Consider the following 72,089-nt stretch of genomic DNA (forward strand, 5'->3'; position numbering starts at 1 on the left):
GGTCTCTAATTTTTGCCCTTTAAATGTGCTGATCTTTAGCGAAGCATGAGGGCATACCTGGTAACAAGAGATACTATGATGCGAAATATAACCTATGCCCCGCAAAAATATTGTTCGTTATGAGAGACAAAATATTGAAGACCAAAACAAAATAGGGGCATTAAGTGCCAGTGAACCATAAAGAATAGCACAAAATAGATTGTTCAAACTTCAAACTACTAAGGTCGCTTAGAAACTAGAGAAACACAATTATCAACAAATGTAGGGCCCAGGCTCTAGCATGGGCCTACGTCTATATAAGAGCAAAAGAAACTACAAATAAAATTAAGACTGTGATAGGATGATGGACAATACATCAAGGAACAGGCTATTTAACATCATATTTGTGCTTGTAACCATACCTCTGCAAGTTATCCATTAAGGTGCAAGCCTTCTCACATAGGTTAAAGTTAATAAAATAACAACTAGTCTTATAAAACTTCTCAAAATCACATTCTAGGAACTTGTCGGCACAAGAAAAATTAGAGCGTTTTGCAGACTCCATCACTTTAACCAATCCTTCTAGAGCGACAGTGATAGTCAGTAAACAATCCAACTTGAGCAAATCACACATAGGCTTTAAGCAGTCCTCCACTGTCACTAGGTGCCTAAATCAAAAAGCACAAGAACACATCGAATTCAGTAAAACATATCAGCAATATCAGAGAGGTGATTAACCCGAAAAAGAGGTTACATACTTAATCTGTTCATCAGTCCCATCGGTAATAGCAATTGAAATTGCCCAGGCAGCCATATGCTTTACACGAGGTTCGGTGTCTCCAGTGCTAATCAATTCGACCAGAGGAGCTATTAATCCAGCATCAATTACAGCCTGGTGAAAATTTACAAACTATTTAGCTAGCCACTGTTCAAAAAAAGGGCAAATCAGATGCCACGAATCTACTCTTATTTTTCAATTGAAGATTATGATCTCATATTCCTCCAGATCGAATGTGTATTTTTAACCAAACACCACGTCCCGCAATCTGGATTTCAGATTAAATTGATCATATGACTCATTCAAAATTTCCTATTCTATTTCCAACTGATACACCGGCTATTTAACTCTCTCATATTCACCTACTTAACCCCCTCACGAACCATAAATCTGTTAACTTGGAAGACATGCACATAATGTACGCAAGAGCTCAATATATTTTGCTGTTCTTTTAAATCATGAAGACATACCTGTATGTGCTTGTTGTTCCCTTTATTAATAATCGCTATTATCCGGCAGGCATCGTGTTGTATCTTCTCAACAACATCAAACTCCTCACCGTTCCGAGCGATAATATGCTTTGTAGTCTTGCAGATCTCAATTTTCGGTCTTTTTTTCTCAATGTTCTTTCTTAGCAAGAACTCCGACACACGATGAAGGACGCCACGGTCAATAATTTGCTGGGTTGCGAAGATAGTTGACATTAAGTCAAAAATAAAGTAAAATGCATGGTTGACACAACATTTTAACAAAAGATTGAAAGAAAAACCCAGGAAAAAAAAGAGGAAAAAATATCCATTTTTCAATTGTCCTTTGCACAATGCACTTGCCCGACCAATTTAGTGTGTTGAAGGAAGGATGATGTTATGGGTAGCTTAACAGGTTTATAGCAAAGGAAGCCAAATAATTGACTGTCTCCAGCAAACCAATCCTAAGACACTGACAATTTTACAATAGCGAGTTGAACTCTTTCCATTTCCACACCTGAGATGTGCAAGAAAACTTGAGGCGTAGAGCATCAAACGAGGTTCAATCAATCAAGATTACATTAAAAAGTCAAGCAGCTAGTGCTTCATACTTGGGAATTTGGTGATAAATCGATAAAATAATGCACAGGTTATTCAATACTACTCAATGGCACACCCAATGGAGGAGCCAGGATTTTCATTTAGGAGGTTCAAAAATTCTAAAAGGTAAATATACAAAGAAGTCAAGGGGTTCAACATCTACTATATATACATAATAAAATAATTTTAACTTTGAAAATACACTGTAATTTTTCGCCGAGAGGGTTCGAATGAACCCCCTGGAGCTAACGTGGCTCCGCCCCTGGGCACACCAGTGGGATTAGACAGCAGGACCCTCCTCTCTCACCTTTTCTTTACATTATTGCCATGGAGGGATTAAGCAAGTTGGTGGACCTTGCAGTTCAGAGACAACGGATTAAGGGTTTCAGTGTTGGGAATAGAGCAAACAATATCATTTCTGTTACACATTTGCTCAATGTGGATGATGCATTAATATTCTGTGGGGCACATCATGAGCAGATGCTATATTTAAGAGTGATTCTCCCTATATTTGAAGCACCACAATTAGGTCAAGAAATTCCAGGCTTACAGCTTGATAATCTTTTTGTCCCCTATGTTACATCCACCGTAAACACGTGCCTTTTGTTTCTGCCTTGCTGGCAATCTTTTTGATTTAGTGTGTAATACAGAATAAAATGATAATGGCTCATATGTCTTGCTGCATAGACAATAATAATTAATAGAAGAGTATTAATCTTGCCCATTAATCTGTAAGCTAAGCATAGCTGTGTAGGAAATAGAAGTGATAGCTACCAGTGTAGCATGCTACTAGATGGCTCAGATGCATAGAGGAGATGCATAGAAGAACAAGACTAAATTTAATTCCTCAAGTGTTTGGATTCAACCACAAAAGCACCTTAAGTCCAACATACCTGTTTAAGGATGCAGCAACTGAAAACAATATTTCCAATTGCACGGAGGGCAAGAATGAATACTGAAGAAGACGGATACCTGAAACATCAACTGACATATATGAATATACAAAAAAGAAGGTTACGTGGGGAAACTAAAGCATTCCACTCACGTGAGGAGATCAAGCAGCCGCTGACAAACATCTGCATCAATGACGTCTTGAATATTGTCATTTTTACCCCGAAAAAGGAGACAAAGTACTCCGCACGCATTTATTAGCACTTCATCTTCATTTGAACAAACAAGGGTACGAAGAGCTGTGAGTGCTGGCTTCACCTGACAAATGAGTTGTATTTGGTATATGTAAGTCCTTTCTTTCATTTTACCAAATCAGGTGACCCACAGTAAGAACTTCAATAACTTAAGAAAATAAATATTATGAATTAAAGAACTGCAGGCATAAAAACTTTTCAACCAACCTGCTCAAATGCAGGTTGTAGCTTGTCCTTATAAAACATCAATAGAGTCCACGAGGTTGATCTCAGCATGGAAAGCTCCTCATTCCCCTCCAAGCCACCCAGGAAATAAAGCAAATCCTCCTGGTGAAGAACATGATCACGACAATCATTATCGCGAGCAGCAAAATGTCCAAGTGCCAAGACAGCCTGTAGTAGGAAAGAAAACACGATCGTCCTGTTAATCAACATGGCTTCATTCTATACAGCATAGACGTCTGCCAATTTTAAAACACACCTGAGCACGAATATCATCATCTGGAGAGTTCAGAAAATCAACAAATTTTTCCACCAGGTCGTATTCAATCACCACCTCAGTAACCAAACGAGGATACGACGACATACAATGAGAACCAAGAATTGTGAGAACCCTAGCAGCTTCAAGCTATGAAGGCCAAACCAAAAGAATAAAGCGAGTGTTAGCTAAAGAAGGCACAAAAGTTAATCAACACATCACACTGTACCTGGAGCTGCACAGAATGCCCCGCCTCTAGAAACTTAACAACTTGACTAACAACACCACATTTTATGAATGCTTTAAGAGGAATGCCTCCTGTGAATCAAAATACTTGTGAGTATGTGATAAAAAATTGACTAAAGTCAGCAGACATGAAGCTGGAGTAGGCTCAGTACTTTCGTCACGGAACAATTCCCCGAGAGCTTTGGTCGCCTTCAGCTGCTCCTCGACATCACGTGAACTAACCCGCACAACCATTGTTTTATGACGTTCCTGTATACCAACAATTAATTATCAAACCAAACCACATTCACAAGTAAATGTGCACAAAGTAGAGTACTGCACGACCACAAACCCAAAGAATGACGTCCCAACTATGACACAAGTGATGGATTTTGGTTGAAAAAAGGGTCATTTAGAACACGATCAAAAGAGCTTTATTTCTGATAAAAAATTAATTTAAGAAATCCAGCTTGAAATAAGAATAAGAGAGCTTCTTTTCTCCTGATATAGACATATGCACACATTCATACACCAGAAGACAATCGGCCTTAAACCTCTAACTGCTTAATAACGTATTGAAGGGATAAAGCAAGCTCCCCCTTTCGGGCGCTGATGGCACTCTTCTCCTGCGGCAAACTCTCTGCCAGTTTGAGGATTCGGCTCGAGCGCCGCAGCAATCCTCGCGTGCTGCTGGCATCCTTCCTTGGTCTCCTATGACTTGGTGCCCGAGCACTCTTCATAGAAATCCTTTTGAAAAGCGAAAACTGCAACAAACAAAAAAATATAAGAAAATTAATAATAGATATTACTGATTGAACCGAGAGAGAAAGTAACAACAACAACATGCCCAGTATATTCCCACAAGGTGAGGTCTGGAGAGGATAAAATGTACGCGCACCTTACCCCTACCTTACTGTTTCCAATAATCGAGAGAGAAAGTAGATAGAGAAAATAAATGTACTGTACTATACTAGTAAATATTTTGGAGAGAAGACCTTGAACAACCGTGACTTAAACAGTCTATGTACTTACTTTCACTTGCATAGTCATAATCTAAACACTATACTAGTAACATATTTGGGAGAATAAATTCAGCATGTACCCAGTTTTATCAACTCGATCTAAATCTGGTTTAAGCACGGAAACTATTCATAGATATTACTCAGGCATGGATGGAATTTAAAGGTATTGCTTCGATACAAGACACATAATCTAATGGTTAAACAAATAACTTGTGAAATTAACAAGCATGCATGAAACCTAAAATAATGATATCCAGAACACATTGACGGACAAATCAGGGGACATGATGATTTCTTAGCAAAACTAGGGACGAATTAATTAAAGGTAAACAACAACATCCAAAACAAATGACCTACTACTTTCATGACGCGCACAAAAATACGAGTAGCTTCTCGAAATCAAAATTAAAACAAGAATCACCGACCTCTAAAAGTGCAGTGAACAGACGTCTTTGAGGGTCCTGCAAAGGACGGATATTAGGGTTAGGGGTTGACTCGGATTTCTTTCCGAGTTATATAGAAAATTCGAATAATGTGGCGAATATTCTCGAATGTTTTGTTTTAGTTTTGGGCTCAATTCTTGGGCTGCTGAAAACGGGGATAACACATAGGAAAAATTTCGCGTACATGTGTTTATTTTTTGTAAAATTTTCATAAACAACTACCTTTTAGCTCCTTCTAACAACCTATAACTACATGTTATATATTTATAATTCGTAGCTAGATCTCTCTATATTTAGCTAGTCGACTGGTATACTAAAATATAGTGCAAATATAGCGGAAATACGTAGCTGGGCTAGCGAAATTGCTATATTTATGGAAACAAAAATCTGTTCCAATTTAAATTAAAATCGAGTTTTATTGTTCCCTCGATTCGCAAATATCCTCCCATTCCATATCTGATCACATTTCGCATTCAAACAGCTAACAAATTCAAAAAAATTTGGATTCAAAAAAGTACATTCATATTTTTAACCAAAAATAAAAGATTCAGCGATTAGTTCATCAAAAATCTTTGAAAAATAACAATATCAAACCAGTGAACAGAGCTCGATTAGAACGACGAATATATATTTGATTTCATCTGTTGAAATATTGAATTCAAGTTGATTTCATAATTGAGGTAACATGTTTTCACTGCAACCTTTTTATTTTTTCGCCTTTTCTGAACTTTTGAATATACGAAAACTCAGATTCATAGATTCAACATATAATTTTATCAGCTAAATTGAATATAACACATTGTTGTATTCGAAAACAACAGGATAATGACAAGCATAACTGCGTTGATCCGTCATTCCGGTTTTAGAACGATCGAAAGTTTTTGTGAATTACAAAATTGATCGTTGTATTCACTGATAATTGCAATTACGATGAGTTAGTTTCACGATTACAAATCAATTAGGCATGGATCTTTATCGGGAAAACTATTTCAATAAAATATCTTGTTGAAGGCGATTTTCAACCAATTGAAATACACAACGATATGGGAGTTCGTGTGTATGTTGAGCTTAGAGAGAAAACGAGTTTTGGGGATGTATCCAATGTGCGTTAGTATTCATGATTTTGATGTTGAAGATGATGTACCGGTAATCGTATTATTGGAGATGATGTGCTGCAAATTGGATATAGCGAGAATCGGGATAGTATGGAAGTTTGTGATTCTACAGGAAAGGCTGTTCTTTTGTTTGAGAATGATAACAATTTGGTAATTTTGAAACCGGAAGCGAAAGGAGTTTTTGTCGATCAAATTTACCAGGATAAGGAAACTTTAAAAATTGTGATGACGAAATATGCAATTCGTGAAAGATTCAATTTCAAAACAGAGAGATCGAATGCTATAAGGTATGTCTTTCTAAATGTATTCTGGTAACTGAAAGTGCAGATGTATTTTTGTTATATTTGTACTATATTTAGATGATTTGTTAACTTGTTTATCAAACTGTTTATTAAAAAAAGTCTGATGCAATACATTTCTGATATATTTTTTGTATATTTCTATTGTATTTAATTGATATAGTATGTACTATTTGCATTGTATGATGTAGCTATACTCTGGCATATTGGTCGCCGGAATGTAAATGGAAGTTCAGAGCGTCGAGAATTGGGGATTCTGAAATGTTCAGGGTTAGATTTTTCGATGACAAACATACATGTCCGTTGAAGGACAAGGTGTATTCGCAACGACAAGCAACAAGTTGGTTTATTGGAGAAGCGGTTGTCAAGGCGAAAATTACTAACCATAAAAGGAAGGTCACACCTGGGGATATAAAAGACGATGTCAAAAATGAATTTGGCGTAAATGTTTCTTATATGATGCCATGGAGAGCTAGAGAGAAGGCTATAAAAGATTTCAGAGGTGACCCAGCTGATTCATACAAGAAGTTGCCGACGTATATATACATCCTTGATAAAACGTATCCTGGATCGCTTGTTAAAATGCATAAATCACCAGAAAATGAGTTTATGTATTTGTTTGTAGCACTTAAAGCATTCATAAAGGGATTCGAGTGTTGTAGACCAATAGTTGTAGTGGATGGTGCACACCTTAAATCAACGTATAATGGTACATTTGTGTCGGCAAGTACTTTGGATGGAGCAGGTATGTGTAATTCTATTCTTTAACTTTTTTTTTTATAAATACAACAATATGCTATTGATTTGCAAATAAAGCTGCTAAAAACATACTCTGCATATATTGCTGGTGTTAATTTGTGAATAATATATGCTGAAATACACTGTAAATATGTGATGAATATATTATAAATATATATTGTTGTTTTAACAATAATGTTGCTAAAAACACATTGTGAGATCAAAATTCAGTTAGAATATGTGTTGAATATATTATAAATATGCACTGACTTTTGTAGGTAATATCCTACCACTAGCGTATGGTGTGATAGATTCGAGAATAATAAGTCCCGGACGTGGTTCTTTGAACCTGTTCAAGTAAGCTTATGGTGTAAGGAAAAATATGTGTCGTGTCCGACCGACATGAAAGCATAATACACATAGCTTCTAAGGTGTATCCTCTGTTCCTCATTTGGCTTGTATATGGCATTTGTGGAAAAATGTGACAAAGCAATACACAACAAACAGTGAGGTGTTGAGTCCTATATTTTATTCACTGGCGAAGGCATATAGCCAGGATGAGTTCGATAAATTGATGGAGAAGATTGGGAATGTTGATATTCGGGTAAAACGATACCTAGAAGATGCTGGAAGGGATAAATGGTTTAGGCTTTATTCACCTATTAACAGAGGATGGGCAATGACTTCGAATATAGCCGAATGTATTAATGGAAAAGCTGTTCTTTGCAAGAGAGTTACATATTTTTGATTTCCTTGAAGAAGTGAGGAAGATGTTTGGTAGATGGAATTGCACAAATAGAAAAAATGGTACCTATACATTCACAACACTGATGAGGCGGTATCAAGAGATGTTGTCGATCAACGAGTACAAATCAATACGAATGAGGGTTCTATATTTTACTATATCTAATGTATATTTATCTATATTCCCAATATGGTAAAACTGCTTAGGTTAATACTTGTTTATTGGTTAATTGGTTCTCAGGTTGAAGCGTCAACTGAATATGTTTACACAGTGAATGATGGATCGAGGCGTTTCATAATCGATTGGAAGAAGAAAACTTGCAGCTGCAGGATGTTCCAACCGGACGAGATACGTGTTCTCATGCATGGGCGAGTATTGAAGAATAAAAATTTGACCGCCGATGCATATTCTTCGGAATTATTCAAGCCGAAATGATTGAAACACATATGATGTGCCGAGTTGATCCTCTTTCCGATGAGTCCGAGTGGAATGTTCCTAAAAGTATATCGAGATGAAGTTGTTATGCCACCGATCTATAAGAGACCCCCAGGAGGCCAAAAAAGAAGAGGGACAAGCCATTACGGGGAGTTGATGATTGGTAAACGTGGGAATGCTTGCGGTAAATGTGGACGTCTTAGTCATAACAGCGTTCGTGTGATAATCCGCCCTCAATAAGAAGAATAAATAAGTCCATTTTAATTTTATTTGTTAAGACAATTCTACTTTAAATTTCTGTTATTTTAGTATGATTGTATTTCACATGGTTGAACATCCGATGATTTTAGATGTTATGCTATATTGGTGGTTTAATGGGATTTGGAAAGACTACTCTATGTAAACTGATTTGGCCTTTTGTTTTGGAATTATGCTTTAATATTTGTATTTCGTATATATTTGGGTTATATTTTAGTTGCATTTTGTCCTACGATCTCGGTAGATAAATCTTATTACGGTTTCTTGTTAAATATATTTCATATATTTTTTACATATATTTGAAGTGTATTTAGATGAAATTTTAACCACGTAACACACTTGTACATTAAAAATGGACTTATGGAATATATCTCGGATATATTTTATGTATATTCAATCGTATTTAGCGGTTAGATATACTACTTTGTTAAATGAATACATTTCACGTAAAATGAAAATGGAATTTATACATTGAAAAAATAACATACTTGAAAGAAACAACAATATAAAAACCATAAGGTGGTGTTCAACATTAATCATCCTAAAAAACATTACTGCACATGAAACGATATGTCCAAAATGAAAAAACAGCAACAAAAGTCGCAAACCAACTACGCTATTGTTCAACATGAAAATCAAAAACACAAAAGACTTGGTGGCCTAATCAAGATCCTCTTTATCAACTGCATCGTAATCAACTGCCGGTCTAATTGGTCTTGGAGGCTGCTCGTTATCACTTGATGCATTGTTATTTGACTTATCCCATGCATAGCCGCATAAAAGGGCACCGTTTCTCATACGGTGCCACTTTGCATCGAATTCGGTTGAGATGACTTCAGTTAAGCTCAAGTATTCAGCAAAGGCTGCCACATACACACCACAATCCCTGAAAAAAATGATCAAAAACTTCACTGATCAAAACCCAAGAAAAAAATAGATGTATTTATTGTGTTTTTTGTTGGAAGAGAAAAAATACGAAAAAGACAAACATATAAATTTTGTAGAAAAATGAATGATTTTTTCAAAGGATGAGAGCACACCTGTCAGTGAAAGATATCACAACCAAAATCCAGTGATTTTCCTCTTTTACGTTGACAGGAATTAGTACGTTGTCAACAGTATACCATGGTACATTAGCCAACAGCCTGTGCCCGTTAATGTACTCACACAGTTCATCTTCCTTACTGGCGACGCATGTGGATGAATCGGGATTTTCCAAGATTTGTAAATTTCTTAAAGCAACTAAAGTGTGAAAAATACGGTTGTATGTTGGTGAATCTATAATTGTTGTTATTGTGATACTTCCCCTTCTTGCGTAGGTAGTAGAAAATAACGTCAATATGCTGTAAAAACATCAATTCAGTGACTATAATCAATACTATGTTCAATAAAACTATTGCTGTATATATATTAAATATAGTGAAATATACTCTTGAATATAGCAAAAATACAATTCTGTATACATAATCAGTACTCCACACCCCTAATAAAATAATGGCTCTATATTAAATATAGTGCAAATATAATGATGAAAATATTTTTAAAATACAATACAGTCTTAATGTAAGTACAAAATTGTGATCTATATATATATGTCAAATATAGTAAAAATATACTCTAGATACATCACAATGTAATTCTATTATAAAACATAAAAAACTTAAGTAACAAGCGAGAAAGACATCAAAACCTCATCGAATTCAAATTTGCCCATCCATAGACAACAAGTAGAACTAGTTTTTGTCGGATACGGCTGTAACTCCTAAATGTAACCGAAGTTCGGCATCCGCAGGATCCAGTCCTTCCTTGTTCTTTCTATAATGATAAAAATACAGATCTGGTGAATTGAAAAAACAGGAATAAACTGAAGTTCAAAACACAAACTAATTGAAATAATAAAAAATACGACAAAAATATAATTAAAAAGTATGCAAAATATAGATCTGGTGAATTGAAAAAACGGGAATTAACTAAAGTTCATCGAAAAATACGATAAAAATATACTTAAAATACAAGTAAAACACATATCTGGTAAAGTGAAAATACATCTCCTTCCTCAACAGATCTCCAACATTTATGTGTTCGAACCCAAAAATTTTTATAATCTTCGGTCGTGAGTTCCTTTTCCACTACCTGACCTGAAAACTGGAATTTCCAAAACAAAAAAAATTGGAAAAGCCCTGCAATTAAACTCCAATGCTTCTGATTTTTACCAATTAAACTCAATTTAAACAGTAACTCATCATCAAATTCAGTTATGAACTACAAATCTTATTGTGTATTTGAGTAAATACCAATTAGACCCAAATTAAGCAGCAACCCATAATACTCTAATATGCAATCAATCGATTTTGTAAGAAGAAATTTCCAAATTAATAGCAATATAATCCTTCACATCATAGAGCTAATAGTACCCTAATATTTCAATATGAAATAGGATATGTAAGTAAATAATGAAGAAGAGAAAAAACGCCATACCAGAAGAGAATCGACAGCTCCAAAATTGGAAGGTCCGCAATGAGGGAGGCGAGTAGGGTTTATGTTGAGCAAAAGTAGATTAGGAGAGGGAGGGAAAAATTTTAGATTAAAAAGGAAAAGGGAGAAATTAATGAGCAGTTAATACAGAGTAAAAAAAGATAGTGAAAGAAATCAGAAACTGATTTGAAAAGCACGAAATTAGGGGAGATGGGAGTTAGAAACGTATATTTAGGAAAAGGGGAGAGAGAGAAAGTGTGCAGCTAAAAAATAGGGGTGTGGGGAGTGGTAAGTTAATTGGTAGAAAAGTGGGTAGCTATAAGTTGTAAAAATATAATATTATAGCTACTAAACTTAATTATTAAAAAGTATAGTTATGTTCCATAAATATGTAACATAGTAAGCTATGCCAAGTAAAAATTACTTATTTTTTCGAGAAAGGACACATATGGCCGGTTGGGTAAAACTAATTCCATTCGGTGATTAAAGTTCTCCTAAATTCAAATTATACCCACTAACTTAATTTCATTCATTAGCCAAAATTTAAATAAGATAATTTTCAAATAAAAACCCAAACACAAAAATATTTGAGGCGATTTTTATATATAATATGTGTCATTTGTGTATAAAATATGTATCGCCATTATCCGTAATGTTAAATACCGTATAAAGTATGAATCACTAAAGTATGTATCATTTTGTATATAATATGTATCATTTGTGTCAATAATGTGTAACACGAGGTGATTTATAGTATAGAAAATTGTATCATTTTTGTATAGAAAGTGTATATATATATATATATATATATATATATATATATATATATATATGTATCAGATGTGTATATAATATGTATCACTCTTGTATAGAAAGTGTACCATACGTAAAAAAATGTATTATAGAAACCGTATCATTATGGTATATAATACGTATCATTATTGTATAATATGTGTATAATAAATGTATAATTAACGTATAATTTATATATAATAAATATATGATTAATTAAAGATATGTATATCGTACAATTCTTGTATATAAAGTGTATAATAATTCCAACATATGTATATATCTTCGTAGCGCCCTTTAGTGGCGACTTAGTCGCCACAAAAAGTCTTTTTTTTTTTAAGCATTACATTTTGTCGTTGGCCAAACTAAGCCTTACATTATTTTGGGCCAACCGGCCATTTTTTGGCATTAATTTGGGCCGACCGGACACCTAATGGTATTAAGCCCAAATAGTGGTTAAATGTGGAATTTGTTTAGCTGAGTGGACAACAGTGTCCTTTTCCCTTAATTCTACACTTTCTAAGACATTTTGTTTTTGGGAAAAGGTTCAAAAATGTCCCTTAAGTCTAAAAATATCATCTATTATAATTTTGGGTCATTCATGTCCCTGACGTTATAAAAGTTATTCGTTCTGGATTAAAAAAAAAGAGTCCATTTAACCATTTACACACCACTTAAGAAAATATAACTCCTAGGCAAAAATAGGTAATTTGACTAAACTACCCCTAATTAAATAGGCATTGGGATTTGATCATATAACACTTAATAGGGGCAAATATGAAAAAATAAGGTTAATTCTTTCTTGATTTGCTAAGTGAACTCTTTTTTTTATCCAAGAAAAAAAGGCTAAGTGAACTCTTTTTTTTTATCGAGAGGAGTAAACATACCCTTCATTTGACGAAAATTCCCAATTTGATCTAAATAACCCGATTTTACACACACACACACACACACACAAAAAAAAAAAAAAAAAAAAAAAAAAAAAAAAAAAAACTCATTCCCATATTTTACCCGCCCCGACCCACCTTCTAAAATAACTCATTCTTCCTATGAAGGGTAAAACAGGGGAGTGATTATTTTTTTATGAAATCGGGCTATTTGAATTAATTTGGGGATTTTCATCAAATAAAGGGTATATTTGCTAACTTTCATAAAGACGGGGTATAAATAACTCAAAATTATAGCGGAGGACATTTTTAGTCATTAAAATAAAGTATAGGGATATTTTTAACCCTTTTTTTTTTAATATCAAGATAATACGTGCAAATACATCATTGGCACTTCTGAAGACAATTTCATTGGCATAACAACAAAATTAAAACTTCAACTACATAAAAAATTATTCCCTCCATCCCAAAAAGATTGTTTTCCTTTCCTTTTTAGTCTGTCCCGAAAAGATTGGCACTTTTCTATATTTAGAAATAATTTAACTTTATGAGATAATTTACAGCCACATAAATATCTAAGGCTTATTTTGGACCACACATTTTAAAAGTCTTTCTTTATTTTTTAAACTTTATGTCAAGTCAAATTAAGATAATCTTTTTAGGACGAAGGAAGTATAAACAATTGAACGGAGTGCAATACCCATGAAAAGATCATTAATCAGCACTCACTGCGCAAAGCATTTTACGAGAGTTTGGAGAAAATATGGGGCCACTTGAGATGTCCCATCAATTGGACCCACTCGTCATTTAGGAAAAGATGCCTGGTTATTTTGTCATTAGACATTTATGACTAACTGCCATTTTGGCCAAGCTTATTTTCCCCCCAAAAGTACTTATTTTTTTAATAAGTGTTTATTTTAAAAAAAGTGAGGTGTTTGGCCAAGCTTTTGGGAGAAAATAAGTGCTTTTGTGGAGTAGCAGAAGCAGTTTTTCAGAAGCTACAAAAAATAGGTTTTGTCTAAAAGCATTTTTTTGAAAAGAACTTTTGAAAAAAATACACATAAAAACACTTTTTAAAAGCTTTGCCAAACACTAATTGCTGCTCAAAAGTACTTTTTAAATTAATTGGTCAAACACAAATTGTTTTTAACCAAAAGTACATTTAGAAGCTTCTAAAAACAGCTGTTTATGAAACTGTAGCAATATAAGTTTCAAAGCTGCATGGGTTACTTATATTGCTACAGTTTCAAAGCTTATAGCCTGTTTGGCCAAACACAAATTGTTAAATAAGTTGTTTTTAGAAGCTTGATCAAACAGGCTATAACCTTTGAAACTGTAGCAATATAAGTAACCCATGCAGGAATATTTATGAAATGTCTATAATTTCCTTGGTTGCAACTAAATGAAACTGCCACTGATCACATGAGGCAGAGGCAGAGGCAGAGGCAGAGCACTTTTGTAATTGATTGAAATTACATTTCTGGCCTTGGACGACCTGCATTTCTGCCCTTGGACGGCCATCTTCACCTTTCTATATAATAGAAAAAAAAAAACCGTAGAATCTAAACAAGCTCGTGAGATAAGAAAAAAGATTCGTCATCATTTTCTTTCTTAACTTCCCTTCAAGTATTATAAGTTGTCCAAGTTGTCAATAGATAATTCCTTTGCACAAGTAGGAAATCGATATACTTAATTACATGAACCGTCCTCGTATGTATAAAAACTCTCAAAAAATTACGCATTGTTTTTTTTCCGATTAGCATATTGAAATTTTTTGATAGTGTAAAAAAAAATCGCCTTGACAGCTATTATCAAATCAATATAACAAGAATTAACTCCTCAGTAATTCTCGTTATCAGCTTGCCAAATTGACTCACACTATCGAAAGTTTTGCTGACAACTTGTAGCTACGTCTGGACAAAAATTTGCTGAGTCCTTGACCTAACAGGCTCACGTTCTCCATTATGTAGTATATCTCTTTTAGGAGCTCATCTTCTTGGATTCTAACCATGTAGAATAACCATGACTTTGGCCAATTTTCTTGAAATTGTTTTCTGAAAAAAAAAAAAAAAAATTGGTACTTAAGGTAGGACAAGCAGAACATAGAATATAATTGCTCAGTTGTGGCATTATATTATATTATAATAAAAGTTAAAAAAGTCTTAATAATATCCAATTATCTTTGACTACACTCAATGGATTAAGTGCGTGAAATGCATATTTGCTTGGAAATCACAAAGAACCTTCTCCTCGTTATCAATTTTATTGTCTCGGAATATTGTTAATAATTAAATGATCCTTTTTTAGAGATGATGTAATGATTTACTTTATGGACGAGGTATTTGATTCAACTACTCTGAAAATTCTACTAACATGTAAGAGCCAGTTTGGATAGGCTTATAACTTACTGCTTATAATATAAGAAAAAATAAGAGCATTTGGATGGGGCAAAAGCGGTCTCAACTACAAATGAAAACAATTTTTCGGATTGCCCTTCTTTTTGGGGTATCTTTAAATTTTCTTTTTCATATTTGTGTTCTTTAAGTTTTGCACCACACGATCCACGGGTTCTAGGTTCGAACCCCGTTCGGCATAAAATAAAAAAATAATTTCGCAAGCAAGGGTGAGGTAGTGCCGGATCCGCCACATAGATGCCACATGGGAAAAACCAAAGTTATGCGGAAGACTTTGCCTTGAGACATTTTTTTTTTTTTTTTAACTTTTCAAGGCACACTTTTAGTTAAGGCATCTTTTGGTTATGCCTTAATTAAATGTATACCCCATAAGGCATAGTTCCTTAAGGAAAAATTTTGCCCCATAAGGCAAAACTAAATTATGCCTTGAGGAAAAGTTATTCCCTCCGGCATAACTTTAGTTTTCCTTAAGGAAGTTATGCGGAAAAAGTACTATGCCTTGAGACATTTTTTTTTTTTTTTTTTTTTTAACTTTTAAAGGCACACTTTTAGTTAAGGCATACTTTTGGTTATGCCTTAATTAAAAATATGCCAATAAGGCATAGTTCCTTAAGGAAAAATTTTGCCCCATAAGGCAAAACTAAATTATACCTTGAGGAAAAGTTATGCCCCCTCGGCATAACTTTAGTTTTTGTCTTCAGGGAAGTTATCAGGACGAGACTTTGCCTTGAGACATTTTTTTTTTTTTTTTTTTAACTTTTCAAGGCACACTTTTAGTTAAGGCATACTTTTTGGTTATCTTAATTAAAAGAATAAGGCATAATTCGATAAGGAAAAGTTTTGCCCCATAAGGCAAAACTAAATTATGCCTCCTCCGCATAACTTTAGTTTTTCAAGTTATGCGGAGAGCGACTTGCCTTGAGACATTTTTTTTTTTTTTAAAACTTTTCAAGGCACACTTTTAGTTAAGGCATACTTTTGGTTATGCCTTAATTAAAGAGCCATTACATAAGGCATAGTTCCTTAAGGAAAAGTTTTGCTCCATAAGGCATAACTAAACTATGTTTTGAGGAAAAGTTATGCCTCCTTTGGCATAACTTTAGTTTTTCCTTAAGGAAGTTATGAAGATGACACTCCTTGCCTTTGCGAAATTATTTCTTTATTTTATGTGAGCGGGGTTCGAACCCAAACCTTATCTAAGGGCAAAACTTAAAGAACTGTATGAAGGGCAAAATTTAAAGACCGCAAATATGAGGGGCAAAATTTAAAGAACAAAAGAAGTTATCTTAACAAAAACAACTTTTTATAAGTCGCTTTAGATAAGCTAAGCCAAACAGGCCTAATTATTTTTTTGAGCTTATTTTAAGTACAAAATGGCTTTAAGTGTTTATGTTGTTTTCGCAACTTATAAGCCAATCCAAACGGGCAGAAGTCATAAGTTAGGAATCCTAACTTATGGCTTTTGACTTATTTTTGTGATTTTAACTTAAAAGTAAATGCTTAAAAACACTTTTTAATCTTATCCAAACACTACAAAAGTGTTTAAAAGCACCTGAAATAAGCCATTCCAAACAGGCTCTAAGGGGTCGTTTGGTAGAAGGTATAAGCTGGGATATCCCAGCATTAATTTTTGTATCATGTTTGGTAGAAGGTATAAATTTATCCTGGGATAAATTTATATCTTGTACCAAACAAAATATAAAATGCATCCCATGGTATAAGCTGGGATATGCCTTATCTTATACCACTTATCACGGGGACTATTTTATACCATCTCCAAATGATATAAAATAGTCCCAAGATATGGGATAAATTAGTCCCGGGATTATAATCCCGGTATAATTTTGGCCATGCACCAAACGACCACTAAGTGGACAAAGTTATGCTGAAGTAACTCTTTTTTGGATTCTAAAGGAGTTAATATTCCTCTATTATGTATTCCTTATGTTTCGAATTATATGATGCAATTAACTCGCAGGATATGTGAAAAGAAAGGAAAACTTTAAAAAACGGTGATGAGACTTCTAAACTTGCATTGTAATCTTGAACATGTTATAACATTTATTGTCTCGACAGTTCTTATGTATAATTAACCAATGTATGGTATTGCTACCGAATGAGAGTAATGAAACATATCTCACGGAGAGGAGTGGGATTCACAATTTTATGTAATTATACACAAAAAATGTCCCTCAAGTGACGTTGTACTAGAAGAAAAAACTGAAATTATGTCAAGAAACATATATGCAAAGCTGCAAAATTACCACTTTCTTTCTTACCATAGATGATATGGTTTAAATAGTTTCTACAAGCGCTTAAATACTATTAAAGGCCTAAGAGAGGTTTCTGTAAAGCTAAAAGAACTAAAAGAATCTAATTCAGAATGCACAATGTCAAAAGTTCCTTACAGTTCGTGCTTCAAGGCAGAGAACCATAAGTAGTTTTATTGATTCTTTTACAGGCAAACGTTCAGGTACATTAGAAAAGCACTTCTTGTTCTGTTATCTGGATACATCTGAACTCACAAAACATAACATGCTAAACATATCAAACATGTAGCCTAGAATTTTACATGCACTCCAAGCAATGCCATAAACTGAGAAACAAACTCAGGATGACCTGGCCAAGCTGCCCCTGTCACGAGATTTCCGTCAGTGAAGCAACGATCTATCGGTTCTGGTTCTAACCATGACCCCCCTCCTAGTACCACGTTAAGTTTCACAGCAGGGTATGCAGTACACTTCTTACCCTGTAGTTGTTAAATGAGATACATATTAGAGTACGTACACACCAGGGAACAATGCATGTTTCTATTTTATTAACAAGCTTTAGTTAGTGCATAAGATTATTGAGATCAAATTTCTCATAGTATCAGTATCCTTGCAGTTACTTGTGGATAGTACATAAAGTTCCTGAAATCGATTGCATTTCATCTTTTTCTCTTTGTTAACTTTGCTGTCTTTGGAATAACTGAAACATCATGCAAGCACCAAGCTTTTTAACTGCAATTCTAAATGATGTTAAGAGAGTTACCTTGAGAACACCAGCAGCAGATAAAATCTGTTGGCCATGGCAAATTGACGCAACTGGTCTCTTGGATTCCATAAATTCCTTTACCAACTTAATAACACTGTCATCCAGGGCAAGATACTCTGGAGCTCGGCCTCCAGGAATAACGAGCCCATCGTAGGTTGAAGGATCCACACTTTCAAAATCGGCATTTAGGGTAAAATCATGACCTGGCTTCTCACTATAAGTCTGGTCACCTTCAAAATCATGCACAGCCGTGGGGCATTTCTCACCGACTTTCTTCTTGGGGCAAACAGCATCAACATGGCATTCAAGAGCTTGGAGGGACTGAAAAGGAACCATCACTTCATAGTCTTCCATGAAATCCTACACCCCAAAGAAAGTAGACACGAGGGCATACAAATTAGTTGCTAAACAAGATGTCATCAAATACAAGTTTGACAGCCTTAGACCAGGAGAGAAAAACTCAAAATATGAAATCCACACATATCCGTGATACTGGCTGCTGACTCAAATGAAAAAAATAAAGCCTCTCGTATGGTAGTTTCAAGCCTTCTGGTTCGCAGAACATCTTTCAGGACATCCAATTCCCAGACCACACCACAGACCAACGGATTCAATTAGATAAAGTAACAGGAAGCATGAAAACATGGTCCATAAAGTCGGGAAGAGTGACTCAAGGGAGATAAGATGATAGAAATCAAGCAGCACACCTAATCTGATAGTGCAAACAGTTTGGTAGAGGAGTACAGATAAGATAAGGGAGTTCATGAATTGATTTTTTTTTTTTTTTTTTTTTTTTTTAACTTTCTATCCTGTTAAAAGCAAACCTCACAACTTCTGGAAGGAATAGGCTTTCAGATAAATAATCTCTACCATCCTCCCGACATCACGACCGCACAACTGACCAAACCAAGAGCATCTTCTTTTTCTTTTCCCTTTTGGGTAAGTAAACCAAACCAAGAACATCTAATTCTTAAGAATTTACATTGAGTAAATTATGGAGAAGAGAAGTAACACACAGTCCAACCAGGAATTGAAGGGAGCTGTTGGCTGTATCATCCTACCTAACTTTGACCTTCACACGTGCGCGCGCCTACACACACGCACACAAAGAGAGCAGTAGCAATCAGGTCAGATTATGCATACTTGCTACCTCCCACCAGCACACGTATCGGGTAAACGGGTAACTCTATCCACCAAGGCTTATGGGTTCTCTTTTAAAAGGATTGAAGTTGCTGCTTGCCTTCTGCACCTTGATCTGTCTGGTTCTATTTTGACTAATCAAATCTGTGTTAGTAGAATTGCAGGAATTCAATACAATTCGAGTAATTCTGTGCCAATACAGGAGTTATTCAGAGATAACTCGAGTTGATCAGCTATAGAAATGAAAGAGAGAAAATGGAATAGAAGTAGAATAGAATTTGTGTATTGTATTTTCATAGATGATTCCCATGTAGTGTATTACAATGCTTTATAGAGAATGAATTACTAATCTAAACTGAATCTAAGTCATAACCAACTAACTAACTTCTAACAACTTGCTCTAACTAACTATTGTAACAGTAACCAATAGCTAATTCAACTAACTACCAACTAACTTTTGGAATTCCACTGTAACTAACTCATTTCCAACTGCTGAATACTAATTCTAACTCATTTCCAACTGCTGATACTAATTCATGTATCAGTACTCCCCTCATCAAGAGATCCTTGACCTCAAGGATCGAATTGAGGGAACCTTGTCTTGAGACTGTTGAAAAATTCCCAAGTAGCATAGTCTGCAGATAAACCATGCCATTTAACAAGCACCTGAGCCACAGCTTTGTTCCCACGCTTGACCATCCTCCTTTGTAAGATAGCTTCAGGTTGAGGGCAATTAGGATCAGCAATATCAACAGAAGGTGGAATAGAAATTTGAGCAGGTACTGCATAACACTTCTTAAGCAGGGACACATGAACTGTAGGGTGAATCTTGACTGTTGCTGGTAACAAGAGAGTATAAGCCACCTGACCAACTCTTTTAGTAACCTGAAATGGACCATAGAACTTAGCAGCAAGTTTATGATAAGGGTGTGTAGCAATAGACACCTGCCTATATGGTTGAACCTTGAAATAAACCCAATCACCAACTTCAAAGTTTCTGTCACTTCTATGAGAATCAGCTTGTTGCTTCATTCTAAGTTGAGCCCTCATTAAATGATGCTTCAGTAACTGCAACTTGAATTCTCTATTCAACAAGGTATTATCCACTTCAGCTGAATCAGACTCACCCGGAAGGTATGGCAAGTGTAGAGGGGGAGGTCTACCATACAAAGCTTCATATGGTGTGGTCTGTATAGCACTATGAAATGATGTATTGTACCAGTATTCAGCCATAGGAAGACAGTCAAACCAATCAGTAGCACTCTCATTACATGAGCATCTGAGATAGGTCTCTAAGCACCTATTCAAGACCTCAGTTTGTCCATCAGACTGAGGATGGTAAGCTGTAGAAGTATTTAATTGTACTCCTTGTAAGGCAAACAACTCTTGCCAAAAAGAACTTAGGAAAACAGCATCTCTGTCACTAGTAATAGCATCAGGAAAACCATGTAGTTTGACAATATTATCTAGAAATGCCTTGGCTACTGTTTGAGCAGAATATGGGTGTTTGAGAGGTATGAAATGACCATACTTACTCAACCTGTCCACAACTACTAAAATAACCTCATGACTTTTGGACTTAGGCAATCCATCAATGAAATCCATGCTAATCTGAGACCAAACCACATCAGGAATAGGCAATGGTTGTAATAAACCTGGATAAGCTGCAAGATCAGCTTTGTTTCTTTGGCATATGTCACACTGCTGCACAAACACTTTGGTATCTTTTCTTATCCCCTTCCAGTAAAACAAGGTAAGCACCCTTTTCAATGTTGCCTCTACACCTGAGTGACCACCTTGAGGAGTGCAATGCCATAGTGAAATGATGGAAAACCTCAGTTGTGGTACTCTACCAACCACAAGTTTACCTTTCCTTCTCAGCTGATTCTGCACCCATGAGAAGTGAGTAGGACCCTGACCAGCCTGTAATTGTGCAATAATGGCCTTCAAATCAGCATCTGTTTCCCAACTGTGAGCAATATCACTCATTAGCTGAGAACTAGTTGTTGAAACTACAAGGGTGAGTAACTCAGCACTAGTTACCCTTGACAAAGCATCAGCAACCTTATTCTCAACCCCTTTTTAATACTCAATAACATAATCAAAAGGCATGAGCTTAGTTAACCACATAAGTTGGGAGTTTGTGTGTAACTTTTGCTCCATTAAGAACTTCAGGGCCTTCTGATCAGTTCTTATGATGAATCTCTGGCCAAGCAAATATTGAGACCATTTGGAAACTGCATGAACAATTGCCAGTAATTCTCTATCATAAACAGACATTGCAGCATGTCTATTAGATAAAGTCTTACTAATGAATGCAATAGGGTGACCTTCCTGCATCAATACAGCACATATACCAAATCCACTAGCATCAGTCTCCAATACAAAAGTTTTATTAGCATCAGGTAGGGCCAGAACAGGAGCCTTAGTAAGTGCTTCTTTCAACTTCTCAAATGCAGAAGTAGCAAGAGTAGACCATTTAAAACTATCCTTCTTTAAAAGATCAGTTAATGGTTTGCTAATAATCCCAAATCCTTGAATAAATCTCCTGTAGTACCCAGCTAGACCAATAAAGCCTCTCAGTTGCTTGATAGTAGAAGGTAAGGGCCACTTCTGAACAGCACTGATCTTCTGAGGATTAGTAGAAACCCCATCCTTTGTGATAAAATGGCCCAAGTATTCAATCCTTGCTACTCCGAAGAAACATTTACTCTCTTTGGCTAGAAGTTGATGTTTCTTCATCTCAACAAAAACACTTCTAAGATGTAACAAATGATCCTCTACTGTTTTACTGTAAATGAGTATATCATCAAAAAATACAAGCACTGATTTCCTCAAAAACTTCTGAAAAACAGTATTCATCAAGCCTTGAAAAGTAGCTGGTGCATTAGACAAACCAAAAGGCATTACTAAATACTCAAAATGGCCTGAATGAGTTCTGAATGCAGTTTTGGGAATGTCCTCTTCAACCATCCTTAGTTGGTGATAACCAGCTCTTAAGTCAATTTTTGAAAAGATTGTAGAACCGCCAAGTTCATCTAGTAGATCTTCTACAATGGGGATAGGGAATTTATTCTTAACAGTGTGCTTGTTAAGATCCCTATAATCTACACACAATCTCCAAGTCCCATCCTTCTTACCAACTAAGACCACTGGTGATGCAAAGGGGCTGCAGTTTGGTTGAACAATACCTTGTTCCAACATTTGTTGCACCAAATTCTCAATAATGTCCTTCTTAACAGAAGGATATCTGTAAGGTCTCTTGTTTATAGGTTCAGTACCATTATGCAACACAATTCGATGGTCAAATACTCCTCTAGATGGTGGCAGTTGAGTTGGTTCTACAAATAATTCCCTAAATTCCTGTATGACTACCAAGATTCTAGGGTCTGTATTTGCCTCTTCTTTAGTCTCCAAAGCATATAATTCAGTACACATGGTAGGAACTACTTGAATCATGCATAGCTGAGACTGATTACCTGAATGTTTCTCCATTTTGCCAGCATTAGCAGAAGTGATTTGCTTCCCTGCACCTCTGAGTAAATGCTTCCTCCCTTTGTACCAAAACTCCATAGTTAACTTGTTGAAATTCATCTTGATATCACCCAAAGTTAACAGCCATTGGACCCCTAACACAACTCCACAAGACCCCAATGGTAATAGTAAGAAATCAGCAGCAAATTCAGCTCCTTGCAGCAACCATGTGACATGGCACACCTTATCCACTCTGATCATATTACCATTTGCTGCAGTAACCATTTGAGGTGTAGTTGACTTGGTGGTACATCCTAGAGTCTTTGCTAGCTCAGGATCCATGAAATTATGTGAACTGCCAGTGTCAACTAAAATATTCAGAGGTTTCTTGGAGTGATAACCTGTCACTCTAAGAGTCCTGAACCCTAGTGACCCATTCAATGCATGAACAGAAATCTCCATCTGTTCTAAAGGTTGATTCACTTCTACCATCTTCATTCCTACATCACCCATCAATTCCCCTTCTTGTTGGGTGTGTTCTTCCTCCAATTCCTCTACTTCTAGTAAGTAAAGTTGTTTTAAGTTTTTACATTTATGGCCTGGAGCATATTTTTCTGGACAAAAATAACACAGCCCTTGTGCTCTCTTATCATTCATTTCTTCTATGCTAAGCCTCCTTCTGGTAAACCCTTTATTGCTTACAGAACTTTCAATTGTAGGTGTTGACAACAAAGGTTTACTTTGGAATTTCTGATCACTACTTCTCTTATAACTAGGTCCAGAATTTGTTGTTGGATATGGAAACTGTTTATAGAACTTAGCTTGAGCAGTTAAGAATGCTTCTTGCATCCTAGCAGTTCTGTACAACTGAGATAAGGTGATTGGATTTGTCAATTTCACAGCAAGGTTTAGTTCATCTTTAAGGCCTCCAATAAAGCAACTAATTGCATTTTCTTGAGAGAGATTTACCCTAGTCAATTTACTTTCAAAAATTGCTTGGTAATCTTTCACAGACCCAGTTTGCTTAATTTTTTTAATTTCTTCCATTGGGTCATCATAATCAGCCCCAAACCTTTCTACTAGTGCCATAACATACTCATTCCAGGTGGGAGGAGAAGTATATTGCCTGTACCTCATAAATGACTGATGCCACTGTATTGCTTCACCCTCCATGTGAATTGCAGCCAATCCCACTCTTTTGTCCATAGCAATGTTGTCAAAATCAAAGAATTGATCAACTTTGAACAACCAAGACTTCAGATCTTCCCCATTGAATTTAGGAAAATCCAACTTTGAATACCTAGATATTCCTGGGTAATTCTGGTAATTCATAGTTGGTTTCTCCCTAACTTCTTCTTCATTTACTGGTCTCTCCCTTGAGTTCCTTTCTCTTGAAGTTCCCACTCCATTAATCACAGGTGAATCATCACTCCTAGTTCCTTCGATGTGTTCCTTCAATTGAGCAACAGTTTGATCCAATCTTTTCAAGGATGCCATTTCTCCACTAAGAGTACCAATTTCTGCCATCAGTTTTTGCAACATTTCCCTCACATCTCCACCTTCTAAGGCAGACTCAGTGGGGATTTGATCTCCATTTGATCTAGTTCCCTTAGCCATTTATGCCGAGAATCTAACTGCTCTGATACCAATGTTAGTAGAATTGCAGGAATTCAATACAATTCGAGTAATTCTGTGCCAATACAGGAGTTATTCAGAGATAACTCGAGTTGATCAGCTATAGAAATGAAAGAGAGAAAATGGAATAGAAGTAGAATAGAATTTGTGTATTGTATTTTCATAGATGATTCCCATGTAGTGTATTACAATGCTTTATAGAGAATGAATTACTAATCTAAACTGAATCTAAGTCATAACCAACTAACTAACTTCTAACAACTTGCTCTAACTAACTATTGTAACAGTAACCAATAGCTAATTCAACTAACTACCAACTAACTTTTGGAATTCCACTGTAACTAACTCATTTCCAACTGCTGATACTAATTCTAACTCATTTCCAACTGCTGATACTAATTCATGTATCAATCTGTTTACTGAGTAAAAACGAAATATCTTCTCTCAGTTGTTGGCAGAGGGAAGCCCCATGACCACCGAACCAGGCTGGGGTAGATAGAGGAAGAGAAGATTTATTGAATGCTCTCGGGCATTTATTGAGGTAGTAAAATATCTTGTTTCAGAAGGATCAGGAAGAAATTAGCTACCTTTTTTTGCCTCTACTGATATTTGAACCTAGTCTCACATGGTACATTCCAACTTCATTGACCACAATTTTTTTTTTTTTTCTGAAACTGGTAAATTTGACCACACCCTTAGGTACACCTACTTACCTTCACCCTTACAATTCCTAAATGTTGATTGCACCAGAAACTTCGTACATTCTACTTTTTACAATACTCTGACAGCTACATGTATCTCTTACACAGTCATACATCACGGAAAGCTCTTATCAATCTCTAGAATCTATGACAGTCAAATCTCCACTTCTTCAACAAATCCTCCATGGGACTAGGAGCACACAGTACCAGAACAAAGTAACAGCTTGATAAGTGATCAATCCATATTGTCGAACTTAAGATGACAGATTAAACTGGAGGCTCTTTCTTATCTATGCAGGCATGGCATTCCAAACAATATCAGGTGATTATCTGATGCCTCACCAACATGTGGCGAGCAAAATATGACACAACCTAGCAAATAAACATAACGAGAGAATCTTTTTATGGCACATATAGGAAGTTCAATAGGGAGAAAAATTTCTGTCACTTTTATACCAACAGAACCAGCTAGATTTAGGAGGATTACATATGTCTGTTCTTCTACAATAATTGGGACGAGCAGTTGTTTCAAAGGTCATAAGTCATACCACAATCATTACAACTAATTCATATACTACCATTTACCAGTAAAATGCAATTTAAAAATAAGCATTTCAAATTCTCTCAGCTTAAAAAAATAATGCTACAAGTCATTACTTACCCCACATAGAAATAGGATTCTTTTGCCAGAACCAATTATGCTGCCACCAAGTGCCTTGACAAAGAGTCGGATGAATTCGGGATGCCCGTCATAAGTAGGTCCAGTGATGAGATTACCGTCGACGGTACATGAGGCCATCGTTTCTGGTTCTACCCAATGGGCACCAGCAGCAAGAAGTACTGGCTTCACAGCAGGAAAAGCTGTGCACTTTCGACCTCTGACCACATCTGCAGCAGCCAGGATCAATTGCCCATGACAGATAGAGGCAATTGGCTTTTTCGCATTGGCAAAACTTTTCACCAAGCCCACGACAGCTTCATTCAAGGCCAGATATTCTGGAGCACGTCCTCCTGGTATGACCAAGCCATCATATTTTGTAGCCTCGATTTCATCAAAAGTTGCATTAAGAGCAAAATTGTGTCCGTGGGACTCTGAATATGTCTGAAACAATTTTGAATTAAATAAGACTCTGACGCCACAAAAACATTAATACCATCACAATTTCAAATTCTATAATAAAACAACAGGAGAGTACTAGCGTGTTGCTTAAAGACATTTAAAAAGAGGGTATAGACATAATAATTTGGTTAAGGAATGTTTAAGTATCACTCTCCTTGACTAAGAACTCATCAACCGCATCTCTTGCCCTCAGCTGTAAATTATCCTGAGTTAAGTGGTCTGTATTTAGAGACACATCATCCAATCGCTTAAAGCTAAAAAACTGCAATTAAAGATGCCAGTATCATAACTTCTATGCCCACCAGCAATGAAAGCTCCTTTATTTCCTTGATTTCTAACTCACAATTCATAAAGCACGAACCTTTTGAGATTTGGATTAATGGGTATCCATTCTTTAAACAGAAAACATTGAGTAAAGCTCAGAAAAATAAAAGAACACAATTACACAGCAAGTTTCAATCTTTAACCACAATCTAGTACTAATCAATGAAGCACAGACAGAAGGATAAGTTATAATTAGTAAACATCTAAAAGTCCACCCAAAAGCTACTAAAGAAATATACTACCATGAGTAAGAACTTTGCAAATTCAAAAAATCATACTCTAGTAATTCATAAAGCAAGAACCTTTGTGGGTATCAAATCTTCAAACAGATAACATAAGAGTGAGCTCAGCACAGTGAAATAAAACATTACAATCAATCCAATCCAGCACAAGTCAACTCGATACACACATAACAACAAAATTAAAATCATTTCACAAACCATACTCAACTCCACCTCAATCCCAAACAAGGTGGAATCCACTATATAAATCATCTTTATCCCTCTCTAATTATCTTTTTAGGTGACCGTTAACCAACTTCAACCCTCTCTTCACCAAGAATCTACTCTAAACACTAGTAAATAATCACATTACATACCAATTATAAGAACTATGCAGATTAAAATTAACATGAAAGATAGAGGAAAAGAACGGACCTGATGACCAGAAAGCTGATGGATAGCAGTGCGGCAAATATCACCAGCTTTCTTTCCAGGACAAACTGCATCAACAGCTACTCCATAAGCTAGTAGAGCTTGAAATGGTACCATCACCTGAAAAAATAACAAACAAAAAGTAAATTCAGTGACCCATTAATCATTGTTAACATGTAGACACAGAGTCTAGAAATCAAGAATGCGAAAAAATGTTATTTAAAAAAAAAAAAAATTACTTCGTAGTCTTCAACGTAATCTCCACATAATAAGAGAACCCTTTTCTGATTCGCCATTTTTCAATGAGTTATCTGAGTGTGTGTGGAAGAGGTTCAGGAATTGATCCGAAGACGAAATGTTGCTCTAGAAACGACAAGTAGAATTGTAGAAGGTTCTCCACAAAAATAGTGCTATAATATTAACTAATAAAAGGAGAGTCTTCTACCAATGAACGTGGACGTGCCGGAGTGGTTATCGGGCATGACTAGAAATCATGTGGGCTTTGCCCGCGCAGGTTCGAATCCTGCCGTCCACGATTTATGCTTTTAAAGATTCACTTTTTGTTAATATTTTCGTTAAGAGATGTCATCAGCTTATCACAAAACCTTATTCTTTTATCCCAAATATAGTTTGCAAACATTAATGGAGTTCTAATCTTCCCTTAACCATGTTTTATTCTTTGATTTTTTTTTTTTTTAATTTCTCACCTAATACCCGAAACTCGACATTAAAGCCCTATTAAATTTAGATACGCCTCGGAAACTTTAACCATATAAAAATAAACACTTCGCCACACATACAATAAAGAAAAGGAGGGGGAGGAAACAACAATTTGCCGCTAATAATCACATTTCACCGTCATGTTCAAATAGTTATGCAATTGTACTATAGGATTAATAGTTTTACATTAAAAAAAAGTTAAGCACCCGCATACCCAAAATCATGAATCTGCCACCGGTGATATACCTAAGATATTTTATGTCATATTCAACCTAGTTGTCATTTTGGATTACTCACAAATCATACATGACCATTATCAAGGGCGGAGGGAGGAAGGACCAAGGGGTTGCGAACCCCCTTCGAAGGAAAATTACACTGTTTATATATGGTTAAAATTATTCTTTATGTATATATAGTATACATTGAATCCCGTTCTTTTTCATATTTTGAACCCCTTAGTGAAAATCCTGGCTCCGCCACTGGTCATTATAAATTTTTAAAGTTGCAAACAAAGAAGCCCGTGTCATGTAAGTAATGACAAACATATATGACTTCATGCTATATTCTACCTAGGTGTCTTGTTTGATTAATCAATCAGATCTTCATTATCTTAGTACTACATACAAACAAAAATGAGGAAAATAATACATTTCAGAATTGTGGCGTGTAAGTCATGATGTCAAATTAGGCAAACCTAACTTACACCTCAAAAGCTAGCTCAAAAGGAGAGGGACTGTCCAAGTCTTATAAGGAGCTCAGGGTTCTCGTCTGTTACCAATGTGGTATATTCTCTTCACTCCTCCCCCTCCCCACCCTCACGCCTAAATCCAGACATTCTTTTTATCGGGGTTCCACTGTCCGGTATAGACTGTGTACATTCATGGATCGGGGGCACCCCCATCGGCCCGGGACTAATTAATTGGTTCGGCGGCATTTTGCCCCACTCTTTTTCTGGGGTGCACATTGGATCGGGGATGAGCCTAACTCATACCCCAAAAGCTAGCTCAAAAAGAGGAGGATTGTCCAAGCCTTATAAGCAGCTCAGGGTTCTCGTCCGTTACCGATGTCTCTTCACGTGACATACCATAGTATGACTTCATGTTATACTCAACGTAGTTGTTAAGTTAAATTACTCATAAATCATATCGGATCATCATAATTTTAGGCTATAAACAAAAAAGTTTGTGGCGTACAAGTCATGACCAACAAATATACTTTCATGTTATATATCTATTCACATAGTTGTCAAATTATATCACTCACAAGTCGTACTGATGATGATTTCATAACTACAAACAAATAAGAGAAAAAAATACAATTCATATGTTTGGATAAGATTAAAAAAAATACTTTTCAGCACCTATTTTTAAGCTAAAATAATAAAAATAAGTCAAAAGCCATAAATTAGGATTATAAAAACCATAAGTTATAAGCCCATTCATACCTGGTCGTCCTACTTTTAAAGTTACAAACAAAGACGCTCGTGTCATGCAAGTAATGACAAACATTTATGATTTCATGATTTATTCAACCTAATTGTCTTGTTTGATTAATCAATCGGATCTTCATTATTTCAATACTACATAAACAAAAAAGGAGGAAAAGAACACATTTCAGAATTGTGGCGTGTAAGTCATGACATGCCATAATGTGATTTCATGTTATATTCAACCTAATTGTTATGTTAAATTACTCATAAATTCGCTATAATTTTAGGCTACAAACAAAAAAGTTTGCGACATACAAGTCATGACCAGCGAATATACTTTCATGTTATATTCACATAATTGTCAAATTCCATCACTCACAAGTCATACTAGCGATGATTTCAAAATTACAAACAAATAAGAGAAAGAAGTAATTTTATATGTTTGATGCAAGTCATGACATACGAGAGTTTATTGTTACATTCAATCTAGTTGTCCTGTTGGATTAATCCTAAATCATACTGGATCTTGGTGATTTCAAAGCTACAAACTACGTGACTTGTAAGTCAGGACAAACACGTATCATTTAATGCTATATCCAACCTCATCGTCTTATTCGGGCTATAGTTTGTTTAGGAAGCTTTAAACATCATTGAGTTGAACAAGTGGAAGTATTTAGATAAAAACATCAAATATGATATTTTGATAAAAACAATTAATTGAAGGAATTTATTACTATAAAGGGGTAGATTTGTCATAAGTATGTAGAGTTCTTTGTAATTATTTCTAAACAATTTGGATGGTATTTTTGTAAACAAATATTTTAAAAAAAAATTTATGCAATGCAAGTAGTTTTTAAATACACCAAATCAAACATAAAAAAGGAATAAGAAATAGTCTCAGCATAACTAACAATTAGTAATACACTCTATTTAGCAATATTCTTACACACTCTACCAAACGCCCTGAAGGGCAAAAAGGTTAATTGCGGTGTAATTGGAGTTCTATTTTTGCAAGATATTCTGAACCTGAGACACCCCTGGGGACTGCCCAAGCAATTTCCACCGATTAGAGGCGTAGAAGTATCAACCAGAAAAATAAAGGGACTGCAAAATGTTAAACCAGAAATTAAAGAAGGGTGAAAAGCCCAAAAACAATTTGTGTGAGACTTCAAACAAGCTCTGCGTAGCTTACTGGTGAGCTAAGCCAAGGGTTTTACCTGAAGAAAAAAGCTAATGGAACCACCAAAACGCAAACGAAACGACGACGACAATGACTACAACACCTTCAAACCACCACCACCACAACCAAACGGCAACATCGACTTATCACTACTCGAAGCCTTAGAAAAATCACAACAAAATCCCGTCGAATCACTCGACATCAAAACTGTCAAAAAACACATCCTCTCATTCGAACGTCGTTTAAGAGAAAACATCTCATCACGTCTTAAATATCCAGACCAACCCGAAAAATTCGCTGATTCTGAAGTGGAGCTCCATGAAGAAATCGAAAAGCTTAAAATCCTCGCTGGTGGACCCGAATTCTACCCGGAACTTGTTAATCTCGGTACAATCGCATCTATTACAAGTCTTCTTAATCATGAAAACACAGACATTGCTATTGATGTTGTTGGATTATTACAAGACCTAACTGATGAGGATGTTCTCGAAGATAACGATGAACCAGCACAGGTATTCAAGGAAAAAATGTTTTAGGGATAATTTCAATAATATACAATCCAGCATAAAATATTACATCCGCGTAGCCGTATTTTTAATTTACATCCGCATAGCCAACTTACTGTAGACAATGTATAAACCTTGTGTATAATAATGTATAAAAGGGCCATTTTGGGTAATATTAGAAATATGGGCTATTTCGGGTAAATAGTTTATCCAAATAGACATACGATGTTATTTTCCCAAATATTACCCTAACTTATTTTGGTTTCTTACAACTCTGAATTATTTTTTCCAACAGGTATTAGTTGATGCGTTAGTTGAGAACAATGCGTTAGAATTGCTCATTCAGTTACTAGGAAAATTGTCTGATTCGGATCCGGATGAGTCAGCTGCGATTTATAGTATACTTGCGACTATTGAGAATTTCATTGAAGTGAAACCCTCGGTTTCGGAGCTTGTGTGTGAAAGGACTAAGTTGATGAAGTGGTTGTTGACTAGGATTAAAGTTAGAGAATTCGATGGAAATAAACAGTATGCGTCGGAGATTTTGGCGATTTTGTTGCAGAGTAGTACGGTGAATCAGAAGAGATTAGGGCAGTTGAACGGTGTGGATGCGTTGTTACAAGCCGTAGCGATGTATAAATCGAAGGATCCTAAGACGCCGGATGAGGAGGAGATGGTGGAGAATTTGTTCGATGCGTTGTGCTGTTTGTTAATGCCGTTGGAGAATAAGGAGAGGTTTGTGAAATCTGAAGGAGTAGAATTGATGATTATTATAATGAATCAGAAGAAAATGTGCTATGGATCAGCTATAAGGGCGTTGGATTTTGCAATGACTAATTATCCTCCAGCATGTGAGAGGTTTGTGGATGTAATGGGATTAAAGACTGCTTTTCCTGCTTTCATGGGTAAGGCAAGTCAAGTTCCCTTTTACTTTTAACTTTTGTTACATTTGATGTCTAGCAGAATTATATAGAGGATACATGTAGTCACCCGCAATTTTGATTTGGGGCCGAGATATAGTTTTTTATTGACTAATATGTTAATTTTTTTAGTTGAATGGATATAGAGGACTCATATAGTAGACCATAGCTGGTTTATGACTGAGACATAGTTGATTGCGCTTTCAATGATTGGCTAATTTCTTTAATTTTTCGAGCAAAATGGATGTAAATGATTCATACAGTGGTTCCCAACTGATTTGGAACTGAGATATAGTTGTTGATTGGCTAATTTGTTAATTTTCTCAAAGATTATCTCATAAACAACTCTTATGGTAGGATTAAATTTGTGTATGAATGGAGGAGGATGTTAATTTTTCTTCTTCATAGATATCATGTTTTGATGTCTAGATAAGGATATGTTGTTGTTTGTATTCTTCTCCTATCAAGTTGTTACTTAGCTAATAACTTGGCTGTTGGTTGCATAACAACTACTCTTGTATCATCTTTATGGTAATAGCAGCAGTTTTTTGTATGAGATATAGTAGTTAAAAGTTAAAACATAACTGAAAAAAGTATCACAAGTTCTCAAAATGGACGAGTTTCCATTGCTTGATTTCAGTGAGCTGTTTGGATGGTATGGTGGTTGTATACCTTCTCCTATCATTGACTCATATAACTTATTCTGCTTAAATGTTTTGTTGTCAGCTACCTCTGAGCAAAAAGAACAAGAAACGCTACAAAGAAGAACTGGAAGAGCGTCTTGTATCCCTAGTTGCTTCGTTATTTGGTAAGGAGGCTTAGTTAACTGAGAACAATCTATTTGAGAAGACACAAGTATTTTGCTGTTGTTGAATTACTGAATGTGGAACTTGTGTGCCTGTATATGTGGTAAAAGAGAGATATTATTTCCTTCATGATGCCAATTTCCTTTCAGACAGTGTTGTCAAAGGCGCGCTTAAGCCCTGAAGCGAGGCTCAAAATATGTTGAGCGCCTCGCCTCGCTTTATGTGCGCTTCGGTGTCATCATCAAGACTCTCAGGCATGCTTGTCCTTGCCAATGAGCCTCTTTTGAAGAGATGACACTAGATAATTGATATTTCACTTTAACGTTATGTTTTTACAATTTGTTTGTCCATATATTTGTTTTTCATGCTTATTATTATAAGTCTTGGACTAAACATATATATAATTTATTTTTTGCACCATTGCGCCTTTGTCATTAAAGCCCACGCTTTATTTGCGCTTAAAGCCCCAGCTGAGCTTAGAGCTTTTTTGCGCTTTTCGCTTTTGATAACACTGCTTTCAGATTCTACCAAACTCCCTGCCATGGCCCAAAACCATTTCTTTTAGCACCTTCGGGTAGTCCAAGGTATGTAGTAGGAAATTTTTCTATATTACTGCCCAAAATAGCAGCAAATCTTTAATGTGAGTATGGACATCTACTGGGGAGCTGCTGATCTTATTGAGATTAATTTGGAGTCCAGAGATGTGCTTCAAACACCAGCAGAATGATTCTCAAATGCAGCATTTGCGTCTTGTCAGCTTCAAATGACTAAGGTGTCGTTCAAAAAAAAAAAAAAAAAAAAAAAAAAAAAAAAAAAAGAGAGAGAGAGACTAAGGTGTCATCAGCATATATAAGTTGTGATTTACCTCCACCTGGTTCCCATTTACACCAACAATACAAAAACCTTTTATCCAACCCTTTACAATAGCCACCTGTAGCATTTTGCTCAAAACTTCTTGCTCTCTCAAGCTTAGATTTTTCTGATTAGGGCGTGTTATTTCCAAGCATTTTCCATCGCTAAGATCCGTCTAAACTTTTAAGAACTTGAGAGTGGGTTTGATATCATATTATACATATTAATCTCATAGCTTTTAACATTATATAGTTCACTAGGCATTTTTATCATTTCTGAACTCAAGTTTCTTGAGGTGTCCAGGTACTACCACTTTTAACTGCAAAAAAAAAAAAAAAACCCTCTTTGATGGACAGGAATTTGCAAGGCCAACCAAATCTTTGTCACCTTAGGGTTGTGTAGTTGTATGTTTCTTAATTTGGTGGCATCACTTCAACTTTGTCAAAAGAACGAATATGAACTTTGCGTCTTGGTAGAAATGAAAAACCCACATCCTCAATGAGGGAAAAAAAGAAGAAGTAGAAAAGAATGGAAAAGTGGAGGAGGATGAAACATTAGTTTAGTTGATGCATCCCAAAGCTGTATATAACACAACACCATCATCTCTTGTGGTGGTTCATAGGGGGTGGGAGAAAAAGAAAAAAATGTTGCCGTACATTAATATGTGACTGCATTTTTTTAAGGTAGATAATTCTATCAATAATGGGGAAATCTCCCATATACCTTGGATGTGACTGCCTTAATTTTCAGTTTGCTGTTGCAGGAGGAATATTAAGAGGTTCTAGAAGAGATAGATTGTTGAGTAAGTTCGTGGAGAATGAGTGCGAAAAGATTGACAGGCTAATGGAGCTCTACATGAGGTGAATGTTCAGGCAACATATATCTAAGTACCCTGCTCCATTTCCTTCCGCTAGGCAAAAAAAGAGTGCTGATAGCTCTATTTTATTACCTTGTGCTGGTTTTCAACTTTTTATCCTTGGGGCTATTGCAGATATTCCAATAGAGTAAAACTTGAGGCTGAACGGTTTGACCAACTTGAACTTGATGATTTGGAGGTCTGTTTACTTCTTAGATCTCTCATCATTATGTCTTTCACTAAAGCATTTTATTTTATATTGTCATTATGTTTAACATGTTTGTAGATGGATGAAGACGAGAAGTACAATAGGAAGTTAGAAGCTGGACTTTACACTCTTCAGGTCAAAGATCTGTTGCATTTTTATTTTTGTACTTTCCATCTCTTTTTCGTGCACATTTCCACTTCTCTTTAATTCTTATCGTCATTTCTTTTTCTCCCTGATCCTGCAGTTGATAGCTGTTATTCTGGGCCATCTTTGGACCTCTGAGTAAGTTCTGGCACCTGGCATACTTTTCTCAGCAGGTGGGATATATCTGAGTTCCTCCCGCTTAATTGTTCTTCAAAATGCAGGCATCCTCGAATCAGAGCAAGGATTGAACTTTTGCTAAAGCAACAAAAGCTGACTAAGCAAGATGTAAAAGATATACTTCAGGTTTCTGCTCATGACCCTTTTTTTTGCCAGCACCATTCTCTCCTTTTCATTTGCTTGTGTTTTCTTTCAAGTTAGTTATATTATACAACAAATTTTTCTGGATTCTTCTACTTATCCTTAAAAAAAAGTGAAAATTCTTTTATTTGGAGACACGGTTAACTTGCTAGCAACAATACCTTTAGAACTTGTAGCCCATTAGTGCAAAATCTAATTATAGCAGCAGGTTATTATCTTTTACTTTTGATTTTCTTTTCATGCTTGGTTTATTGAAATATAACTTTGGTGTTGTTGTGGTAATTTCTGAAGATAGATCAAGGAAGAACTCCCTAAGGACTTTCCTTGTCCCTCTTCATGAAAAGTCTGTGTTGATCTCCTTAATGAAATTCATACTAGTTTTATGTGAAGCGTTTTCCTTCCTATTACATAGTTCACTTTTTCATCCTCAGGCCTAGTCTTACCCTTATTCTGAATAATACTCGATAAAGTCTGTTATGATATTGAAGTTTATACTTGCGTCGCAGGAATATCATGACAACATAGGAGATCTGGAAGGGCCAGAAGAGAAGGAGAGGGGACAATCAAAGATTCAAAGGTTCATTTCGGCCTTTTGACCGTAATTCAGTTAAAAAATACAGGCCATATCCTTAGAATGCTATGTCAACTCTGGCTATTGAAACGTGTATTGAGATGATGTCCTCAGTTGTCTACAGTTGGTCATGTCATTGTATTCGTTGATGTAGTGTGTAAGAGCTCAGAGCTACCACCAGTCATTGAGGGTTTACGTTTTTTGACTGAAAATTTGTTAGTACTGAATGCAATTCAGTGTAATTTGCAGTACTTTAATTAGTAGTTTTACCCAGTGTAAGTGCAGTATTTTGTGGAGCGTGTCCACATGCCATGTGAGCTTTCACCATCCCAAACCGGTCCCCAGGATTTAGAAGATGTCCAGATGTATTCGATGGTTATGCTTATTCACTTTAGAAAATGCCTTCAGTTTTAGTTAACTGTTTGTTCGAGGTGAATGAGCTTTGCCTAGTGGTGAACGGCTATTACAAAATGTTCATTTCCATCATGAAGTTTGTTGCTAATCTTACCAACTCGTACATCATTCACGCAAACCACAAATGTTGCAATAGGAAAAAGCAGACGTGAATGAAGCTTTAGAACTATGGGTTGATGTTTTCAGTAAAATGTATGACTGAAATAGTACCAGTTTTTAAATTTGAAGCTATGATTTGTTTGTTAGGTCTTGGGCTTTGTACAGTCTAGTGCTTGTTTAGCAATTTATCAAATTCGAGAGCTTAGTAATATTTGAATCCTGTATTCTTTTGGATCTGTTTTGATACAAGAACAAAGTCAAACCAGATGGTTCTCATTTGTCGTTGAAGTTCATACCCATTCGATATTTACAGGGCTAAATTACATGATATATATTACAATACTTAGGCTCTACTGCATCTCTTTTTGAAGAAAATAATCCTAAGGGAAAAATTTGGCAAAAAAAGGTCTTCGAATATCCTTATTTACATCTATATTTACCACAGAGTTCAAATACAAATTCGATTCAACTACTAGTTAACCATCATTTGTAATGGTTTCCGTGACCCCTTGGCCATTTGTATATGCAATAATGCAAACAAGAAAAAGCTTCAAAAATATATACCATATACAACACCCACTGACTCTAAATCCTAAATGCTGAGTTGTCTTAAAATAAATAGCAAGTAGAATGAATATTTACGGACTAAAGACGGTTAACAAGAATGTGTTTGAATCAATTAAATAAGAACGCACACTTCTTTCATCAGCTTTAATTTCCTAACATAAAGAATAGCATTAGTCACTCAGGATATATCGAAAAGTATTCCAAGGAAGAACCAATTTGACACGACTTACAATGTTTTTAGTAAGATTAATTTTTAGGTCTATCATATTTCTAGTGTTTGGGTTGAAGAAAAAAATATTTCCAGGGTTTGGGTTGAAAAAAAGAATCCAGCGTTTGGTAGATAAATTTGTGTAGGTCCTATAATTGGGTTGCACTTGTAATAGTGCATTTTGAAAATGTATAAATGTTATCCATCAGTTGTACATGTCTCCTACGAGACTTATGATGTTCAGAGTAACACCACCCATTACATAAATGTTTGGGTTAGAATCTCATGTGCTTTGTCTCTTCTAAGTTCCAAATAACTTTGCTTCAAGAGTATGTTCAAGGATATTAACAACACAAACTATCCGAAGCTCGAGCTATTTTGGCTGGAAAGGGAAAAATAAATGAGTACAAATGGTAAGATCTTTGACAAATGACAACTGCAACCAAAGGCTTGGCTAACTCCATTAATGGGATAGTTGCACGAAATATACTACAAAACATTCAAGCCCCTCAAAAGATCTCCCCTATTAACATTTTGCCATTCTATAATTGCATGAAATCCTATCTATGCACATTAAGAAAACCCTTCCCCATTCTGTAATTGCATGAGACTAATCCTACCTATGCACAATTACAAAACAAAGTCTCAAAAAGTTGTATCATTTCCACATCTCTACAAAAAAAAGCTCTTCCAATCTTGATATATCATGTATGCACACTTCAATGACTTCAAGCCATCAGATGCTCTTACCTCAAGATTGTTACCTGCATAAAAAGGTCATTAAACAGCTAATTCAGCTTTTAGGCAATCAAAAGATCAATTCGGATTCAATATGCTTAGAGTTGTCGCATGCACTGTCTTTGGTGGTCAAACACCTACATTCTCAAGTTTTTTTTCTTTTTTCGAGAAGGTAGCACATTCATTCTCAAGCTTTTCTTATGTTATCATTTAGCAGTATAGTGTGTTCCATAATCAAAAGATTTGATATATTTCATCATAAACAAAATGTATGGACATTAACATAGATTTGGGCTGAGAAGGGAATTGGGGTCTCATAAACACATGCTCCGACATATGCGAACACACGCACTCTTCAAGATAAACATACCTGATGAACTTTCAGCAGATGGCTACGACTCATCCTGCAAATGAAAAGCATCAAGCTGCTTGCACAAGATAAACATAGGATCTAGGTTTGGTATCTCTGTCAGTGGCCGAATATCCCAAACCCGAATGACGTCTACATAGCTTGAGGTCTCCATAATCGTCTCAAGAGTCAGAACAATATGAAGTATCCCATCAACAGGACAGAGCTCAAAGGGCTGATTAGACATCCCACTTGAGACAGCAATATGTTCAGTGCGAGGCCATTGCCAATCACTAGAAAGCTTCATCAATACGGAAATTGCTTTCTTACGGATTTCTATGCTTTTAATTCTCCCCATTGCTTTCCAAAAATTATCATCAACACTTACCTGTAATGAAACAGACGAAGCCTCAATTAGTCCCTGCAACACATCAGGGATGTCAACTTCACCAATGGGAGACAGATCAAGAATAGGTGAACAACCGGCAGAGATCAAACAACTCCCTTCCCTCTGTCTGTCCTAATTACTAGACCCAGTTCCTCAAAACGAAAACATCTTGTCTCGATGAATTCAAACTTGCACAAACACCACCTTATATCAATTCAATTTTTAAGTAAGTCCTTGATAAATCTACTTCGCTATCCCACAACATGTAATTACAATAAGGTGGTGTTTATAAGTCAGTCAATTGTTTGTTAATGCAATATGATGCAATAACAAACAAAAAGAAATTATAACTTAACTCGTTGTAATTACTCAATTCTTCTTCGTATAGAGAAAGGGATTGCTTTCACTGGTCTTTATCTATTACCTTGGCTCTAATCCCTACATTTTGTTAAAAGAAATTACAAAAGTAAAAAAGGCCTACTAACCTCCACCTCTTTTTATATTGCATTCTTTATACAGTTTCCATTATTCCAGTATTAATTTACATCTAAAAATGTTGGACATTATTCCAGTGACAGCTTATTTTATACAGTTTCCACAAAGTTTTAAGAACGTAATCTATTTAGTAATCAAGTCTAAAATTGATGCAGTTTTTTCTCAATTAAACTAACTTCCATTGAAATATTTCTCTATCAGATTTTCAAATATTACTATATATTTTCTGCTACTCTTATTTTTTGATGACAAAGGAACCCGCAGCCGCTACCCTTTGGGTGCGCACAAGGTAAAACCCGCTCCTGTGCAATAGCCCGCAAAGCACACAGGAGAGATAACCCACACTAGGCAAGCCATGTGCGATGAACTCGATCCAGAAGGCAAATCCCCTACTTTCTGTAGGTAGGGGGTTTCGAGCCTGAAACCTCCATCATGAAAGCCCCATGCTCAACCAATTGGGCTGGGAGAGTCCAGCCTAGTAGTTGTAACTTCACTCTACATTACTTAGGTTAGGGGCTCCATTCAAGGCTTCCTTCTTCTGCCTTTCCTGCCCGACAATACATGGGCATACCCATCCCTAAAAATTATATATAAAAGAAATAAACTTCATGCAACGTCAAATTGGACTTAGTATATACTCATGCTCTGTGAGAATTCTGTATAAAGAGAGATTAGGAAAGTAGCACTGATAGGAAAAGCTTGCTTTAGCATATCCAGAGACAATGAGTAGAAATACATTTTTTAATGACTATAAAATAAGTAGAAAGGCATTGCCAGTTGATTTAAGAGAATTTCTGCTTTAAACTCAAGAAGCATACCTTCCACCTTGTTCCTTGAAAAAGTACAGAATAAAGGCGTATTTTAATGTCAAGGAGATCAATATCTATCAAAGCAGCTGCCATAGCTTTCACCAAGTCCTTGTCATTCTGAGCATCATGGAAGCAGCCCCTAACCCTGGCATCATGTACAAGTATCTTCCAAACAGAACCACTGCTTTTTAGGGTTGGTTCATTGCCGAATATCCAGAGGCAGTGCCTGCAAAAAGAAAGAATTGTTACAGAACCACAGAAAATTCCCTGGAGAGTGGAGAGGTAGAAAGTATCTTGAAAAACAGCATACCTTGCTCTAGTTAGTGCTACATTAACCCTTTGACTGTTAGAAAGGAAACCAATTGATCTGTTTGCATTGGAGCGCACCGCTGAGATTATTATTACATCCTTCTCACCTCCTTGAAAACCATCCACAGATCGGACATCCACAGAGAAGTCACTCTCATCATCAGTGCTATACTTAGTTCCAAGGTTCTCTTTAATTGCAGCAATTTGAGCATTGTACGGTGATATAATACCAATACTAATCTTTTCTCCCGAGGAAGTGAATCCTGTAACAGGAAATAAAATCAGAAAGTCAGAAATTTAGGAAAAATGATATAATGTTCATCTTCACTTGATAATGCCATTAAATCAATCTTAGTGTACCTTTGAAGAGGTTGGCAACTACCTCACAAACCACTGCTACCTCTACCATGTTCCGGATGCTATGCCCATCAACGACTTCCTCATTTCCGCATGCTACATTGATAAAAGAATAAGCACCATAAATTTCACCTTGAAGGTAACGCTTCTGATATGCTGTACTTCTGACATTTGGAGCATCTGTAATCTGATTCTGGTAGAATTCCCTGTTCGGAAATGAGGTTATTGACGGGTGCATCCTATACTGAAGATTAAGAAGATGTTTCTTGAATCGCAGAAGTGCCAGCCTCTCAAACAAGCTCCGCCCAAACTTGGCCTCCTCGCAAACCTAATTAGAAAAGGACATCTTAATTTCTAACCATGCAGAATTTTAAAATTAGGTACCATTTAAAGTAGCACATGACAACCTTGCTTTTAACCATGGCAGGCAGTTGCCACTCGTCCCCTATGAGTATGGCATGACGGAGACCAGGAATCTGTAAGGGGATAGTTGACTCGCATTCTTTAAGCTGAGCAGCTTCATCAATAACCAGCAATTCAGCATCTGTCTCATGCAATTTGAAGGAGCTTGAAGCAGTACAGAAAAGCAGGCATGCATTTTTCAAAATTTGATTTTTTATTGAATACTCATCTTCAGGTTCAAAAAAGTTGTTAGGAAGGGATTTGAGTATCTTAAGACACTCTTTTTTGGCCAATTCTATATCAGAAGAGCTGTCAATCACTCGCATCTCTGCTTCTTTGTTTTTAACAAAGATTTCTTTCAAACTTCTACCATTAGAGATAACACTTTGCAATAAACTACTAAGTGAATGAAGTAAGTTTACAGCTTTGATCATGTCTCTTGCCACTACCACAGACAGGAGTGAAGTTGGCAAGTGCATGACAAAGTTAACAACATAGAAAGTAAAAGCCTCCAGTTTGCAGTTTAATCTGCTTGTCACAAAGTCGTCAAAATTTAACCTTGCTTTAGCTTGATGAGAATCATTACAACCCTTTCTTGGAACAGGCCTTGAATGTTTCTTGTCCCGCCCAAACCCTCTGCCATGTCGACTTTCATCATTCAACTTTATTGTTTTGGCAATTACTTGCCCAATTCTCTTGTTCCACTCGTCCTTGAAGCCTTGAGCATACAACCTTTGCGTTTTGTCCTCCTTGTTTCTCAGGCTTTCTTTGCGAAGAACTGCATTCCCTGAATCACTATCATAATTAGTATTATCAGATTTCTGATAAAGTTCGGCATCAGCATCTTCCTCTTGACCATTCATGGTATAGAGCTGGTACAGCAGTTCAGTGTCTTCAAGTAGTGTTATCAAATACTGCAACGAGTATTTCCAGCCAGAGGCAGGAATAAAGCACCTTGCTAGAATTTTAGCACGATGATCAAGAAAAATATGAAGTAGCTCGTCTTGGTTATCGATATTCATTCGTTTTCTGTTTCCAAACAAAACTAAATCTCCTAGACCATAAGTCAAAAATTCACATGATTCCAGCACAAGCTTCAAAGCTCGTCCAGAAACTTCTAGGACTGCAATATTAGTTGGAGCACAAGTTACTGTTCTACAATGGAGGCTCAGAAGTAGAAACAACAGTGCACTAACTGTCTTCGTTTTCCCTGTTCCAGGAGGACCCCAGATTAGCTTAGTTGTCTTGTCGTGATGGCAATACTTTGTCGCGAGACAGTTCAGAACTGCTTCTTGTTGGGAATCATTAAGATTGATTAACCAATTAGATGCAAGGATTTTTGATCTGCAAAATCTATACACTTCCCCTTGCAAACAGAGATTACACTTTTCCTTACCCTGCAGAAACAATAGACAAAGTCAAATATTTCATGTTATGATATACAGAATGAAAAAGTAACAACTTGAAGAATTTGGCGATAAAAGGTAATCTAATAGTAACGTGAAAATTCAGAAGGAAATGTGAAGATGTATCATTCTGGTAAGACTGTTTGAGCAGAATAACAAATGAGAAAAGTACGAAGCTTACAGTCACATAAAAATCAGGTTCCAGTATATTCTGAATTACTTGGGAGTTTTGCTTTTCCACCCCAAAGCTCAATGAATTCCAGATGCGCGTATTTGTTGTCGTATTTATAAGAGAAACCAAGAACAAAGAGTCCTTTATATGACCTTCCCGAATGTCTTGTTCCACCAAGAAGGGTCTCGATAAGAAGGCCTGGATCTTGATATAATCTTTCTCATCTGTCACTCGCTGAACCAGAGCAATTATATAGGATGTTATGGGTCTGTTTAGATCATCGACGCATGTTGGTTTTACATCTGTAATGGCCAAGAGATCTCCCGGCTCAGGTTCATATGCTCTGCCATCACTACTAATCTCTTTCTTTTCCACCTCAATAATGTATAAGCATTTAGCAGATGGCTTATTGCTCTTCTTTTCCTCAATAGACGATATTTTGCATGTAGATGCACTTGCCACTTTATCAAAGCTAGAAGACAAATCAGCATGTGTTTCCTCTATAAGAGGGAAGATGAATGACTTCATATACAAAGGGATGGACTGAAATGTCGAAGGGATGTTCTTCACCTAAAAAATAACTCAAGATCAGACGACTAGAATAGAATTGAGATAGAGATCCAAAACAAATATGCTCAAACATCACGGAAGCTAAGTATATGAAATCTTCATCTTCTACATTCGATGTGCAAAATTAATAACATCAGTTATTACTAGCAATGCCACCTCAATCACAAATTGATAGACAGGTTTTTATTTCATCAAATGCAGCCCATTGTCCACATTCATGACTAACAAGTACTATAAGTACCAAAAATGTTAATTCCCATATAGCTGCTCTATGCGCCAAACTCAATCATAAAAAATGCACAACCTAACTTGTGAAAAAATAAAAAGAACAACTGAAACGTCAAAACGAGATACCTATCCAGTCTAACAAACAACCAAATTACAACAAGTATCAAAATAAAAAGGAAATGATGTTAAATTGAAGTCAGGGTTGGATGTAGTATGAAATTTACAAAGTAGAAAAGGAAATGATGTTAAATTGTATAAATAGCATAGATTTTCTGTGATGTAGTATGAACATTCCACACATACATACATGACACGTAGATACATATATGGATGCATTCACCGCCACAAAGCATGGTGGATGCAATGATACTCCACACCTACTGACTTAAAATCTGGATAATACTAAGTTAAGAGTAAAAACCCTGGTAAAAAGTACCACCAAATGAAACAGCCAGGGGATAGAATTAGCAACTACCAAAAAAACCAAACATTTACAAAATTAGACAATGAAAGACAAGGGCAAAATAGCAGTAAAACAAACCTTGTCCTTGTAAAGGTCTTTGTTAAGGACATCCTTAAAAGACCAAGAAAAAACAACGTCTATAAGTCTCTTTTCAAGAAGAATGGCTTCACTTTCGTCGTCAGTCTCCATTTCTGTCATATTCTGCAAAACCCCATTTCATGATCACAACAAATAATTCAAACTAGAAACATTCTAAGCATTTTCTTTTTGAAACATTTTAACCATATAAAACCATTTCTATCATATTCCACAAGACCCCATTTCATTTTTATTTTTTTTCCTTTTTCTTGCAAAACCCCATTTCAAAAAAAAAAAAAAATTTGCAATACCCCATTTAATCTTTTTTGTTTTTCTTGCAAGACCCCATTTCATTTTTTGCTTTTTCTAGCAAGACCCCATTTCATGATCACATTATATGAAGAGAAAAAACTAGCAATTTTCTAAAATAGATAAACACAGAGAGAGATGAGGTAGTTAACTGTAAAGTTGGAAAGATAACTGCTGGTCCAAATAGGGATTTAGCAGTGATTCTTGGAAGAAAGGAAAGCGCTTTGACAGGAAAGAGGCAAAGGCACAAATTATAAAAAGGTTTTTTTGACATTTTTGGAAACTAGTCCTTAACTTTTCCCACAACTTCGATTTTGTCGTCAAACGAATGTCTGCTCTGTTTAATTTGATATGTTATCATTTTTCTACTAATATTTAAAGTTGTTATTCAAGTCTGTGTTCTTTGAGTTATTTATCTTGCCTACAATTTGGAAACTATTTTTATGTATAATAACGAAAAAAAGAGGTCCATTAAAAAACTTTGATTCTTTTTATATGTATTTTTTGAATGCATAAGTTCGGTACTACGTTCGACTATATGAGGTGGTAGTTAGATGCTCAAATTATTCGAGTTTCCTAAGATCAAATTAAATTCTTAAAATTTTAAAAATTTGACAAGTTTTAAGGAGAAAGAACTTGTTACAAAGTTGAAGTTGACCACACATTTGAGCTCCCACGAAGAATGATATACATCAAGCATCAGACTAGACAAAGAGAACGTTTAACTTGTGTAATATATATATTTTTTTTAATCATAAACTAGTCCTTCTTTGGTCTTGGTCTGATTTTAAAAGTTGCAATGCCTAAAAGGTCATTTTTTTTAGCTTCATCCCCCGCTCCTCCTCCAAAAAAATTGAAAAAAAATGATTATTTTTTTCAGTTAAAGTATTGCCTTCTCCAAATATACGTGCAAATTCAAACCTTTTTCATGAAATCAATACACGATCTTCCTGATAATAGATTTAACATGTCACATTAATTGGATTTTCACTTTAACCATGATAAGATTCTACCTAGGAAACTCTAAAAACTTAAAGAACAAGAAAAAGGAAAATAAGAATGGGAAAGATTAGGAATGGAAGAAGGATAGTTGGATAACTGCTAGACCCAATTGATAAGAAATCTATAGGCAAATTTAGGTATGTGAAACCTAAAGCCTCCTAATGGGATTTACACCAATGAACCTTAGCAATTTGAAATTCAAGAATTACCCAAGTTGGAAGACCACGAATGAGCAACTTAAATGATTCCAATGGAAGATAAGCAATTCACTTTGTAACTAAGAATCACACTTAGAATTATGCAACCAAACAAATTATATTAAGATAACCTAACAATCTATTACACTTTAAGTTCTTCAAAATTCAAGCTAAAGGATGAAAATAAGACAAGTCTTCTATTTATAGTCTAGGGCTTTACACTAAAGACCCAAAAGTGGCACTTTGCAAAATTAACCCCAAACATGGATCATCATTCATCTAACGGTCATAACTTGCAAATGTGGCCTCCAATTTGAATCTTTGAACCTAAAATTGCATTCTTGGCTAAGATTTGCATCCAACGCCCATAGTTTGCAAAAATGTCCCTCTTTAACATCTAGCCACTTTGAGAGAGGTCATCTCTGTCTTCTAGGCCTTCCCAAGCTATTTCCCAAACATTGTAAGCTTTGGCCATCTTCTCTCTAAGCTCTTCCAAGGTTCCTTTCTTCATGAACATGGCTTGCATCTCTTAGAGCTCCCTTGCTTGACTCCTAGTGAATGGCCTTGAGCTAGTTGGGGTCATATCATCCTTCCCTTCTTGGAGAAGATTCGTCCTCAAATCTAAAGGCTCACCTACAACACAAGGGGAAAAATCACTTACATTGAAAACATTGTGAACATTATACTCACTTGGCAAGTCGATCTTGTAGGCATTGTCATTGATCTTTTCAAGGACTTTGAAGGGACCATCTCCTCTTGGGCTTAACTTCTCTTTCTTCAATTCGAGGAAATATTTCCTTCCGAAAATGAACCCAAACCCAATCATTAGGTTGAACTCTATCTTCTTCCTCCAACGGTTTTGCCTCTTAGCTACGCTTGGTGTTGATCTTGTCAATGTTCTCCTTACCTTGGTGGATTTTCATCATTTCGGCCGCCCTTTGTTTGCATCTAAGTTCACAACAACATCACTAGACAAGGGGTTAAGGTTAAAGGAATCAATGGGTTAAAACGATAGCAAACTTCAAACGGGTCATGCCATTATAAGTGAAGAGAACGATTATAAGCAAATTCTATCAAAGTAAACAATCCTCCCAAAAAGTAGGCTTTTTTCCTAATCATACACCCAAGCATTCTTTCAAGAGTCCTATTAAATACTTCGGTTTGCCCATCCGTTTGAGGGTGGCAAGAAGTAGAGAATAAAAGCTTGGTGCCAAGTGCACCCCGTAGACTCTTCCAAAAATGACTAAGGAATTTAGAATCCCTATCACTCACAATAGTTCTAGGAATTCCATGCAATTTAAGCACATGATTCACAAACAAAGATGCTACATGAGATGCATCATCACATTTATGGCATGGTATAAAATGAGACATTTTTGAGAACCTATCTACCACAACAAAATGCTAGTATGACCCCTTTTGGTTCTTGGAAGACCCAACACAAAATCCATAAAAATGTCTATCCAAGGACCAAAAGGAGTAGGAAGGGGAGTATACATACCTTGGGGCCGAGTCTTGGACTTGGCTTGCTTGCATTCCAAACATTGACCACATAGCCTTTCAACACCATGTCGTATCTTGGGCCAATAGAATTGCTCACCCAAAATGTCAAGTGTCTTGGCCACTCCAAAATGGCCCATCATTCCACCACTATGCGCTTCCTTGACGAACAACTCTCTCCATGAGCTCATTGGAACACAAACTCTACCATCCTTGAATAGAAATCCATCAATAAGTTGGAATCTATCAACCCTCCTCCCTTGGGTAAACTCCTCATAAATTGCCTTAAAGTCGGGATCTTGAGAATAGAATCCCTTAAGGCTTTCAAAACCCATCATTCTAGAAGTCATTGTATTGAGCAAGACATACCTTCTAGACAAAGCATCTGCAACCACATTATCTTACCTTTTTTGTAATGGATCACATAAGGGAAAGCTTCAATCAATTCTACCCACTTGGCATGTCTTTTGTTGAGTTTAGATTGACCATTCAAATACTTCAAGGATTCATGATCCGAACGAATCACAAATTCTTTGTGCCACAAATAATGTTTCCAATGGGTCAAAACCCTCACAAGTGCATACAACTCTTTGTCATAGGTTGAGTAGTTCAAAGATGCCCCCTTAAGCTTCTCACTAAAATAGGCCAACGGTTTGCCCTCTTGCATCAAGATACCCCCTATTTCAACTCCGGAAGCATCACACTCTACTTTAAAGGTCTTCTCAAAATTTGGCAATTGTAACAAAGGCGCCGAACTCAACAAAGACTTCAATTCTTGGAATGCCTTTTCTTGCTCATCCCCCCACACAAAAGGAACCTCTTTTTTAGTCAATTCGGTCATTGGGGAAGCAATTGTACTAAAGCCCTTTACAAATCTTCTATAGAAACTTGCCAACCCATGGAAACACCTCACATCGGTTGCATTTTTGGGAGTTGGCCAAGTTCTAATGGATTCCACCTTTTCTTCATCAACCTCAACATCATGGACACTCACCACAAAACCCAAGAACACCGCTTTATCAACCCCAAAAGCACACTTCTTCATGTTAGCAAGCAACTTCTCATGCAATAAGACATCAAACACTAGCCTTAAATGGCCCACATGTTCTTCTATAGATTTTCTATACACAAGAATATCATCAAAGTAGACAACCACAAAGTTATTGATAAAGGGTTTCAACACATGGTTCATTAGGCGCATGAAAGTGCTAGGTGCATTGGTTGGGCCAAATGGCATAACAAGCCATTCATAGAGGCCAAACTTGGTCTCTTCAAGGCCGTTTTCCATTCAACACTTGACCATACGAATTTGGTGATAGCGCTCCTAAGATCAATCTTGGAAAACACACTTGAGCCACAAAGATCATCCAACATGTCATCAAGTCTAGGGATAGGATGTCGATACTTTACCGTGATTTTGTTGACGGCTCTACAATCAATGCACATCCTCCAAGTGCCATCTTTCTTTGGGACAAGAATTACCGGTACGGCACAAAGACTAAGACTCTCCTTGACTAGATCCTTCTTGAGTAGCTCCTCAACTTGCCTTTGCAATTCCTTTGTTTCCTCCAGATTGCTTCTATATGCCGGCTTGTTCGGGATTTGAGAACCCGGTACAAAATCAATTCGTGCTCAATACTTCTCAAGGGAGGTTAAGCCATCGGGCATTTCTTCCGGAACAATGCTTCATATTCCGCAAAAGAGAAGATATACTACTAGGCAAAGTGCTAGTAGCTTGGTTAGCATTTAAGAGAACGTCCTTGTTGACAAGACACACCATGGTGTTGTCCTCATCAACCCCCTTAAGCAATTACTTGGTTTGGCCAACAAACATTTCGGAACCATCTTGAGATATTCCCTCCCACTTATGACCAACAAAGTCTCCCTCTCACTCTTCTTCTCTTCTTCTTTTGATACTTCTCCCGAAGCTCTCTCATAACTCTATAATCCTCACTCACTTGGTAAGGGGTTAGTGGATTAAGAATGTATATTTTTCCCTTGACCACAAATGAGTATTTGTTAGTTCTCCCACTATGTTGGGCATCAACATCAAATTGGCAAGGTCTTCCAAGCAATAGATGGAAAGCTTGCATGGGTACCACATCACACAAAATCTCATCTTAGTACTTGCCAATGCTAAATTTGATAATGTCATTATTGACCCTCATCTCACCACATTCATTGAACCATTGGAGTTTATAGGGATTAGTGTACTTGCGGGTGGGGAATTTCATACTTTCAACCAAAAATTGGCTAACGGCATTCGTGCAACTCCCACCATCAATAATCAAGGAACACACCTTATCCACAATTTTACATCTTGCATGGAACAAATTCTCCCTTTGGTCACTCTCTTCCCTAGCTAGAACCCCATGGCTCTTCTAGCCACAATAGCATGATTCAAGGCCTCTTCATACCTTATCTCAACCTCTTCATTGGAATCACCCTCACATTCACTTCTTTCTCCCTCGTCATTATTACCATTCCCGCTCTCATCTTCATCTTCAGTCCGGTACCCATCTCTCACAATGGGATAGTCCTCCGATTGGGACACTCACTTACGTAGTGCCCTCTTCCTTGGCACTTAAAGCATTGGACGGTAGAAGGACGATTATAGTTGGGTTTAGAGTTGTTACCTCCTTTAGCCTTATCATCACCCTTGGCTTTGTAGTCGAACTTGGCTTCGAGGTGTCAGCGTTGGTCTGGCTTTCCCAAGTGGAAGTTTTCCACGTATCCTTGCCTTTGCTCCAAGTTGAAGATGACTTGCCTTTGTCTTTATAAGATCTCTCCTCCTTTAAATCCGCTTCAACCTTGGATACATCATGGAATGCCTCTTCAAGACTATTATAAGTCTTGAGCCTCATCGGTTTAGCAATGTCACGGTTCAAGTAGGCTACGAACCTTATAATAGTGCACTCCTCTTGTTCTTCTAGCTTGGCTTTCATCCGCAAGTCCTCAAACTCATCAAAGTACTCTTCCACGCTTTTCGACCCTTGTTTCAACAAATACACCCTTTTGATTGCATCTTGATGATATGTGGGTGGAAGCCACCTTGTTTCCACCCAGGTCATTCCAAGTTGGAAGATCATAGATGTTTTGTTGAGCTCTTTGTTACTTCTTAGATTCCCACCACATGGAAGCGTATCCCTCAAATTGAGGAGGGCATACTTTGCCTTTAAGGCCTCAAACACATTATTGGTGAGGAAGATGCGTTCACTTTGTAGCTTCCACTCAAGATTCTTCCGTGTTGCTACCTCCTTGAAAGTAAAGAGGTTGACCTTGATTGTGTTCAAAGTCCGGTCATGGTCTTGCCATCTCCTTCGGTCTTCATACCCTTGAGCCCTTCCTTGGTCGACATGACTTGGAACCTAGCATCATGGCCCGGAAATCTCTCAAAGCCTCATCTTCCTCCCCTTCCTCGGTTATTCATCCCTCCACGCCTTCTTTCTTATCGGTTCTCATCCCACTACCTATCTTGTGGGTAATCATCATACTCCTCTTCATTCATGGGGTATTGGTATTGGCGTTGGTATTGGTTTTGTTAAGAAAGGGATCTCGTATTGGGTCAAGCGGAGTCAGGGGTGCGTCTGTTGTAAGATTACTTCGAGGGATTGCCTCATTCGGTTGTTTTGGGTGAACTCGGGGACAGGTTTGTCGATTGGTATTTTGGAATGTAAATCTTTGGGGGGGTCAGTCATGGTTTGGGGCGCGGAACCTTCAGGGACGTATCATGGCGTGGTCGCATGCTGTGCGTGCTTGTCCCGGGGTAATGGTTGGTGTGGTATCTTGTGTTCTATTCCCATCACCTTCATTCCTAGAACGGGGAGTGCCCATTCTACTCGAACCATCCGCTTGAACTTTCTCAATACTCACCATCCGCTCATCCATAGCATCTATCTTAGCTTCTAATATGGATTCTATCGCCGCCATTCTTTGGAGAATCAATTCTACTCCCTCCATGTTAGGGGAGTCTTGCATATTGTGAACCGACATTTAAACCTGCAAAACTAGCAAATAAGATTAGTAATAAAAGCCTCACTTTGCTCGTATTCAACTGTCAAACCTTACCACACTCCGGTGTGCCTTCGAAGTTGTTGGTAAATCGCTTAACCAATCGAATTCACACGTTTGCTTATACTTTGTGGTAGAATGGATTCTTGTTAAGATGAAAGAAGGACAACTCAAAGCAAACGGACAAGAGCCAATAAAGTTTCAACGAAATAAAACGAAGAAAAGCTTGAAAGAAATTAGCACGAAAGAAATGCGGACACAAGAACTAGTAAACACTAGAGAGCAACTACCAAACGGTTACTAGTCGAGAGACACAAGAAACGAAAATTGAATGCTAAAACGGAAATAAATAAAATTTCGGGCCCGGTAGGTGATAACTTGAAAATGCGGCGACAATTGAAGCCCCAATTGATCTAAGGTATCAATTTGAAATGCCTAAAAATTTTTTGAATTCTATACTTTTTTTTTTTTTCTCCCTACCAAAGGATTGGGGACACAATCAAACAAGCACTTCTAAGAAAATTTTGAAATTGAAATTAGTTAGAAGTTGAAGAAATCGAAGTCGAATCAAGAAACGATCACCTTAGAATTGTTGGGAGGAATCAAACCGTTTTGGGACACTTTGACGAACGTTCGATGGTCGTAAGCATATGGTTGCGTGCGTCGCGCAACCAACGCACAAAACACTCCTCTCTGAATCTAACACTTAGAAAAAAAATTCAAAAATTTCAGAGTCGTGCGATGGTCATGTGTCGCACAAGGATCGCACAAAATACCCCTCTCTGAATTTGTGCAACACACGTGTTATACCCCATTTTAACGGTCAAAATGAGTACAACATATCGGAGAGATTCCTATTTTGCTTATTTTAAGGAGTCGCCACCTAATTAGTTTAAAGGTGAATTAGGCACCTAATTTATTAACTAAGGTAAAACCTAACTATACCTCCGTTAATGGTCTCGCTTAAATTTTAATTCTAGGTAAGGGTTCTAATTATCCTAAAGCGGAAGGATTAGGTATCCTCTAGAATCCGTAACTACTTAACCGGCCAAACTTAGGTTAATTAATTTAGACTAAATATAGTGTTTAAATTTTAAAAAAATAGCTCACAAATATCACTAAAGTTCGAAGGAAAATAATATTAACTAAAATAAAACTTAAAGAAAATAATAATTCATGGAAAGAACTTTAAAAGCTAATAAGACTTGTAAAGATTAATAAGAAAGAAAGAATATAATGGTGCCATAATATCTCGTAAATATTGCTAAGATTTTAAAAATGCTATTTCAAGTAAAACTTACACCAAGTATAACAATCTCGCATAAAAGGGAATTTCAAATGCTATTTAAAATAAAACTTATAAATATTGCAAGAATTTGGAATACTAATGCCATTTAAACTTAAGTTTAAATGATATAGTGGTTTGCACAGAAACCTTTTTAGAAGAAAGCTTAGCAAGTTTTAAAATTTGGAATAAAATTATATAGAATATAGTGATATAGAAATCTAGGCTTATTAAATAAGATGCAAAAAGGATAATGATTTTCCTCCTCTAACTTTATTTAGTTGTATTCGACTAAAATACGTATAGTTTGATAAATCTTGAAGAAATTGTTTAAGAGGGTATTTGGATTTACATTTGCGTATTAGCGACATTTTAATTTTCTAAGGCATTAAGAATAGCATTAATTCCTTTTAACTCCAAATATGTGTTCATGCTATTTTGAAAAATCAATTGTAAATGGTAAAAATATTATAGGTGCTATAAATAATTTTAACATAGAAGAAAATGTGACTCTCATAATCAACTACTAGTTTTCTTAGATTCACTACCCATCAATCTAAAACTAAATCCCACTAATTGCTAAGAATTCATCTAAATTAAGAAATATAAAAAATAACAAGACAAAGGGTTAGTGGTACAATACAAATCAAATGCAAAATAAAATATATAAATAAAAAGGCAAATAGTCAATGGGCCAAATTCCGCTGTTTGACCTGGGGCTTTATTTGCTATCGGGCTTGGCTCGCCCCAACAATAACGCCGCCAACATCGTTGTCGCCGCCGGGGCCCCGCCCCACAGAGATCTCTATGCCCCAAAAGGCTACCGCGGATAGGCTGGATGCGGAGACGATTTCGCTTTGGGCTTAGCCCAACACCGAATATAGGAGACGAACGAGCCCCTCGACTCGTACGCGTGGTCGCAAAAAAAAAAGGAAAGGAAAAGGATTAGTATGAGTCTAAACATTTAGTAATGCAAAGTTTCATAATTCAAAGAAGGACATTTCAAATACCATCACGCAACAAGAGGGAAGATTAAGTTTTTATCTCGGCTAAGGCAAATAGCTCACGGCCCAAATGAGTGGTTATCCAAGTTTGTGCAAACCGGGCCGAATTTGAATTAAGGATACCGTACACGCAGGCTCCAACACAGGGAGGAGAAGAGAAGGCCCAAATTTGACAAGAATAATTTATCAATCAACCAAGTAAGAAATGATATGCCATATATACACAGATATACCAACTCATATACTCTGAAGTATATGTGAGACTGGGTATAGCTTGTACACAAGCATATCCACACACGAAATCGACTCATTCATGTTTCATAATTTGATCAAAAAATAAAGTCATAACAAATTAAAAGGAGCAAAGATATACCAAATAAATCTCAAGATATACATAGTATACATAGACTCAATTAAGCAAATGCCTTAATTATTTTTAAACATAGACATAAACCTAAGTAGAAAAAGTACGTGTTGAAGTCGTATCGCATGCTCACTAGTACAAAAACACATTCTGAGACTCATACTACTAACCAACAACCAAAACACATAGGATAGACTTTCACAATTTGAAACAGAGCCATTAAGGAGCATGCAAAGGGTCTGAGTCATTTTTCAAATCAAACCAATGTCATCTCAGCCTCAACAGACACAGTTTTTGGTCTAGTGAATAAAGAGGTTCCATACCTCTATCCCCTACATATCTCTAAGCAAAGAAATAGCGTTTTTGACTCCAACAATACATCACAGAAGCAACAGTGTGGTACACCAAACAATATGGGTCATAAATGGCCTTGGATTCAACTTTAAGCTAAATAGCAGTCGTTCAAATATTAATATTAGTTCGTGTACTAGTCTAAATCAAAGAGTGGTTAAATATACTAGCCACGTCAAAACCAAAAGCATTTACGCCATGTGTAGTGTACATTTAGATCGAGGTAAAGTCTAGCATTCACGAAAAGCGAGGGTAACACAAATGTAAATAACTACATGTTAATCATGCATAGCAGGCTTAGGCATCAAAACCAAATTCAATACTCATCAAGTATCACAACAGTAGATCATATAGGCTCATACATAGATAATTAGCATGATCCCTAGTGTACAGGATTGAAACATATAGGTATATCATCAATCCATTAGTCAAAAGAGACTTTAAGTTAACAAGACAATGGGCAGTGAGTACAATGGGCAGAGTTAAACACCCTACACAGAATCATTTTAACAGGAACAACATGGTACAAAACAAGCTAGCATTTAACATTCATGTACTTAAACCTTTCGGTGTTACTGCCCTTCTTATCATATCGTCAAAACACATCTAACATAGCACATAAACTCAATAAGACCATAACAAGACTTCATCATATATTAAAGGAATAATAGGTAGGGATCGGATTATTAGGTATTTCACAAACAAGTTCTAGAATTGACTACCACTTCATAATGATCAAAAACTAATTAAAACTTGATCAAGGCAATGTATAGACATGCTTTACCAGAACAAAACCAACACATAAGAACGTACTCTAGTTTAAAGTGACTAAGCTAAGTTAACACATGGGACATACGAAGACAGATTAAGCTTAAATTAATATAAAGACTAAACCAACTAAACTAAAAGTAACATACAAAAGCATAGTTTAACTATATAAACTAAATTAACTAACACAGAAGCATATTTAACTAAACATAAACCAAACTTAGCATATAAACACATAAGCACATATAGCTACAAAAAAAAGAACTAAAAAAATATAAGAAAATAAAAGGGAAAGAAGATTACTGTCTAAATTAACAAAAATTAGAACAAGCCAAATCTACACAAATTCTCAAACAAACTGAGCTAAAAAAAATAAACTAAGACAAGGAAGAAAATTACCTTTTCCGGGTGCAGCGAAGTGAGTGCAGCGATCTCCGATTCACGCTCAAACGCTATCAAATTCGAGCAAAGCTCGCTCGTAGTCACAAGATCAACAAGGTGAGCGAAAACAGAGAAATGGACTGGGTATTCTTGACCCGATATTCAAGAACTATTGCGACTACTAAAATATATTTTAGAGAAAATCTTGGGTGGCTGAAAAGAGCTTATATTTTTTAGTGGGAACTTTTGTGCGGCTGAAAAAAAACCTAATAATTTTTTTTTTGAGAATTTTCAGGCGGCTTTCCCCGAACCTCCTTCTCAACTGGTCAAGAAGTCCCTATTTATAGGGCTTAGATTAGGGTTTTAGGGTTTGAAAAATTGAAATTTTGGGGCGGGGTTTTTCTTGGTCAACAATGGTCAAAATTTTTTGCAGGTATTCCAACCCACTGGATCAGAAAAAGAAGGGAAATGGACGAAACCCATTAAAACCTTGTACCCGAAAATACAAGAGCTGATAGAAAAAGGTTTCAAGTTGCACAAATGGACGAAATCCATTAAGACGTTTCGTATACCAAGCATTTATAGGGGTTAAGAAAACAAACAAAATCGAACCTCTTTCAACCTGAATCCGACGAGGTAGCACAGCATTAATTTCGTTCCCCAAATTGTCCATGCATGGACTAGGACCATGAAAGAGGACTGTGATTTTACTATTCTCGGTCGATGAAAGGGACGAAGGAGTGAGAGAGATAGAAAAAGAAGAGAGAAGAGAGAGAAGGGGGAGGGAGGCGGATGAAGAAAAGATGAAAACCTAAATGTTTTCTTGTGTTAACAGGTGGGCCGGGTCGGGTTGCGGACTAGAATAGGACGTGGGCTGGTTTTGAGTAAAAAGTGGGCTGGGTTGAGTAAAAAGTGGGCAGATCTCATATAAACCAGGTTTTAACCCGAGTAATCTGGGATTGATTCTGGACTTCTAAACTTAAATAAAGACCCCCTTTTAATTAACTGTATTCTGACCTAATATAAAAGTACGTATTTATTAATACTCAGATAAAAAAAGATAAAATTATATGACGTTGTAAATAGCCATGCAATAATATTTTAATAGTTCAATAGTAAAATAAACGCTATTATTAAATTAAAAGAAAATAAATGCGATGCGTGTGCATGCCGATAAAAAATGCCGAAATGACAAAAATGCGAATTATAATAATACTCGGTAGTAATAATAATAACAAAATAATAGTAATAATGATAATAATAATAATAATAATAAAAATAATAATAATAATAATAATAATAATAATAATAATAATAATAATAATAATAATAGTGATAATAGTGGTAGTAGTAACGGTAATAAAATAGCAGATAATAACAGTAGTGACTACAACAAGATATTAAAACGCCAGTATTAGTAAAAGTCAATAATTATAATAAAAGTATAAATAATCATTTCTTAAATTGCCAAAATTACTATAAATGTAAATAAATATTTAGGGAAGGCGGGACAAAATTGGGTGTCAACAACACGCTCTGCAGAAAAATAAAAAAATTTTGAAAAATTTTTAGCCACGTGCGATGGCCGTGCGTCGCACGTGCAGCGCACGCCCGTGCTGTGCTTTGGCCGTGCGACGCGTTGTCAGAACACGCACTCCTGGGCTTCATTTTCTCGAACTTTGGGCCAAATTTCTTGAATCTGGTGACGTATTGGGCCCCATACAACCTAGGATTTGCCCTTTTTGGCCCAACAAACAACTTTCCACTTGCCCTAGGAAGAAATTTTAGATCAAACCTTCTTCTTTGGTCTTCTTCTCCAATATGAAGATATGAATGTTCTTATGAACACCAAGAACACCCAAATGCAATCTAGGACCAAATCAACTCTTTTTTCCTCCAATTTCAGATCCAAGCTCCCTTTGATATGGAGAACAAAGCCCACTAATCAATTTGCTCCAATTTCAACTCAATCACCAAACCCACTTTTTGATTTTTCAAAGCTTCAAAGCTTCAACAATGGTGATTCACTCCAAACCTAACCAAATGAACTCAACTCTTGAATTTAGGGGTTTTGGATATCAACAAACTCAAATATAACTTCAAATTCGAGAAACAAGAACAAAATTTTTGGTGTTTTTAGAATATGGATTTTTTTGGGATTTTCTATATATATATTTTTTTGAATTTTCTTTGAACCAAGGATTGAAGAATGTAAGAACACTCTTCTAAACTAGCTCTGATACCAAATGATAAGATTCTACCTAGGAAACTCTAAAAACTTAAAGAACAAGAAAAAGGAAAATAAGAATGGGAAAGATTAGAATGGAAGGATAGTTGGATAACTACTATACCCACCGATAAGAAATCTATAGGCAAATTTAGTTATGTGAAACCTAAACCCTGCTAATGGGATTTCCACCAATGAACCTTAGCAATTTGGAATTCAAGAATTACCCAAGTTGGAAGGCCACAAATGAGCAACTCAAATGATTCCAATGGAAGATAAGCAATTCACTTTGCAACTAAGAATCACACTTAGAATTATGCAACCAAACAAACTATATTAAGATAACCTAACAATCTATTACACTTTAACTTCTTCAAAATTCCAGCTAAAGCATGAAAATAAGACAAGTCTTCTATTTATAGTCTAGGGCTTTACACCAAAGGCCCAAAAGTGGCACTTTGCAAAATTAACCCCAAACACGGGTCTTCATTCATCCAACGGTCATAACTTGAAATGTGGCCTCCAATTTGAATCTTTGAACCAGAATGCATTCTTGGCTAAGATTTGCATCCAACGCTCACAGTTTGCAAAAATGTCCCTCTTTAACATCTAGCCACTTTGAGAGAGGTCGTCTTGGTCTTCTAGGCCTTCCCAAGCTATTTCCCAAACATGTAAGCTTTGGCCACCTTCTCTCCAAGCTCTTCCAAGGCTCCTTTCTTCATGAACATGGCTTGCATCTCTTGAGCTCCCTTGCTTGACTTTCTTGGGAATGGCCTTGAGCTACGGGGTCATATCAAACCATTTCAAGAGTTAATGATGAATTAGATTCTACTATAATCTGTAGAAAGTTACACGTAGTGCACCAAATACTTTTAAATGCACAAAAGTATCTCAAAGGACTAAACATATAGAAAAATTAATTGTTTTATCATAAATGAGCCCCTTTTGTCTGATTTTAAAAGTTGCAATGCCTAAAAGTCATTTTTTAAAAGGTTAACATGTGAAGATAATGAAAGAGTTTTATTGAAAATTGTTTTCTTTTTGGTTTCACTCTTTCCCCTCCCCCCAGAAATGTCTAATTGTTTGGTAGTAGTATTATCTTCTTTGAATATTTGTGCAAATTCAAAAAATTTCCCGCTGAGATACTCACACGAGTAGGTTCAACTTATCACATTAATTGTATTTCTTCTTTGACCATTGTAAGAGTTAATGAGCAATCAGGTTATACTATAATCTGTAGAGAGTTATGAGCAATGCATCAAATGCTTTTAAACGAACAAATATTTCTCAATACACAATATGATTTTTAGAATATGTAGAACTATTATTTAAGACCAAGTTGGAGTGACACATTGTCAAAATATCTTTGTATGATTATTAATTCTGCTATATTTGGCAAAATCAAGAACAAAAGAAGTATTTAATTTGGTACTTCATATAACTTGTAGAATTCACCCTTCTCATAATAAAATACTTTTCTCCAGTTGGATTGATACGTATACTCCACAAACTTCAACAAATGTCATTGAAGTATAAGGACTTTTCGATTTTAAGTTGTGAAACATAAACAATCTAATTGAAAATATGACATAACTTTAGGATCGTAGAACTTAATGATTTTCACAAGACATGATATAACATTAATTTAATCAAGAAAATAGTGAATTCATACGTGTTCTTGAATTATCTTTAGCGGACGTGGTTGATCTTTTTGAGAAACCGATTTCTCTCCTTTACACTGTTCACTTTCTCACGTTACTTGATGGAAATAATCGTGAACCTCCGGTCGAGAGGACCAATTTCTTAAGGCTACTTTATACTCCAATCACACATAGAGTAGATGTATATGACGAAGATATCCTTTTCTTGATGTGTAACAAGGAAGCCTTGATGAGATATTTATAGATGGAGGATGACTGCGCAAGAGTGGCACAAACACGATTCAGGAGTGACACGTGTCAAAAGAGAGACTGCCACTTCTCATGTGTCAGACATGCAAAGCAACACCTTTTAATGCATGTTTGACAAGTGTCATCCATGCAAACCACTCTAACAAGTGCGCGGCACATGTGGGACATGCGTGGCACGTGTCATGCTGGCTGGCATGTGTTGTGTTGATCAATATGTGTCACGTTTCTCAACCACTTTATCATGTATGAACCTTCTAATCATGAAATAGCCACTTAATTTTTCACTTTTTATTAAAATGAAAAGTTACTTATTTGCCTTAAAAATTACCCCATAAATTCTTACCAATATTTTTTAATTAGCCTTTTTATTTATTAACTTAATTACGTGGGACATATATCTTACCTAAAGTACCTGTACAAGCCCATAGATAGAAAATGGAAACTGAAAAGCAAATGAAATATCAATTGCATTTTTATTTAATGCTTGGAATTTTGTAGGAAATATTGAAATCCTTTTTGTTTCTTTAAAAAATAGCTCAAGTTGGAGCTGCCTGCATTTGCTTTGTAGAATTCGTTTGCATTATCCCTTCAATTTGTTGTCCACTAAGTTATATATATTGTTTGAGAATTCTGGTGCTAAAATGATTTTCAAGTTGAGGCCGTGTTTACCAACTTCTGATAGAAATTTGGTTAGTATGCTCATAGAAGGAATATACTTGACGTCAAATGTGCAGGCAACGTACGCACTCAAAAGTGATTTGGATTGCGATGAACTGAGTTAAGTTGGGCTAAGTAATGAGTTAATCTTTAATCCATGTAACATTTACATAATTTTAATTTCTTTGTTTTCGTAACATCCCTTAAATCCGAGTTAGGTGTGAATGTATGAAAACCAGTATTAAGTTGATATTTTAGCTATATTAATCCATTCAGGATGAATTTGGGAGATAAGAAGTCGTTTTGAAGTCAACCCAAACAGTGAATTTCGTAAGAGTTCCCAAACTCGTCTAAATTTCAGTAGGTCTGAATTCTAAGCCAGTTTGATGAAAATAGGTTGGGAATTTGGGAAAACTTCCTCAATCAAAGTTGTAGGTCTTCAAAATACCTTTCCAACGGTAGGTTGCCCAGCTCTAACAGAGCTCTGTGCTAGGAGTTATGCCCATTTTACTGAGCATCATCTGTGCAGTGCGAAAATTAGGCGTGCGCGGCGCCCTAGGCGGCGCCCCAAGCCAAATTTCCAGGAAACTCAAAATTTTGATGCCGTCGAAATGGATATACTGTGTGCGCCGCCCTGGGCGACGCACCAGGCCATTTTATGCCTGAAGCGATTTTTTCCGAATTTTATAAAAGCCTAACTTCGTTATATTCATTCCCACTTCGTTTTGGACGACTTTTTGAGAGTAAACAACCCTACGGTTTCCCCAAAACGTATGAGGTAATTTCTTGATCAATTACCATCATTACTTCATCAATCTAACATCAAATTAACACTAGTTCATCTTCCACAAACCCTAGATTCTTAAATCCAAGAAAGAGAAGAAAGCGGACGCTGGGAGAAGTTAATATTCCTTCAATAAGGTATGATCCTGGACTCTTGTGATGTTATTAAAAGGGTTTAGATTAGTGTAGGTTGTCCTATGAGATTAGAATCCATGATTGATTCATGAAGCGTTCAACACGTTCTAGTGATGAAGACCCTAGCTTTCGTTGGCAAGAAGGGTTTACAAGGAAATAGGTTAGTAGTTCTAACCTCTCCTATCTAAAAATATTGTAGAATAATTCTTGGATTGTGGGAAGTATGCTTGAGCGGGAATTAAGGTATGTCTCTTTTAAAAACTATTTTTGACTATAAAGGTGATTTGATGTCTCTTTTGAACATACTCTTTCGGTCGGTTTTTATGAACTCTTTTGTCGTGATTGTATGTTCTTTAAGGCTCTTCATTGAATAAAAAGGTGAACTTGTCATGAATTGAAACTCTATTTTCTTGTTTTTTAATTATGGTTAATGTGCGCGAGGGGACAAGCCCACATTAAACCTAGTTTGTATCATGCTCTAAGTACATATATAAGTTATAAACGTTTTTCCTCTATAAGAGGTAATCAATAATGATGGCTAAGGATTGGTATGAGTGTTTTCATGATGAATTATGACATTGAAATCTTGGTTAAAGAAGTGTAAACGTTTTCAAGACATTCTTTGAAATGATTTATCTTTACGATACGGCACAACGAACCTTTAATGGTAAATGGTGATGTGACTACCTCGAGATGAATTGTAATTCGGCTTTTATGCTATGAACTTTATTGATGTGATTTTGCCTAGCCATTCGGGAGGATAAGTGGTCACCGAGGATTTCATATTCCGGCGTATTTATGCCTAGCTACTCGGGAGGAAGGGTAGTCACTATAGATCCTAGTGTGGTAATTGCCTAGCCATTCGAGAGGAAGAGTGGCCACTCTGCGGTTTCGCTACCCGGGGTGTGATTTATGCCTAGCTATTCGGGAGGAAGGATAGCCATCGCTGGGTTCGCTACCCGGGGTGTGATTTATGCCTAGCTATTCGGGAGGAAGGATAGCCACCTCGTACTACATAGTCCGGTGTGATTTATGCCTAGCTATTCGGGAGGAAGGATAGCCACCGTGTACTATATAGTCCGGTGTGATCTATGCCTAGTTATTCGGGAGGAAGGATAGCCGCCGAGAATTATATGTTCCGGTGTGGTGCGCTATGCTTGATTCTTGGGCCTTTATTGGCATGTGTGACATTCTTATTCTCTTATAGAATTGTTGGTGACTATCTTAATTGATTTAAAAGGCATATTTGAAGTTGTAACTTGACAAGAGGCTTTATAAATGGGTTTTGATACTTATTATTGAGATACATAAACTGAATAATTGTTCTTACATCGCTCTCACATGACTGGCAAGACTAATTTTTTTATGTATTATTATCTTTTATTTTTATAATACTTGTTGTCCCTGAGGCACTCACTGAGTACGAAAGTACTCAGGATACCATTGTTTTTTATGGTATGTTAGGTAACGAGAAAGAAAGTTCGTGATACTCGATGCTTAGAGAACTTGTTGTTGCCGTTGATTCTGTGAGCTCACATCCTTGTTTGCGGGACACTTCCGTTTTATTTAGTATTCTAGATTTTTGGGTCGCGAATTCGAAGTTAGATGATTGTTTTGTCTCTCTAGAAGCTCCATAGATAGTTGTCGTAATTTGTCAGGTAGATTGTCAAAGTCTCGTACGACTTAATAGGTGTTTGCCACGTTTATGACTATTTACTTATATTAGACTTCCGCCGATCTTATTTCATAATTGTGATCTCGATATATAGCTATTTATAACTTTGTTTAATTTAATAAGGAAGGATTATTAAAAAGGAACTTGATGTTACATTTATTTTACAAACCGAAGCCGGAGGCGAATGTTGAACCCGAAGGGTTCAAGTGTTATTATTATGTCGTTTAGGTTCTTCCGATGTTGTTCATGACATCGGATGCCGGTCACGTCTAGGGTGGGTTTTGGGGCGTGACAGTTTTGTTATTGAGTAACACTTTTATTTTATTTTATTATGATTATATATTTAGCCTAACTTTGACCGTGGGGTTGGTCAGGTGTAAACACCCCCCATCTCTAACTTTAAGGTTGTGGGTTCGAGTCACTAAGGGAGCAAAAAGATAGGAGCTCCTAGGGAAGGATAAACAAAATATAATTGTTTTGAAGCGAATGGAGATGCTCCTCCCTTAACCAGAATTATCGGATTCGAGTCCTGGGTATGGAAAAATCCTTGGTAGAGAGCGCTTCCCCCTAATGGGCCTACCCGACACGAATCCGGAATAGCCGGGCTCTAATGCGGGTACCGGTTACCGATGGAAAGGTGCTCACTTTGGCGGGTTAAAATGAGTTAAGCTAATAAATTAGCGGATCACTAACCCTCGGGAAACTTACGTAAATGTACCCTTTGGCTAACTAGTTCACCAATATGGCTGAAGTATACACTATTTATACACTTTAGCTATACATATTGTGTATAGATATGCATATTATATGTATAATTAGTATAAAGTATACATTACCTATTATTGTGTACATATTTTATAAATTATATGACGGAATGGTATTTGACTATAACTTTCCTTTCATTTTATCTTACATGGTAGACTGTCAATATCTTTTTTTTTTTTTTTTTTTTTTTTTTGTCACGACGAAGAAGATAATCAAATTCTCATATAAGGCTTAGTAATTGCATTTGTACTCACTGTCATCGGCTCGATTTTTTATAGGAAAAATTACCTAACATAACTACGTAAGACACTATATTACAAAATATAAGGATACATTTTCTTATGTTCAAAACGTACCATATCAGAAATTTAAAAGTCCACCCTTCCGTGGCATTTTGTTCACGCAAGAGATCTAGAAAAGAAAATAGAGAGGCAAAAACATCCCTATCGATCTTTCCCTTTCCCCAGAGAACTCCACCACCCCACCCTTCCTTCTCCTTCTCCTTCTCCCGTTCTCCATTTTTGTTCAACATATGGATTGACGATTTCGAAAAGGAAAATTCCAATTGCGATTGATTAATAGTAACCCCAAATTCCGATGTCTTCTTTGGCTAGTTCAGGCCACGCTCCGACGGCTGATTCTTCGCCTCCTTCATCCCACATATGAGAAATCGAGTTTAGGTAGAGGAACTTTAAATCTGGGAATTTCAGCTGGCTTCTCTCAAGGAGCTTTTCCCAACAACAAGAACCCATTGCTGATTCTTCGCCTCTTTTTCCCGATCTACTTTTTCTTTTGGTATATTTACCAAGAATAAAAATTTATATTAAATTTGTATTAATATTGTATGAAAGTTGTATACAATGTTGTTTTAGTTGTATTAAATTTCATTCGAATTTCGAAGCTAGATCCAAAATTTTATCAAATTGTATGATACTATATGAAAGTTGTATACAATGTTGTTGTAGTTGTATTAAATTTTCAAAAAACTAACATAAACTTTATACAAATTTTATACAATTATATACATATTTCATACAGTTTTTGTTGTTCTTTTTGAAGCATTTTAATATTATTAAAAAGTCTAATTGTGTCTAATTACTCCTGCACGTTAGCGGCCATAAAAATGGAAGAAGTGGCCGTCATTTCTCACTTTGAATAGGGATGAATGTGACCATTATTCACCTTGTAGCTCTTATAACCCCCAACTCTTTATTCTCCCACATATTCTCCATATTATTACCAATTTATTACCCCACCTTCCCACCTCTCATCCAATTCAATTTAAGGATGAATTTTTTATCTATAAATTGCGATCATCCTAACCTTGTGGTGTGTAGAAAAACATTGGAGAGTTTTTGACAAAGTGAGGATAAAAGTGAGTTTTATTTAATTAAAGAAAGGTGTTCTTTTGATGGAGCTTTGTACTCAATATCTTGTTCAGAGTTTGTTGAGTTGTACGACATTGGTATCAAGGTCGTATCTGAAGGGACAAGTCGAGTTATACCTTGGACAAAGGAAGATTATCTTTCGCAAAGGCGCTTGAATTTTCTTAAAGAGAGCGAAATATCCGCGCATCAACCTGAATATTTATTTATTCATTTTTGTTCATTTTATTATAATTTTCTACTGTAATAATTTGTGGTATCTTCACTGTCAGTTTTCACTGTCAGTTTTCATACACGAAAAATGTGAGAATTCTAAGTCTTGAGCGAGATATACATGGTTCATACACAAAATTTTGAGTTAACGTACATATTTCATACACAAAATATTGAACAAAATTTTTAAGCCTTGAGCGAGATATACTCATTTCATACATAAATTTTTAAGTGAAATTTTTAAACCTTGAATGAAAATTTCCGTATATTTTATAAAAAATCTATTATTGTGTTATGTAAATTTATAAGTATCGTCCTTTTTGTAAATATAGCATACTCTTATATGTATATACACACATCATTCTCCCCTTTTTATATACGTCTCTAAGGTTAGTACTAGAATATGATATCCTAACCTCATATTCTTTTAGTCTTTTACAAAAGAACTGTGTAACGATTGATTAATCCAGAAGCTTTAAATTCTAAATTCGCACATCCAATCACAAATTCACATTTCTTTTGCATTCTCACGAGTCACGAAACAGGGTTTAAGAATTGAGGAAGGCCCAGCCGGCTAATATTATACTCCATTTGTACTTTGTATTTGTCCAATATATTATATTAAAAGTACATTTCACTTTTACCATATGAAAATAATTTTTTTTTATGTTACCCTCGACATTAATTGCTTTTTCTATTTCAAAATAAATAATTTTTTAACACTTTTTCTATGGTTCAAAATAAATGAATTTTGCAAATTCAAAGATGTACTCCAACAATTCCAATATGATTAAATTTTTGGAGTGTGACACGCGTTAAGAAATCTAATTAATAGCATTAATGAAATTATCATTTGACTAAATTACCGCACGTCTTCCCCCGAACTTTTCTTAAAGATTGAAATAGTGAGTGTTGGGATATGAGAAATCTATTGAAAAGAAGGATAATTTCGGAATAACCTAATTAATAACCTCTTGGACTTTGAATAATTCACGTATTTTGGACCAAAGAAAAAGTTACAAAAATTCACTTATTTTGGGTGGAGGAATGTTAATTAATTTTTTCAAAACCACCTTTTTTTCTAATGGTTTGTCAACTCCAAATATTAACTATTTCTAGCTTTAAGAAAAGCTTGGGGAAAGTAAAAGGATAATATTACTTCGTCCGGTCCAAAATAATTGAGGGTTTAGACTAGGGCACATAGATTAAGGATTCATTTACTTCTAAAAACTAAGAGGCGTTTGACTAAAATACCCTTAGTTAAGAGGGGCATTGAAACTATAACAAGCATTAAATTTGTTCATTGAATCAAGAATGTGTCAAGGGTAAATTTGAAAAAAGAATAAAATGCCTTCTTGATAGACTAAAACCTCAATTATTTTGGATCACCTTTCTGAGGCTAAATCCTGATAACGTCCAAATTCACTCCTCAAAGAGAAAGTGTACACGGTCGTCGCAATATAATTTACCCAACTATGAGTCGGGGTCGATCCCACAGGGAATAATATACTAGGCGATTTAAACAAGTAAGGAATTATCACCAACTAAGCTAAGCCAAACACTTTTTCAATATTTGATTTTTGATTTAAAAACTAACAAAGATAAAACTAACTAGAAAGCGGGTAAAATGATCAATGGCCACAAGTTTGGATGCAAAGGAAACTACGCTCAAGTAACGATCCAATATATTTTATGATTTTACAACTAAGAGCCGGTTTAAGTTAATAGATAATGATTTCTAAAATCTCATTGAAAGTGTTTCAACCAAATCAATGAATTTCACTCTAAGCTTTTCCAAGCCTTAGAGCATGATATTAGGTACAATCAATTTAACCTCAAGTAACTATCCTATTCCTAGCTCAAGTTATTAGATGGGTTTAATGACCCAAATTCTTGTTAATTAATCTTTCCCAACTAGATTTCCTCTTTCGAGCTCAATCAAAGTAAATGGGCGAGTCTTAGGGTTAGCTATTCCCTTAAAAGACATTAAAGAACAAGATTAATTAAAGAAATAAAAACCCACTTCATTAGAAATAAAAATAATTCAATACATAAGCAAAACAAGAGTTTCATCCTGTTATATCCCGCATTTTTGTAAGTCGGGACATTCCGAGTTAATTACGGAAAGTTAGGGACAAGACTAGTTCGGGACACGAAGTCGAGATTTTTTTTATCACGATATATTTTAAAGCATTAATTGTTATGATTTTGTTGGCATGAGATATTATGGAGTTTGGGATTAAAATTGGATTATGGAAAGTTAGACATCTTATGAAAAATTTGGGGCCAAAAGTGAACTTTTTGAAAGTTGTTATTTCATGAAAAAAAAAAAGGAAGGCCATGTGGCCGGCCACCTAAGGTGTGGGCCATGGACACATGGATGCCTATTATATGTAGCATTAAGATGATTTAATTCATCACATTTTCATCATTTCTCAATACTTAGAAGCTTGGAGAAAAGTTGAGAAGTTTGGAGAAATAAGTTGCCATTCGCCCTCCTTCATAGCCGAGTAAACCCATGAAAAACAGTGAGCAAAAATAATTTTCTAGCAATTCTTAGAAGGTGCATAACAACGTGGTGGAGTCGTTGGAGAAGTTAGAATGCTGTCGTTGGTTCAAAAGCAACTTATAGTCAACTTGAAGAATCAAGGGAAGAGTAAGATTCAATCTCATTTTTTCATATGTTATGAGTGATTTGTGTATGTTGGGAATATGAAAATGAATGAAATTCATGAAAGTGCGGAGGTCAAAGTGTAGTCGTGTGTGTAGGGTGTGTGGCGTGTGATATGTGTTGTGTAGAGGGGGTGATTAATTAATTGAATTCAACATGTTTATGTGTTGTTGTAATGTGTAGAAAATGAATGAAACTCATGGAATGACGTATGTTGAGGAGTGGCCGAATACGGTCGTTTGGTATGCAAGAAATGAACTAATGTCATTTAGTATTTTCGTTGTCGGCGTTATGAATTCTATGACGTAAAATGGTTAATAATCCAAGTTGAGAAGTTAGAAACCGTGTGATGATTTGAAGTTCAGGCAGATCTTATTATGGTTTCTCGAATTTGTAAGAATAATGTTATTAACGGTGGTTTGGTGGCGTGGTTATGAATTTGGAAGGAAGTGAATGTGTTCATGTTGTATTGTCGGGTTGATAAGCTCTATAATGCTTTTGTTGGAGAGTTTAAATTATTGTGCGGGTTGTTTAAAGTATTCTTGAATGTGGTTTGGATGGTTTTGAATATATGAAGTTGAATTGAACATGATTGGAATGTCGTCAAATTATGTGGAAGAAGTTTGTTGGCATTATAATGCGTTTGAATTGATTGTTAATGATTATTAAAATGGTTGTTGGTATTGTTGTTGAAGAATTGGCCAAGTTAAATTCTCGGGGTTGTTGTATTCTGAAGCGCCCAAATTTCTCGTGGAATCAGGTAATGGCTTGGGATTGAATTTCCAAATAATGTGGCTAATGGTTGATATTTATTGACGTCGTGTAGATCTTGGGAGAGCCGAGGCCCGAGTTTGGATTAGCTTGAGCGGCCAAGGTATGTAGAGCTTACCTTTCTTTTCTTATGGCATGTCTTAGTTGAACGTAGGTTATGACACGAATCTCGAGGCAACTCTACTCTTGCGATCCGAGCGTGTCTATGATTTCTTATTTGTTTTTGACATTCGTGTTCTTCGAGATAGTAGAGTTATGGTTCTTATGTCCTTTTGTGTGACTAAACCGAAATGCCGTATAAGAGTTTTGTTTTTAAAAGAATTTGGTTCCTAAACGATCCCGAAACTACGAACGTCCGTAACTTTCGTGGAAAGCCTCTGATCCGAAACCTTCATGTGACTCCATAAGGCATAATACCCCCCCCCCCCAACTTTCATAGACGGGCTCTAAGGTTGATGCTCGTCCGTGGCCCTCGAGAGACTTTCTTTGTACAATTCTAACGTTTTTGTAAAGAACTTAGCATGTTTATTATTTAATCCCCCGAACATGATTACCTACGTATTTACCGAGACCGAAACGAGGATTGCTATGCTTATGAATCCGATATAATTATGATTTCCAAAGTTCCGGTGTCCGATACGTTCCCGAACGGCATTCGAAGGAAATTTGATTGACTATGGTCCTAATTTGTAAATAATGATTCGTTCGATTACCTTTACTAAGTCTTTGTAAATGTTTATGTTGCATATGATTTATGAATGTTTTACATTGTATATGATTCCTACGATTCGCTCGTGCACATTATTGTTACTTCCTTCGCCGAGTCCCGGTCGTTATATCGTGCGCACAATCCGAAGTATGATGAGCTTTCGAACATGATGAGTTTCGATATGATATGATATGACATGTTTCCGAAGGCGACGAGTTTCGATATAAAAATCCGATACGAAGTATGACGAGTTCGAATCGTGATGTGATTCGAGGAGATGTTGAGATATGCAAAACTTCCGAAGTATGATGAGTTGTGGCGCCCTGCTGCGGAGGGGCGACCACGTTCCGTCCGCCGGGTCCCATTATGGACACATATGATATATGTTTTTGATATGTACGATTTGTGTTCGTGAGTAAGTATTCGAACATTCGTTATTATATATGTTTTTCCGTAACTCACATATGATTTCCGGTGATTGATACGCATATGATACGTGATTTTGATAAACCGATTATGATCGCTGATATCGGAACGCGGTAAGGGCAAACCTGTGGGAGGATTTCCACACTGGTTTAGGCGAATCCCACATCGGTTAATGTCACCATACGATATGTTTGATCTTCCGTATATATGGATACGTAAATGTTTTTTTTTTTTTAAAAAGAAAGCTAAGCGTTTTTGGCATTCTCGACTACTATATTCACTTTCCGTACTTTACTTCTGCTATGATGACACCCGCTTATGGTATGATTTTACTTACCGATATACGTATATGCATTGACAAGTGTTTCAAAAGACAAGTTTTGGTTATCTCGATTATTATACTTCGTTCTCGTAAACCCTACTTTGATTATGATCCGTGCTTTATCGTCTTCCCCCCGTTTACATTCCGCATATTCCGCACCGACCCCCTTTCTTCGTGGGTCGCGTGCTCATGCCGCGTGCAGGCTGTGTGTACATCTCGTGGTCCGTCGGCCGTAGGGCATCCATTCTCCTTGGCTGCTTCAGAGAGCCTCGATCCGAGCCTACACTTTTGGGGTACGTATACTTCGATATTTGTATATATGTTTGTTCACGGCACGGTGGGCCCCGTCCCGTCATATGGTTCCGTTATGACTCTGGGAGGTCCGTAGACACAAACGTGTGTCAGTTGTGCGGTAGTTCCGCGCTTGCGTTTGTATGGTTTATGTTCTTATGTTTTTTTAGCCTTACCGCCATGTCCGCAGTATGTATATATGTATGTATATATGTCAGCTTTGGGACGATGACTTGCCTTCGACTATGCTTATACTATTAGTAGGACGATTATGGTTGCTAGGTACGTACGGGTGCCCAGCTCGGGCACTAGTCACGGCCTACGGGGTTGGGTCGTGACACATCCAACACTTTAATCATAGAATATTTCCATAAATAAGATTCAAGTGAAGAAAATAAATACTACACACTTATATATTCATTACAAAGCAAGGAATCAAAGAAATGGAGAAAAGTTTAAGAAACTTCTCAACTCAATCTTCAAATCTTCAACTCCAAAGTGTGGTGCAAAAACCCTAAGCTCTCCAAGATTGGTATGAAATGGCCAAAGATGAATGTAATTGCTCCCTTGTCTTCCTTTTGTAGTTCCCAACTTTTTCCAAGTCTAAAAATAACAAAATAGGCCCCAAGTTTTCAGATTTGCAAATCTGTGTGTTTTTGCAAAACTATCCAGTTTTGACAAGCTTTGCAAAACGGAGGTTTCGTCCAATTTGACCTCTTTTTGACTTTATTTTCACTTGGTTTCTTCCGATCACTTCTAAATCACATAAAACCTGTAAAATAGATGTAAACGATATTAAGTGCGCTATTTTCTTAATCAAACATACCAAAAATATAAGATTAAAGAAGAAATAAGTTGGTAAAATACCAACTTATCAAATCCTCAATTATTTTGGACTGGATGGAGTAACAAATTACTTTGAATAATTCTCCCTCCGATTCAAAAGAGTGTTTCCATCTAGCAAATCATGAAAGAATTAACCTTATTTTTTCATATTTGCCCTTATTAAGTGTTACATGATCGAATCCCAATACCTATTTAATTAAGGGTAGCTTAGTCAAATTACCTATTTTTGCTTAGGAGTTAGTCTTTTTTTAAGGGATGTATAAATAGCTAAGTGGACACTCTTTTTGAAGCAGAGGGAGTATCATTAATTAACGTTCTCAAGGGAGTGTGTCACACTCCAAAAATGCATTTATTTTGGAATAGAGAGAGCACTTATTTTCCAAATTATTTCTCAACACCTAAGACTAAACATCAATTAATAATATAGGTATTCTAATAAAATACCCATATCAATTATTATCTCTGTCTCAATTTATGTGACACACTTTCTTTTTTAGTGTCCTAAAAAAAGGTCACATTTCTATAATTAAAAAAACTTAATTTTTAAATTCTCTTTTTCTACTTTTTATGAAATGAAATGATTTATAAACTACTACTCCCTCCGTTCGCTTTTACTTGTCCACTATAGACTTTGCACACCCCTTAAGAAATAATAAATGTTCATAATTTACCATGATATCCATATTGATTGGTGCATATTTTTAATTGAATTTGAAAAGTGGTTTGAAATGAGTAATTAATATTATGGATAAAATAGAAAAAAGAAATTGTCTTATCTTAATATGCTAAAAGTGACAAAATAAAAGTAAAAATTTGTGTTTAGAATTATGACAAGTAAAAATAACGGAGGAAGTAATATTATAATACTCCAATAATAAATGTGAGGACACAATTAGACAAAGTCAAAATCCATTGAGCAAACTCTTGGTAAACAAGACAAGAATATTATTATCTTGGCAAACAAGACAACAATATTGTAGATTTCGTAGTTCTTTTGTCGATCCGTGGAACAAGTCAATAGGGGCGGAGCTTCGACTGAACCCAATAGCTTTTGTCTGAACCATATATTTATATTAATTTTTTTATTAAATATGTACAAATTATAAATTAACAACTCATTAATTGTAAAGAATTAGAACTCCGAACTCACAGGCTTAGAATGTGGCTCCGAAACCTCACCTCAACACAAAG

The 72,089-nt window shown here is 36.1% G+C and overlaps 4 protein-coding genes and 1 non-coding gene across 7 annotated transcripts; 2 read left to right on the forward strand and 3 right to left on the reverse strand.

Annotated features, from left to right (window-relative positions):
- Positions 1-165: 165 nt before the first annotated feature.
- On the reverse strand, positions 166-4,469 carry LOC132045254 (importin subunit alpha-1a-like). Of its 2 annotated transcripts, XM_059435809.1 has the most exons (11): positions 4,227-4,469; positions 3,846-3,942; positions 3,677-3,765; positions 3,451-3,597; positions 3,177-3,362; positions 2,870-3,033; positions 2,718-2,796; positions 1,228-1,437; positions 738-871; positions 378-647; positions 166-291 (listed from the first exon to the last, which is right to left on the reverse strand). In XM_059435809.1, exons 1-11 carry the CDS (start codon positions 4,410-4,412, stop codon positions 276-278), a joined length of 1,578 nt encoding a protein of 525 aa, XP_059291792.1. In that variant the 5' UTR covers positions 4,413-4,469; the 3' UTR covers positions 166-275. The 2 variants fall into 2 exon arrangements, with proteins under 2 accessions (XP_059291792.1, XP_059291793.1); XM_059435810.1 differs by having other exon boundaries at positions 166-647.
- Positions 4,470-17,644: 13,175 nt separating this feature from the next.
- Positions 17,645-27,730, reverse strand: LOC132045266 (protein DJ-1 homolog D). The gene is made up of 5 exons (XM_059435823.1): positions 27,618-27,730; positions 27,382-27,498; positions 25,943-26,383; positions 18,329-18,691; positions 17,645-18,044 (listed from the first exon to the last, which is right to left on the reverse strand). The coding sequence occupies exons 1-5, from the start codon at positions 27,672-27,674 to the stop codon at positions 17,856-17,858; spliced, it is 1,167 nt and encodes a 388-aa protein (XP_059291806.1). The 5' UTR covers positions 27,675-27,730; the 3' UTR covers positions 17,645-17,855.
- Positions 27,731-27,831: 101 nt separating this feature from the next.
- Positions 27,832-27,913, forward strand: TRNAS-AGA (transfer RNA serine (anticodon AGA)). The gene has a single exon. It is a non-coding gene; the product is annotated as a tRNA-Ser (tRNA).
- A 2,754-nt stretch (positions 27,914-30,667) lies between these two features.
- On the forward strand, positions 30,668-36,200 carry LOC132045231 (uncharacterized). Its single transcript, XM_059435778.1, has 9 exons — positions 30,668-31,219; positions 31,509-32,123; positions 32,860-32,941; positions 34,555-34,651; positions 34,783-34,846; positions 34,934-34,990; positions 35,100-35,137; positions 35,221-35,302; positions 35,824-36,200. The coding sequence occupies exons 1-9, from the start codon at positions 30,761-30,763 to the stop codon at positions 35,911-35,913; spliced, it is 1,584 nt and encodes a 527-aa protein (XP_059291761.1). The 5' UTR covers positions 30,668-30,760; the 3' UTR covers positions 35,914-36,200.
- Positions 36,201-37,639: 1,439 nt separating this feature from the next.
- LOC132045235 (uncharacterized) lies at positions 37,640-44,116 on the reverse strand. Of its 2 annotated transcripts, none has more exons than XM_059435784.1 (8): positions 43,941-44,116; positions 42,611-43,171; positions 41,029-42,420; positions 40,625-40,949; positions 40,266-40,527; positions 39,965-40,181; positions 38,285-38,684; positions 37,640-37,940 (listed from the first exon to the last, which is right to left on the reverse strand). In XM_059435784.1, exons 1-7 carry the CDS (start codon positions 44,058-44,060, stop codon positions 38,307-38,309), a joined length of 3,255 nt encoding a protein of 1,084 aa, XP_059291767.1. In that variant the 5' UTR covers positions 44,061-44,116; the 3' UTR covers positions 37,640-37,940; positions 38,285-38,306. The 2 variants fall into 2 exon arrangements, with proteins under 2 accessions (XP_059291767.1, XP_059291768.1); XM_059435785.1 differs by having other exon boundaries at positions 37,641-37,940; positions 38,285-38,651.
- Between the last annotated feature and the right edge of the window lie 27,973 nt (positions 44,117-72,089).

The sequence above is a fragment of the Lycium ferocissimum genome, unplaced genomic scaffold, assembly GCF_029784015.1.
Source record: "Lycium ferocissimum isolate CSIRO_LF1 unplaced genomic scaffold, AGI_CSIRO_Lferr_CH_V1 ctg638, whole genome shotgun sequence".
Taxonomy (NCBI): Eukaryota; Viridiplantae; Streptophyta; class Magnoliopsida; order Solanales; family Solanaceae; genus Lycium; species Lycium ferocissimum.

Bases quoted from the DNA above. Each gene is read 5' to 3' on its own strand.
- LOC132045254 (XM_059435809.1), bottom strand. From the start codon at position 4,412: ATGAAGAGTGCTCGGGCACCAAGTCATAGGAGACCAAGGAAGGATGCC. The intron at 3,034-3,176 runs GTTGGTTGAAAA...CTCATTTGTCAG, and splicing joins TACAACCTGCATTTGAGCAG to GTGAAGCCAGCACTCACAGC. The intron at 872-1,227 runs GTATGTCTTCAT...AATTTTCACCAG, and splicing joins GGAACAACAAGCACATACAG to GCTGTAATTGATGCTGGATT.
- LOC132045266 (XM_059435823.1), bottom strand. From the start codon at position 27,674: ATGGCGAATCAGAAAAGGGTTCTCTTATTATGTGGAGATTACGTTGAA. The intron at 27,499-27,617 runs GTAATTTTTTTT...TTATTTTTTCAG, and splicing joins ATTACGTTGAAGACTACGAA to GTGATGGTACCATTTCAAGC. The intron at 18,045-18,328 runs GTAACTCTCTTA...TAACAACTACAG, and splicing joins CTGCTGCTGGTGTTCTCAAG to GGTAAGAAGTGTACTGCATA.
- LOC132045231 (XM_059435778.1), top strand. From the start codon at position 30,761: ATGGAACCACCAAAACGCAAACGAAACGACGACGACAATGACTACAAC. The intron at 32,124-32,859 runs GCAAGTCAAGTT...TTTTGTTGTCAG, and splicing joins TTCCTGCTTTCATGGGTAAG to CTACCTCTGAGCAAAAAGAA. The intron at 34,652-34,782 runs GTGAATGTTCAG...GGGCTATTGCAG, and splicing joins CTAATGGAGCTCTACATGAG to ATATTCCAATAGAGTAAAAC.
- LOC132045235 (XM_059435784.1), bottom strand. From the start codon at position 44,060: ATGACAGAAATGGAGACTGACGACGAAAGTGAAGCCATTCTTCTTGAA. The intron at 40,182-40,265 runs GTATGCTGTTTT...TTCTTTTTGCAG, and splicing joins GTAGCACTAACTAGAGCAAG to GCACTGCCTCTGGATATTCG. The intron at 38,685-39,964 runs GTATGCTTCTTG...GATGTGTTGCAG, and splicing joins TTCAAGGAACAAGGTGGAAG to GGACTAATTGAGGCTTCGTC.